Source organism: Strongylocentrotus purpuratus, unplaced genomic scaffold (genome assembly GCF_000002235.5).
Source record: "Strongylocentrotus purpuratus isolate Spur 01 unplaced genomic scaffold, Spur_5.0 spur5_scaffold_11, whole genome shotgun sequence".
NCBI lineage: Eukaryota > Metazoa > Echinodermata > Echinoidea > Camarodonta > Strongylocentrotidae > Strongylocentrotus > Strongylocentrotus purpuratus.
In genome coordinates this window covers 18,921,009-18,993,097 of record NW_022145596.1, presented here as the reverse complement: position 1 = coordinate 18,993,097, position 72,089 = coordinate 18,921,009, and the positions used below count along the sequence as shown (strand labels likewise).

The 72,089-nt window shown below is 37.9% G+C and overlaps 2 protein-coding genes and 1 long non-coding RNA gene across 4 annotated transcripts; 1 reads left to right on the top strand and 2 right to left on the bottom strand.

Annotated features, from left to right (window-relative positions):
- Positions 1 to 26,254: 26,254 nt before the first annotated feature.
- LOC115922385 lies at positions 26,255 to 31,844 on the bottom strand. Of its 2 annotated transcripts, none has more exons than XR_004063444.1 (3): positions 31,645 to 31,844; positions 30,211 to 30,320; positions 26,255 to 26,419 (listed from the first exon to the last, which is right to left on the bottom strand). It is a non-coding gene; the product is annotated as an uncharacterized LOC115922385 (long non-coding RNA). The 2 variants fall into 2 exon arrangements; XR_004063445.1 differs by lacking the exon at positions 26,255 to 26,419 and adding an exon at positions 26,978 to 27,084.
- A 9,556-nt stretch (positions 31,845 to 41,400) lies between these two features.
- Positions 41,401 to 42,791, bottom strand: LOC105436752. Its single transcript, XM_011662650.2, has 2 exons — positions 42,700 to 42,791; positions 41,401 to 42,094 (listed from the first exon to the last, which is right to left on the bottom strand). Exons 1-2 carry the CDS (start codon positions 42,789 to 42,791, stop codon positions 41,593 to 41,595), a joined length of 594 nt encoding a protein of 197 aa, XP_011660952.2. The 3' UTR covers positions 41,401 to 41,592.
- A 5,879-nt stretch (positions 42,792 to 48,670) lies between these two features.
- On the top strand, positions 48,671 to 57,414 carry LOC115922372 (uncharacterized protein K02A2.6-like). The gene is made up of 2 exons (XM_030981312.1): positions 48,671 to 52,652; positions 57,275 to 57,414. The coding sequence occupies exons 1-2, from the start codon at positions 48,671 to 48,673 to the stop codon at positions 57,412 to 57,414; spliced, it is 4,122 nt and encodes a 1,373-aa protein (XP_030837172.1).
- Positions 57,415 to 72,089: the final 14,675 nt, after the last annotated feature.

Below are 72,089 nucleotides of genomic sequence, written 5' to 3'. Positions count from 1 at the left end.
AATCTAAGAGAGGAAATTCATAGGAAACAAAATATTTTACAATTAAATAGAATAAAGAACACAAGAAATAAGCAAACATAAACAAGAGAACATTAAAAACAAAACAAAAATATTCTGTCATATCTAGACTCACACAAATGACTTAAAGCAGGGAAAAGTCCCCTCCCCTTCCATAGCTAATGCAAATGCAACAAACGAAGGAAATTAGTGAGAGAGAGAGAGAGAGAGAGAGAGAGAGAGAGAAAGAGAGAGAGAGAGAGGGAGAGAGAGAAAGAGTGGAAACAAGAATGTGAAGAGAAGGTAATATTGCTCCCCTCCCCCATCACAACTGTACCCATGCTACACCATTAACTCCACTAACTCCACGCAAAAGTGAGATATTGGCATGGAAAGATAAAGTTACAACCTCCTTAAGCCATGTAAAGGGCAAATTCACTTGGTGAAATATTGGAATATGTATTAATTCACCCACACACGAAACTGTATATTCTCAAAATTGTTCAGTTTGAAAGAAACTAATATCTTGCTTCGATTAACCTTTCAAATTAAGAGATTTCAAGCAGAGTAAAATTTTCTAGGAATCTCTAATTCTCCCATGAGCCCTAGATAAAATAAGTTACCATCTTCTTTAGATAATGGTATCAGAAAGTGGAGATTAGGAGCAAGGTAACCAAGGTTCCGTCTACAGCAGATTCCCCTTCAAATACTTTTCAGGAATTGAGTAAGATACAGTGAAACCTGTCTATAAAGACCACTCAAGGACAAGGGAGACAAGAAATATGCTCTTTATAGGTAGGTGGTCTCTGTGTACAGGTTAATTTTTAGTATATGTTTCAATGAGAAACCATTTTCAAGGGAAACAAACAAATGTGGTCACTATAGACAGGTGGTCACTAAAGCAGGTTTGAATGTATATGTATTTCTGTTAAAGCATCAGTTATATGTTTATTAGTGTAAAGTGATCATCCCCTAGAGATCCACGAGGCTTGTCATTGACACATGCAACGTGAACCAAACAGGACATCAATACTAGATTACAGTGCCAAGCACACACAAGTTGCAAAACAAAGGTCCTGTTCACTTTGTGTGATATAGAACAGAGGCCAAATAATAGACTCTGACATTTGTTGAGATGACAAAAGTAATAATACAGTGACACAAGGGTCATTTCAAACTAGAGGAATGTGAAGAAGGCCAAAGATGGATTAAGTCGATGTGTGAACACAAGACAGGACCTCTTCATACCACGTTTATGTTGAACAATATTTAGGACTAAGCTCACAGATAACATTGAAAGCCCTTGTGTGAAAACAATGCCTGTACAGATCGTGTTAATAAAGCATGTATCGTAGGGCTGAGCTCCGGATGCCATGTACACCTAAAGCCGTTGTGTGAATGCAAGAAGGCTAGACCTGTTCAGACCTTGCCTGCTATGAATCAAGAAGACTAGGGCTAAGCTCAACATGTACATCTAATGCCTTGTGTGAACACAAGACTGGACCTGTTCACACCATATTCACGCTCTGCGATATGAAACACGCAGCTTAGAGCTAAGCTCAAGACTTGATGTACACCTAATACCTTGTGTGAACACAGGACTGGACCTGTTCACACCGTATTGATGCTCTGCGATATGAAACACGCAGCTTAGGGCTAAGCTCAAGACGATATGTACATCTCAAGCCCTGCGGTTTAGGGAGATCTCCAAGCCAGATGACATTTAATCATAACCTTCTCTTCATCTCGGTTTGCTCCTCACCACTTCTTCTCAAGATTTAAAGGTGGCTATAGGATCCTCCTAAATGCCAGTGCTTGGAAAATTGCATTTATTTATATTCAAATCCTTGCCCAGAGGATAGTCCAGCTACTTAAGTTACTAGGAGCTACATGCAACTAAAAATAGATGTTCCTCTCCTCCCAGAGCAAAACAAAATTATTCTCTCAAAATGTACAACTTTAATCATAAATTGATTTTTGTAAGTAGGATATTAACAAAAATGTACACTGCAAACTCCAATATAATAATAATAATAATAAAAATAGGCATTTCTGAAGCGCCGTCTATCTAGAGATATCACCATTTTCCCCTTCTATCTCCCACTCACTAACTCCCCCCCCCCCCCATTTATCTCTTGCTCTCTGGAGAAATTTTTAAGTCATATCCAGGCAATCTCCATCAAAATAAATATATATCAGCTGATTATTAAATAAAAATGTATAGGGTTTGAGAATATGCTACTTATATAAAACAAGTTTCAAACAAAATGGTTAGCTTCTCCTCTCGTTGTGAAAGGAATATTGCACAGTAGGCCTCTCTTCACTATCTCGAGATTGCCAAATATCCAGCTATTTGAACTATCCCGATCGCAAACTATCCAGCTAATTTGCATCTTCATCAGACCGAAGTAGCAATTAGAAGGATATTTGGTCAGGATTGTCATCCCAAGATATCTTGGGATAGTTTGCAAAATATCCTACTATTTGGCAAAATATCCAGCTATTTGTCCCGTGTGTCTTCACTAGACCGAAGATTCGCAATACACGCTAACGCTGAGCAAAATATTTTGAGCTAATTTCTCAAGGTCGAGGTCGAATCTCAAGATAGAGAAGATGCGATTTGTTACTTCGGGATTATTTCCCAAGTAGCGAGCTATTTGGCAATCTCAAGATTTTTGGCAATCTCGAGATGATGAAGACGCGCCTAGTGATGCATGCACTCAGTATGACCTTCATTCATAGATTATGAGAAAATCACGCCTCAAAAGTTTAAAAACAAGAGATGACTTGGGTGTCTCATGGGATGCATGGAGATTGGAAACACATGACCTTTTTATCCATATCAAAATATAGCTGCATTTTTCACACCTGCAAGCATCATCAAAATCAGAGACGAAAATCCTCCTCATCACCATGACCACGGGGACACCAAGGGCATGTAACTCTTCAATAATTATGGTTGCATGCCTGGAGTGGCAGAAGAATCCAAAACGATGAACAAAATTTGATAACAAGATTATAAAAAATTAAAAAAAACACTTCCTAAGTAATCAATCTAAGGGCAATTTAAATACAATATTAAATTGCTTTAAAAATAGAAGTCAGGTTCGGATTATGTAATATGTTATCGTCATGTAATATGTTATCGTCATGTAAGCACATTTCAGTAGGTGGTGCGCAATGCTATTGAAATTGCCTAAGGTTCATTTCTCGAAAGTCTATGCAATCGTGTTTGATGTACATTTCAAGAAAAATCTACATTTGAACTGTTCCTGGATTATATACATGTATGTGCAATACATTTCAGTTCAGTCCAGACTCCATACATTGTCAAAATTGTTTTCAAGTGACAATATTTCAGCAAATAATAAGAGAGAATTGAAATATTTGACACAAATGCGTGTTTGTGTCCTTGTGCCTGACTCACAACGATATGGTTCGCCAAGCAGAACCAATCTATGAACCCTCAATGAGCCTGATAAGCAGATAGAATTTTTTCATTCAGAGCCGTAATCCGCAGTAGCGCCCACAAAATTAAACCATGCTACCCTGTCCTCATCGGACCATGGCAGCCGAAATGCCACGAGCTGTAATCCACAGTAGCGCCCACAAAATTAAATCCTGATACCCCATCATTACTGGACCGTGGCAGCCGAAACGTCATGAGCTGTAATCCACAGTAACGTCCTAAAAATTAAGCCCTGCTACGCTCACAGAAATTAAACCCTGCTACCCTATCTTCATCGGACCGTGACAGACAAAATGCCATGTCAGCATTCCTCAAGAAAAAGAGGTTGCTGGAAAGTAGTGGGAGAGCCATTATAGAAGTATTATTAAAATCAGTCTACTTAATTTAGATGTCAATTGCCACAAATATTCAGTGTTCCAGTATAGTGGTTCATTGATTTGATAATAATCAATTTTTCAAATTAAATGGGTTCCGTACTGGCTCTCTTTTTTATGTGAGTGCTTATACATGCATCCAGTAATCTACTCACAAATGACATTTACGTAAATTAAAAGTGCGTGTTTGCACTAACAAACTCTCTTTACAGAAGTAATATTAAAAGCTCATATTTTTTAATATAGTGTTACGACATGGAACTACTACTAAAAAATTGTTAAAAAAACAAATAAATATTTTTGGTAATTGCTACACTTTTACTCTCACACATGTACATTGCCTTCTACGGTTTCTTCTCCTGCTTTTTTCTGACAGTGTGTCCCTTGTGGAAATGCTAATGAGAAAGGCAGAGTATAGTATTTTTCCGTTTTCCAGGTAAACCTTGCCACGGGACTTCACATTTTGAATAGCTATAATCAAATTAGAATGCATGCATCAGCTCAATGCGCTCCAGGGGCTGTGACTTTTGTTTGTCTAAAACCAAGGGGTAAAGTGAGCAAGAAGACTTCTGATTCTTTAGTGTTGCAGCAATGAACTTGTTTGTATTTATAAGGTTTGATAGAATACAAATAAATAAATAAAAAAAGGTTAGGCCTACATATAAGATTGCGGGGGATTTGCAAAATAGAGATGTAACCCCTCCCCCCCCCCCAAAAAAAAAAAAAATAATAATAATAATAAATAAATAAATAAATAAATAAATGAATAAATAAATTTTAAAAAAAATAATAAATAAAAAAAAATAAAAATAAATAAATAACTGAAAAATAAGCATTTGTTCCAAACAATATATGTCATGCACAAAAAAAAAAACACTGATTACTTTTGGTAGAGAATTTTTTTTGTATGTTTTTGTATTTGACAGGGGTGAGGATCATGAGGGTGAGTACATGGAAAACAAAGAACGTCCATAATCCTTTCTCTTGGTCTACCAGGCCTTTAATGGATGAAACAACTAACCAATGCAGCAAAGTAGACTAGGCTAAATATCCATGCACTTTTACCGTTCTTCAGAACGTGAAATAGAGTTCAGACAGCAAATCTTAGATGGTCTACATCAACAAATCTCTCCTTTTTTTCCAGAGACTTATCAACCAGAATGAACATTTCACTGATTAAAAAACAAGATGAACAGGAATGTCAAAATGATATCCTCTCCCATCATCTTGTATCTCCTCATTTTCTGTTGCTATGGTAACCCATCTGATGATGCTATCATCCCTGTATCATGTGGTGCTTGGATTAATCATGAGCAATGCCAACATATTGTAAAATCCTGATGAAAATGGAGAAAAAACTAAACTAGGGGGACCCATTTTCTTAAAGGGAAACATCAAATATACATCATATTAAAATGAAACAGATAACAAATATAAATGCAAGAGGTATCATTTTCAAGTAAAATTGATAGTTGTTGAAATCTGTTTCTCAAAATGTGACCACAGAAATATGGAAACTTTCAAACAAACATATTTTTGTGTCTATTTTTGGTGATTGATAATTAGAATGACAATAATATATATATCTGTATGTTTAGCAACTTGAATATAATTTGTTTTGTAATAACATGCATATAAGCCATTGAACACAACCTATATCTATATCTCAGGAAAAACATTCAATTATATGTTCACACTTAAAACAAAGCAAAAAAGTAATACAATTTTCCCAACTTAAATAACAAAAATATATTTTTCATTCTTTTATTGATTTATTTGGTTGGTTGTTTTGATTAGTTTAGTCAACCCCAAAAACGAATTAAAAAAATAAAATGTATATTTTTTGTTAAGTATTTGATTTTTTGTTAAGTATTTGATTTTTTGTTTAAGGTTGCTTTGTTTTGTTTTGTTTAGTTTAGTTTTGTTTTGCTTGTTTTCACATAACACTAAACAAATTATTGTTTCCATAATTCAAGATGCATCGATCTTCAGTAAGAGCTACCAGCCTAGCTACCAGCGTGACAAGCACTGAGCATCAACAGATACGGTATATAGTCTGTTGCTCTCATCTGTTGCCATGGGTTACCCTGAGTGATGGATGACAGACAAACAGTTTACCTCTCCCCAAAGAAATGTCATGTCAACATCAATAGGTTAACATAGTCAAGTTGGTTGGCATCATGGGACTATTATGTTGAGACCGCGCCTAATCGACTTCAGCTTTAGTCCCGACTGCATAGGGACTATCATTTTGTGTGCTTGATAATCAGGGCTTTATATGCATGTCCTGATGTGCTTTTAATGGTAAAGGTTGCAGACAGTGATGTATGAGATTGAGAGAGAGAAAAGAAATGCACAAATGCTATAAGAACAGAAGTACAGAAAATTTCAGATGACAGGACAAGGGTATTAAAACATATTTATGTATTATAATATCATTTAAAAGAAAACCGATTGGGTTGTAATTACATCTCTTGAATATATCAGCCAATATAGATAAAAATTACTTGAAATACTTATGTAATGTGGACTTTGCAAAGCTTTTTAAGCTTTCAGAAAAACACCCAAACACACAAAATGAATATGTAGTTCAGATCAAGTCAATGTTGATTACTTTTGTTTTGTACAATTTCAAGCAGTTTAACTTGCAGGAATAAATTCTGTTGAGTGTTAACCAATCTACTTTTATAGACCCAAATGCAGCACCCTTCTGTTTGACAAGTCCAATTTGTTTCCATGAAATCGCAACACAGCACTCACTCACTCTTAGAATCAAAACAAAGCTCTTCACTCACTGCTAAAAATAAACCTGGTCTTCATACCAAGGCTTTTCCTCTTGAGAGATGGGGTACCCAGTGATAAACTTGGAATGATTAAAAAGAAACCTTTGTGCAAGACAATACACACAACTGTATTTTGGATGGCAGTGTGTATTGGGTGATTCAGGGGCTAAAAACTGTCCACTGACCCCTTTTGACATCAACATGAATGGCCTACTGTAAGTTCACAGCCCTCAAAATGTTCCACCTATTCAAAATCTTTGCACAAAAAGGCATATGAAAAATGTCCTCAAATGAATGAGATTGCTTTTTTTTTTCTTCAAAATGGCTGGTGTCCTAGATAATGACCCAGACCATTGATTTGTAGTGTTACAAAAAAATTGAAAGACACTCTGCATTGTAATTTTATGTGCAATAACATATTTTGTAGAATTGACAAAATGTGTAAAAAACATAAAATGTCCACTATTTCTCCATTAAACAAGAGTCCTTGAAGTCACCATAGTAGATAGTACCCTAAGTCACTTAGTTGGTTTAGGCATTAAAAATAAATATATCTAAAATATTATTACAGAGAATGTTTTTAAGTTCTAACATGTGATTGTACATAAAGTGCCTTGCCAGTCTTAAATGTAGGCTTCATAGTGCTCAGAGCACCCCCTACCCCCTCTCTTTGCCAGGTACCCATTCAACAATGCATTTCCATAGACAAATACATGTACAAGTAATGCACATCAAAAGAGTACACAATGAAACTGCCGCTAAAGTGCCCTGTCAACTTACTGTGTAAAAAAAATGCAGTGTGCCAGAAATCAAACCAACGAACAAAAACCTTTCCATATGGAAGGAACCCGTTAGCTCGTAACCTAGAAAACAAATGCTCTGTCCTTGTTTCGGTGAACTGTATTTCCATCTTTCGGCTGACTTATACGCCTCGATAATAAGGATTCTGTTACTTACATGCTTACAAAGTAAGGATGCTATGAATATCATTATCTAGTTACTTCTTGTTGATCACAAAGCTTTGTTCGCTGATCATGCAGTAAGAAAATGCTGCAGCAATTCAAAATTAACATTTGCTTTCAAACATATTCAATTAGATTATTATTCATATATTTATGTATCGGACTCTACAGTTTCTTTGACTTTGTGTAAACTATTTCTACCAATGTTATCTATCTGTTTGTATTTGTATTTGAAATACCACCTTAAGTTAAGGTTGCAATAAAGAAATGGTAGTTAAATAATAATAATAATATTGATAATGATAAATAATGAATAACAAATAAACAATGAATGAGTATTTCTTTAAAAAATGGAAATAGAATAAGAAACCTGAACAAAAATTGGTAAAATTGGAGAAGAAATTAATCAATAAATTAAAAACAGCTTCTATGAATGTGCAGGTAGAGTACACATATTGCATGTTTCTTTAATGCAGTTTTCTTAAGCAGTTTGTTAGCCTAATTGTACAACACAAGACTTCATTCATTCTAAATTGATACATGCCAACATGTACTGTCCGGTTCTTCAGAACGCATTGACACACTCTTTTACATCATCGTGAAAGTCCTTGTAAGTCAAAAATATGAATCAGTGACAAGATAAATAACTAGTAAAGAAAGAATGTTCTCCATATACAGGAAGCACAGTCTGCCTATAGGTATAAAGTAGTAGTCATATCCCACAATTTAGACATGCAAGATGCAAAACATTATGATCGATTCTCAGTGTGAGATCTAGAGATGTCAAAACAATCATCCATGATTAAAAGTTGATCATTTCATGGACAATCTTGTGAGCTTAATGCGCCTTGCTGTGAAAGCCATATTAAGTGCGAACCGATATAATTAGGTGTGCATTTGCATAAGTAGATGAAGATCTGCTTGCCTCGATTTCAAGAGGTTTATGCAATAAGGTGAAAAATAAGCAGGCCTCACCACAAGAGAGAGAAAAGAAGAGATCCAGGCCCTTGTAAAGTCACTTTCATTAGTCTGTTTGTACAGGCTCTGTTGTAAGCCTACTTCTACTACTTTTACTACTACCACTACTACTTTTACTACCAATCCTACTACCACTCCTACTACACCTACCCCTCCCCCTCCTCCTCCCCAATGCCTTATCTAAGCACATGCACAATTCAAATCTTCATTCTTTTGATTGAAGGTAAAGTCAATGAGTCCCCCCAAATGGTGTATTTGCCATCACTGGAGATATGTCACCATCTGGGGTAGCATGCTGGAGGGGTGCGATAGTGATGGTAAGTTGCTACTGTAGTATGGGCAAATAAACATGACATTGCTTACATGCTTTATCTCTAGCTGGTACTCTGTCTCCTGTCTGTCATGTCTTCTCTCCTTATCTCTATCCATCTGCATATTTCTGTGGTGCTTCATCTCCCTCTCTTTCTCTCTCTCTCTCTCTCTCTCTAATTCTCTCTCTCTCTCTTTCTCTCTCTCTCTCTCTCTCTCTCTCTCTCTCTCTCTTTCTCTCTCTTTCTCTCTCTCTGTTCCTCCTCTCTCTCTCTCTCCCCCTTTCTCTCTCTCTTTCTCTCTCTCTTTCTCTCTCTTTCTCTCTCTCTGTTCCTCCTCTCTCTCTCTCTCTCTCTCTCTCCCTTTCTCTCTCTCTTTCTCCCTCTCTTTCTCTCTCTCTGTTCCTCCTCTCTCTCTCTGTCTTTCTGTCGGTCAAGTCCTTCCTCCACATGGCTTGTGTCACATATATGACAAAGTTTTTTAAAGTTTTAAGTAGCAAGTAGTAATTGCATGGAAGTTCCCATATGTACTCGCTAATCTGTATATTATAAGATAAAAAATAGTATTTTAGTATTGGTTTAAGCACTTGACTTGAAATGCAAAGGTTCTGGGTTTGTTCCCCACACAGGACTAATGTCCTTTGGCAAGGCATTAATATACATTTGCTACTCTGTACCCAGGAGAGATAGGCAAACTGGTAAGAAAACGAAAGCCTTTGTGTTAGTAATTGCTATATTATGCCCACACGGTGGCAATATGGTAGGTATACACCCTAGGGAGTGGAGATGGTGCATATTGTGCACGAATGAATCCAATGATCGGGGTAATAGCATCGTCAACGAGCTGAGAGACGGTATTTAGTATTATTGTGGGCATCGTCGCAAAATGTGAACAACTTTTACATCATGTCTGCCACACAAAAAAGTGTGTTAAGTGAATGTATAAATGTTTTTACAGCATTCAATCAATTATATTCTGATGTAGAAAACAGTTTGATCTCCTATATCATATTTCATCTACTAATAGATTTTTACAAGCCAAATCACATAAAAAGGAATAAGAATTTTGTTTAAACGTTTTAGGGCCAATTGTAACTGATATACATTTCTTTCTTAAAAATGTGTAATTTAATCAAATATATAAAAATGGGACAATATTTATGTCAATAACAGCATTCATTTGTTAAGCTATTTTTTCTCTAGTAAAAACAATGTTAAAATCTACCGTTAATATAACCGCAAAAAAGGTCAATTTACTATCAATTCATGACCTGCAGCCTTTCCTCCACGTAATTACATAAATTGTATGATTGCAAGGGTGGCCTGGAGGAGTTGAGAGGGGGGGGGGGGGTGGCTGCACTATGAGGAAGGCTGTATCAACACATGACAAGGAAATGCAATCTATAATGAATTAATGTGGAAGGGCCTCAGGGTTTTGTTTTCATTTTGGAAATTAAAAGTCATTGCCTGGCTCATGATTTCCCACACGGTGAATTTTCAATATCATGGCATTGATGCCATATGTGGTGAAGACAATGGAGAAGGCATGTGCATGTACATGTACATGTATGTCAAGTTACAAGTTTAGCCATTGATATATTCATTGAGTTAAAGTTTTATCATCCCTCTTCTACATTATTTATCTATGCCCCCTCTTTCTTTCTTTCTCTCTCTCTCTCTCTTTCTCCCTATACCTTCTGTCTGTCCATCTGTCTTTCTTTTACTTTATCTATCCCCACTCTTTCTCCTCCTTTCTCTTGCTCCTTACCTGCAATGTATCTCTCTCTCTCTCTCTCTCTCTTTCCCTCTACATTTTTTCTGTTTGTCTGTCTGTCTCTTACCCTCTCTCTCCCCCTCTCTCTCCCCCACTCTCTTTCCCTCCCCTCTTGCTTCCTCCCTCTCATCTCTCTTAACTTCTGTCTGTCTGTCTGCCACTCTCTCTCTCTCTCTCTCTTTCTATCTCATGCTTTGCCTTTCCACTTTGAATTCTTAAATGCCAGTGACTTATGTCTGCACAATAACCTCCTTCCCTCTTATTCTCCCTCCCCTCTCTTTCTTTCTTTCTTTCTCTCTCTCTCTCTCTCTCTCTACCAACTCTCCCCTCTCCCTCTCTCTCTCTCTCTCTCTCTCTCTCTCTCTCTCTCTCTCTCTCTCTCTCACACATCTTCTTTATAAATCACACATCCTATACCCTCATTTGCCGTTTTTTCTTCCGTTTTCTGTCTCAATTTATATCTGATTTTGCCCGAAGCAAGATGATCTACTTCCACTTTTTTGTCTTCTCCGTCAGGTGATACTCCCACGATCTATATCTCTGTCAAAAGACAGAAAACTTATTTACTTCATCCCTGCAAAGCCTCAGTTTTCAGCACTGGAAAACAACTCACTGCTATGAAACAAAATATGTAGAAAATCCCCAATCAAAATTAACTCTGTAGTACAGTGTATCTGAATACATAATGCATTATATATAAATGTAAAATGATATAAATCATAATCCCTTTACTCTTTTTAACCAAATCAAAAACAAATTCCTGTTAATGGTGGAATATATCAAAGCAAGGATGAACTGATTAGTGAAGCTCGAGTAGCATTAAATTTGCTATTGCATAAATAAATGGTACAGCATATTTCAATTTCATGCAGGCTTTTTTCATTATGGAGATTACCCAGGAAAGGGCTGCTGCAGCTTCCCATGTAACAATTAAAATATATTTGGGCAAGGGTTTATTACAGTGAATTTTTTATTTACTATATCCATATGATGGCTAACCAATAATGCAATTGAGTGAAAAAAGCAGCAGGGAGGGGAAAAACTAGATTATTCTAGATTCAATACTAATGCATTATTGAAGTTAAAATTATAGATTATTTATAATGGCAATCCTTTTTGAAGGATGAAAATGCGGTTGTATGAAATATTAATCATAGTCGGTGGAGATAAATTATGGCATTTTGGTAATTAAGTCAGACGTCGCATAGAGAAAAATTAGATTTTCATTTTCTGATTAATTGCTCTTGTGACTGTAAATTTGTTATGATTTATAATTTTTCTCAAAGTGGCACAGTTAAAAGGAAGGGAATCATTATTAAATTTAATAAATCTTAGAAACAACAGCATTTAAGTACCCAAGATGAGTCCTATAACATTTTATATAAAATATGTGACTTAAAATCACCATCCAAGAAATATACACACATAGGAGAAGATGAAAAGTAGGGTACCAAATAAAAACGGTGATGAAACTCAAAATGTGTTCTTAAAAACAAAACCTTTTTTGTGGATGCAAAATGACAATTGTAGCCATGATAGCAAGATTACTCAAACAAAGGTGAATATTCAATTACAGTTAAAGGTAGAAACTGAAAGGAAGGAAGATTTTTAAAATGTAGAACAAAATACAAAGTAATACCTTGATAGATGTTTAGTATCAGCAAGTGTCACAAACTGATGCTTAGATTTTAAATATATGAAAATCATTCTTTGTTAAATGTATCCAAAGGCAGAATTCCAACCTGCATTTCCCTCAACCTAAGAAAACGAGTCAAACATCTTCAAAATTCACTCAGAAAGTTGCATACTTCATCCTCTTCCTGAGATGAAATCTTCAACCAAATCCAGAATCTTCCATAAGCAGGAATTTGTACAAATTCATCATATTACACCTTTATTGGGTTCAACAAGAGGGCACATGGAAGTTCCGAGGAAGCCCGGATGCGCAATTCATTATCGGGGCATGTTGGAATGAAGTCAGGCCATCTAGCCCCGAGGGGTTGTAAAATGGAACAATCACAGATGTGAGCATCGGCATGCATGCTTTTATTTAGGCCATGCATGTGCTACTATTACAGTATCCTCCTTTTCTGAAGTATGCTGATTTAATTCAATCCTCATTGTAATGGATAAAGATGGAGCACATTATTTTAAATAGGTCGAGAATACGCAAAACATGGACTGGATGTCCAATCATATGGAATATTTTAAACAAATTTTCTTCTTTTTGTTCTCCCTTGAGATAACATTGCATTGAAAGTTGGCTAAGGATAATTACGTTAGCAATTTTAGCGTACCGGGTTACTAATTATAGAAGTATGAGTGAGATTTGCACATTTTACTATTGGTCAAGTACTCACTTTCACACTGGTTATCTTATCTTGTAAATGAGGAAGGAAATGAACATTTGCTACTAGACCACAAGTATATTTGGACAATTTATAATTCCAAGGAGGCAAAAAGAAGGTGTTGAATGATAAAAATAGCAATTATAAAGGACTAACACTTTACTTTTGAGAATGGGAATGCACAAAAGTACAAGATATTCATATCTTCATGAGATTTCACAAACCTTCCTTTATTTAATTGCAATGCACCCGCACCTACCTCAACAAATTAACATCATGATTGGAATCAAATGATAATCCGCATTGTTAGGAAAATTTATTAGAATCTTTGGAGAGGAAATATTAAAATGGAATTGTAGGTGTGTCCACATCTTCATGAGATTACAGCAACTTCCTTGAATATCAGTTGTGAAACTACACCTACATTTTAAAGACTAATTCAATCACAAGGAGCCAGAGAGGTGGAATGGGATGATAATCTGCAATTAGGTGATGATTCATGGTATTTCTAACAAGTCACTGATCACAAAACGTATAAATGTATTCACATCTTCATGAGATTACACATATAGCCAATGATTGTTATGGTGTGAGAGCACCTACTAAGACCAATGTCTATGAGATGGAGCTTTTAGATGGAGCAAAATTTAAAAGATAATCTGCACTTTTTAGGGTAATCCATTATATTTCCCATGGGATGATAAGGTAGGCCTTAAGTATATCCACATCTTCATGAGATTAAATTAATTTTTGATTTTATTTCAGGGATACTGCATCTATTTATATTAAATTCAGTATGAGCAATATGGTTTCAATGGGATTTGAATATCCTTTTAGTATCATTAAATTCTTATCAGATAATTTAGGATTAAATAGACTTATTGATGGTACATTCATCTTCATAAGAAAACACAATTCATGCCCGGGTTCGGATTTGGATTGATGTGATTTTCAGGGGTAAAAATGTTAGAAATTTCCCTACTCTTGAAACACCTTTGCTAGATGAATGATCCATATTTTAGACAATTTTGTAAACGATTCATCATATCAGACTGTAAAATACATAGACATTTAAATATTTAAAGAAAATAAACAGAAGCGAAGTTAACAGAAATAAGAGAGAGAGAGGAAGGAGAGAATGCCAAGGAAAGGGAGAGAGGCCAAACGAGTGAGAAAGAAAACTTGAATGACTATGAGTGAGTGATATAGACAGTCAGACAGAGGGAGAGAGAGAGAGAGAGAGAGAGAAAGGAGGAAAGGTAGACAAAAGAGAGGAAAGAAGGAGAGAAAGAGAGGCCAAACGAGTGAGGAAGATAACTTTAATGACTATAAGTGAGTGGGATAGACAGACAGTGACAGATATAGAGAGAGAGAGAGAAAGAGAGAGGAGAGAGAGAGAGAGAGAGAGAGTTAAAGAAGGAAATATAGAGAGAATGACAAGGACAGGGATAGAGAGAGAAAACAAGTGAAGTGAAAAATTTCAATGACTAAGAGTGAGTGAGAAAAACAGACAGAGACAGAGACAGAGAGAGAGAGAATAAAAGTCAGAAAGAGGGAGAGAGAGGAGAGAGCACATACACAAAAACATGACAAGTGCACTTATGCCAAACATCCCTATCCTGTGCATGTCAAATATTTAACAGGAAACCAAACTCACAGTACACCTGGCAAGTCTGCATATAAAATGTGCAAAAAGTGACGGAAATCAGATGAAAAAGAAGTCAGCGGCTCTCATCGTGAGTCATACCTGGGGACTAATTCTATCTCGATGCAAAGGGCTGAAAAACAGAGTAAGAGACGAAGGAAGCAAAAGGTTTGGGTTCCCCCCAGGGGTATGCTTTCGTCCAAATTAAATCCCTCTGATTTTTCAACCGTACCGGTTCTGGATGCACCGGCAAATGTCACTGATGTGAATCCATTCGTCCCCCGGAAATATTTGGAAGAGTGATACACAGCTACAGACAAAAATGGGGGAAGCGAGGGGGAGATTGGAGCAATCTGATTTCATGAAAATTTCATTATGAATGTATATTTCATGGGGGAAAATATCACCATGGAAACATGTATGTTTCAGAATTCATCACTTGCCTTCATTGAGCAGAGTTAAACGCAGGTTAAAATAGAAGCAGGGGAGTCAGGTCAAAGTACTTTTTTTTTCACACATGATTACTACATGAAAACAGAGGCCCATTTTTCAGATTTCTGTTTCTTATGGAAAAATTTAAATTTAAAATTTACACATGTATACAAATCCTTACACTGACTTTATTTTCCATTAATCAATACAATGAATACCAACAGGAATTACATTTTGAAAAGTGAACAGTTATTAAATGATTTTTGTTGTTGTTTTGTTCATGTGATAAAGGATAATTTATTTCTCTTTTTATGTTTCTTTTTGTCCATTTGGCATGCTATGCAAATAAAATGATGGTGACATCTGCCATAGCTCACTCTCCCTCTCTCTCTCTCTCTCTCTCTCTGACTTTGGTTTCTTTGGTTACAGTGGCTAATTTTGAACTAAAATTTGCATCCCCACCTCAAAATGAGTTAACTATACATTTTAAACATGTCATCTATATTGAGTTAATACAATTTCCAACATCCCCCGAACAGGCATGCAAGGCTTGACAATCCGCAGGAAGCCCATGATGGGGGTCTAGAGAATAGGGATTAGCTAATCCTACCAGGAATCTCTACAATTTGTCGCAGATAAGCTGCCGTAATGCCAGAATTCAGATAGATGGAGAGCGGAGAACTTTCAGCTGAGTTTGACTCAGGATAACAGGGCTGTATACGGTCAGAGTTGTAGGTTAGATAATGAACACAATTTTTCTGTTTTTAAGTTGAGATGAAGAATAAAATAGGGATTAGCTAATCCTACCAGGAATCTGTACAATTTGTCGCAGATGGGCTGCCTTTAAGCCAGAATTTCAGATAGATGGAGAGGGAGCTTTCAGCCCAGTTTGACCCAAGATAACAGGGCTGTATATGGTCAGAGTTGTAGGTTAGATAATAAACACGGTTTCCTGGTTTAAATAGAGGTGAAGAATAAAATAGGGATTAGCTAATCCTACAAGGAATCTGTACAATTTGTCGCAGGTGAGCTGCTTCAATGCTAGAATTCAGATAGATGGAGAGAGAACTTTCAGCTGAGGTTTTACTCCAAATAACATAGGGCTGCGTGTGGTCCGAGTTTGGGTTTCGATAATGAACACCATTTCTCTGTTTTTTTAAGTTGAGGTGAAGAATACGGGTATTTGATATTGTAGAAAAACTGAAAATAATACGGCTAAATATTTGTATTGATATTATAGTTCTGGGTCCATAAAGGGAATAAAAAGCATGGATATCTGAATCGTGTAGGAGACTAGGCCTCAGCAGCTGTAGGCTATATTTCATTGAAGATATAGGTTTGGCTGAGATTAGAGTTTTAGGTTAGTTCTGGGATAGGGTTAGGTTTAGGTTTTGTGACTAGTTCAAGTTTAAAGATGGTAATATGGTTAATGTAGGAAATTGACCACCGATGATGTGTTGTAGGACCACAATCACTATAAAAAAAACTCATAAAATTATACATCAACGAACAACTATATAAAAACGTTCTCTTTTATATCCAGTAAAATACACATCAGAATGCAAGCAAGTTGGGGGGGGGGGGTGGGGGGGGCACTCACCACATATAACATTCTGAAGCCCATTTTTAGAATTCTCTCTCCTATGTTATTATCAACCCACCCTTGCCAAGCATTTCACAGGCAATCTATCATCAGGACAAGGCCATGATTAAAATGACCATTAGGTGACATGTAATGGTCACTTTAAGTAGCCAGATACCGTAACGAGGTCAAAGATTTACTACCCCACTCATGAACGTCAATTTAAAAGATGATAAATGTTACCCTTTTTTCACTGCCGTACATCTACATTTTGTTATTGAATAGTCTTCTTCTGAATATTGATTCCAGTATATTCCAGTGCTCTGAAAAAAAGTCTAGCAAAAGAGGAGGTATTGTAATCTAATTGAATTGATTTGAATTGAAATGAGATATATCATATATTCAATTAGTATTGACTGATGCTAATGGATGAATTTCAGTTTGAATCCTGGTTTGAATGCTCTCTAACAAACCTTGTAAGTGAAATATGGATATTGTCCTTCTGTTCTGTAATCAAAGCTTCCTTGAATAATAAAACAAAAGTTAGAATGAAATGATATAATATCATATATATATATATATATATATATATATATATATATATATCATATATATTCAATTAGTATTGACTGATGCTAATGGAGAAGTCTCAGTTTGAATCCTCTATGAATGCTCTCTTAAAAACCTTGAAAGAGAAATATGGATATTGTCCTTTTGCTCGTGTAATCAAAACTTCCTTGAATAATAGAACAAAAGTAAGAATGAAATGATTTATATCATATCATCCTTACTGTAGTACTAATATAATATATTATATTAGTATCGACTGATACTTATGGAGGAGTCTCAGTTTGAATCCTGGTGTGAATGCTCTCTTAAAAACCTTGGAAAGGAAATATGGATATTGTCCTTTTGCTCGTGTAATCAATGCTTCCTTGAATAATAAAAACAAAAGGAAGAATGAAATGGTATATATATCATATATTCAATTAGTATTGACTGATGCTAATGGGGAGGTCTCAGTTTGAGTCTTGGTTTGAATGCTCTCTTAAAAACCTTGGAAGGGAAATATTGATATTTTCCTTCCGCTCATGTAATCAAAGCTTCCTTGAGTAATAGAATAAAAGTAAGAATGAAATGATACATTCAATTAGTATTGACCAATGCTGATATAGGAGTCTCAGTATGAAGGCTCTCTTAAAAACCTTAGAAGAGAAACATGGAACTTGTTATTCCGCTCGTGTAATTGAAGCTTCCTTAAATGATAAAACAAAAAGTAAGAATGACAGTTTCATATTCAAGAGCTAATACATGTGCACGGTATGAAGTGCTGTGATCAGTCACATCCTTGTCGAGGTGTTATGGTATAGTGCATATGACGCCAGACTGTAGATCAATGTAACTACTGACCCTTGGAAAGACGTTGATCTACTTCTGCCACTCTCAATCCAGGGGGGTGTTTCACAAAGATCCAGTCAAACGTGACTCTAAGTTGGACTTAAACATTATGGAGAGGCATTTGTAGCCTTTAAAGATATATATTCAAAAGAAAAAATTAAAGTATTCTGTTCTTTTTATAAATTCCACATCAAGAATATGAAATCTCCTTGATAACAGAAAATAGGAATGATTTGAAACAGCATTTTATGCCTTTTAAAATAACCTATACAAAATATTTTCAAAGATGCTCATGGCTTTCCATAATTGTTAAGTCCAACTTTAATAGAGATAAGTTCAATTTAGGATCTTTGTGAAACACCCCCCAAGTGTAGTAGACCTGTATCTGGTAGGGCGTTGTATTTTTATACTTGATTCTTAAGTGTCCCTTGCATTGCAAATATAATATAACATACAGGTAGTATAATAATAATGGATCATAAACATAAAAGCATTTTTCCTTCAATGCTTTCAGCACCACTTTAAGGCAGCTTGGTTTTTAGAAAGCCAGGGTAAAACTTGCTCTTTGTAGGCACCCCAAGCACTATCTTTATCATTAACTATCAAAGGACATAGATTTAGATCACTTATCATTTATAAACTCAACAAAACAAAAACAAAAAAGTAGTTCTAACACTTTGCAATAAACTCTGCATGCCCAATTCACTCTTCAGGCTTATTCAATATGCACGCTCGAAACCCTTACAATGCTTTTTATTACACTATGATGGCAGCTGGCACGGCGATAAAATGATTTCTCAGAAGGGAGGTTTGGTGTGAGATATTTCAATCACCTGATCCCATCCTCAATTGGATCGAGGGAAAAGAGTCTTAAGGTCAGACATATTTGTCACATTTCCAAGGATTCCAATTTCTCTCCTAAAGTCTATCCTGCGATTTGCCCCGCAGGTTGAGGATTTGTTTTTCAATTTCTTCTCCATCTGTGGGGGAATAACGGAAGCAGGAATTGCCAGTGGTCAAATTGCCCTCCAAACTGACACTGAAGGGAGATACAGTATTCTAGCATCTGCTGTACAAATGTCAAATATGCTTTATGATTTAGGCAATGACATATAATGCCATGTAACTTGCTAATTTTTGTATCACCATCCTTCAGACTATTACTATATTCAAACATGGAAGTTATCATTGTACATCCAAAAGGGATTAAATATTCAGATTGTCATCTAATTAATGCAATTAGTTAGCAAAATATTTATAATAATTCTTTCCCAGTCATTTTTGCTCAATTTGTAATTGTTGTTTTTCACAAGGAAATCAGGATAATGCAAAAGAGGGTGATAAATGTTAACTAATAATTAGAGAATGAATGAAATTGAAGCATTTAATGGGGATTTGTGGTGAAAAATCGTATCATCATCCTTTCATCAGGCATCACATGTGCCTGCATGGGAAGAGACTTAAAGTGAATGTCACTATTTAACTACCGGGATTCACTTTCCAGTAGCAGACATCTGTTACAACTTTTTTTCTACTTCAGATAGCGAACTTAATACGACACCTCTTTGTCTTGCACCCAAGGTGTCACTGCATAAATTCATTCATGTTTTGTTAGCGCCACATATGGGTCCTAAATTCTTGATGAGGAATCTGTGTATAGGGACGAAAGTCAAACATTACTCATATTCTCACTGGGCACGAAATATCATCAATAAAACGTGTAGATCAGAGGTGTAGCAACCCCCCACTGGACTGGTGCCCCCCCCCCCCCCCCCCCCCCACCATTGCTCAAGTGCTCCGTCAATGGGTGGACTCCCGCTATGTCATAGATGTAGGCTATACATGTGTATATGTGAGACTCCACCTGTCATACAAGGAGTCCCTACACATAGAAAGCTTGAGCCCTTGCACTCTTCCTTCAATTCCCAGCTGCCACCTACGATGTCTAATTAGAGGACACTTCTCGAAGACGGAGGCGTGCTTGTCACCCTTTATCATGGATTCATTATCTTCTCCCACAGTTAAACCCTCCCTTCTTCCCTGCTCCTATGGATCCTACCACATGTATTAATTGATTTAGTTTCCCTTTCCTTGTTTATTAACCCTTTGCCTATGGGAACTAGCTCTCTCTCTCTCTCTCTCTCTCTCTCTCTGTCTGTCTGTCTGTCTGTCTGTCTCTCCCTCCCTCTCGCTCTCTCCCACCCTCCCTCTCTCTCTCTCATGCCCTTGGCATTCTTTCTCTCTCTCTCTCTCTCTCTCTCTTCCTCTCTCTCTTCTGTCCTTTGACTATGGGAACAACAAATCCAGTAGTAAAGGGGTTAAGAACATCTCTCTCTTTCTTTGTTTATCTCTCTCTCTCTCTCTCTCTCTCTCTTTCTCAGTCTCTTCATGACTCACTCTGTCTACCTCTGTCTCTTCCTCTTTTTGTTCACTCTCCATCTTAGTCTCCCTTTGTAAACCAGCCCACCTGCTAAATGTTTTTTTACAGTTTTTTAATTAAATGAATTTTAAAAAAGTTCTTGGTCTTGGGTTGCAGTTCAGAATTGGTTAGCGAACTTAGCATAGGACACTGGCCGCGACGGATTTGTAACCAGAGCTTGTGTTTTGCAACCGCTGTATGTTCATTCTAAGTATTTATGAAAAAAAGGTACGGTATTCTGAGGACAAGGACACAGACGTGAATGTACTGCAATGACACACTGTTTTCACTGCACACAAACTGACAATATCGATTATCAATTCATGTTTTCAATATAACATCATTTTCAGGGACGTTTGCATGTTGTTACAGTCTCTGGAAGTTTCTTTTGGATAGAGGCCAGTGGACATAGATGGCAGGTGCTGTGTTTTTGTGCTTCACTGATCAATTTAGCGACCTCCCATCACTATCATCTCTTTACCTTACACTTGGGTTTTCACAATCAAGCAGAAACCATAACAGGATTAAGGAAAGGCGTAGGGAAATTAGAAAGAGGCGGGGGAGGTTAGAAATCTGCTATATAGCAGATGTTGCAACACCATCCACACAATACGACACAGTGATTCTTGAAATCCATAGAAAGTTAAAATCATTGATTTAGTGAGAAGGTGCTTTTTTGTTTCTTCTAGTTGGTCAAAGATTTATAATCACTTTTTTAATTGGTTTTCAAAGCTTCATAAGGTCACAAAAGGTCTAATATTCTCCTTCATATACACACTTCTCCTTTCAAAATTTCATTTTGGTGTCAAGGAAAATAAGAGAAAAGAAGTGACTTTATTTTCTAACACATACATGGCTACTGTGCTCATTCAGACTATTTTGTTCAAACATTTTTGTATAGAATTATTCAGCATTTACTTTTTGAATCACACACAAAAAGCAAAGAATCTTTAAAAAGGTTCAAGAGAGGAAGCCATCAAGACAAATGCAAATGATGGATGACAAGGCAAAGCTTTCTAAATCTTTTCAAATGAATTCTGATTTCACAAAATTTAAAATAAATTGTGTAAATAAAGAAGGTTTGAGAAGTTCAAGTGGATTTATCCATGGAGACTTTTCCCTTCCCAATCTTCCCCCTCCCCCCCCCCCCCTCTCTCTCTCTCTCTCTCTCTCTCTCTCTCTCTCTCTAACACCATTTCTTGATCCCTCTTCTATCCTTCTTCCAACTTTCCATTATTTTCTAGTCTGCAGTGTATCAAGACTTATCTACAAGAATTTTATCTTTTGAAGGGTCATTCATTTTGCATGCCCATGGCCATATTTTCTACTTGAATTAATCCATACATCATTCCTTTTTTCCTCTTTGCCCCCATGGCAATTTAAATCTAATATTGTACTATCTATCTTAATATTTGGACAGTATCCACTCTAGCGTAAGCTGACAAACATATTTTTGCTTTACATGGATTCTTTTCTTTCTTAAAGAAAACAGTCTGACAACAAAATCATTCTTGTTCCTTTTCAATATACATTCATCATCCTTTTTTTTTCTTTCTCTACTGTTTCTAATTCCTCACTGTTCTTCATTCTAATTTTTCTCTTTTTTCTTCTCCTCCTTTACAAGTTCTTTTTCTTCTTCCTGTACTTGTCTTCTTTCTCTATTCCGTATTCCTCTCCTTCTTCATCTCCTTCTTCTTCTTACCCTCTACTCATCTTGTTTCTCACTGCTCCTCCCCACTTCCCCCACTTTTCTCATTCCCCTCTTCTTTCTCCTCCTTCTTTTCTTATTTCTTTCCATTCTCCTCTTCCCTTGTGTTACAAGATTTACTATTCTACGCTGTTTCCTCCTATTTATTTTTTGATTAATAACAAGGTTAAACTCCCTCATTTTCCTTGATTTTTGAAAAATTGTTTAAAAACAATACTTTTCACCCTCCTCATTATCAGGCCAAATCAAGATCACATTTCCTTTCTCATTAGAGTATTCAAAGAACTGGAGCTGACAAGTTCATGAATTAGAAAACAACCAGAAAACAACAAAATTCCTAATTAATTACCACTTGTTTTGACACTGCTAGACCTTTCCATCACTTTAAATCTAATCTTCTTCTTTAGGCAAATTTCCAATACTTTCAGGTCTGAAATCTATACTATTTTCTCCTTTCCTTGACCACTCTCTTATCTCTGCTTGACCTTGGGTCATTAGCTACTCTCTCTATTCATTGCAATAATTTGTTAGTGTTTTCATATCTTCTTTAGATTGATTAAAATGACAGCATAAATGATTGAAAACAAAAGACCATGTAAGAGCTAGAGCAAATTAATGATTTATGTTTTGAAGGAAGATTGTTTGTGTAGTGCATTTATTTTTCTCTCTTCTAAACCAAGGTTAGATTTGCCCTCTTTGTTATGAAAACCATACAATCATCCTTAGATATGAAAACATTGAAAAAAAAGTCATGATTACTTCATACCTTAATGAAGATGATTTCCCTCTAGATATGTCTTCCTTTCTTTCTCTCTCTCTCTCTCTCTCCCACTCTCTCTCTCTCCATGTCCCTCTCTCTCTCTCTTTTTCCATCTATCTCTCTCTTTCTCCCTCCATCTCTTTCCCTCTAGATATGTCTGCCTTTCTTTCTTTCTCTCTCCCACTCCCACTCTCTCTCTCTCTATGTCTCTCTCTCTCTCTCTCTTTCCATCTATCTCTCTCTCTCTCTTTCTCCCTCCATCTCTTTCCCTCTAGATATGTCTTCCTTTCTTTCCCTCTATTCTAGCCCCTCTCTGACCTTCTTCTCTAACCATGCTAATTCACATTCAGGGTATTGATTATAACTTACTTGGCTTTGAACATCTAAAACTCCTGCGAGGAAGATTCCCTGCTTTTTTTCAATTCCCTTCACAAGAAGTGCAATACAAAAATAAAGTAGTTCTTCTCTTACCTTGCTAATGTCCTGCTTCAGAACAAGAGCACATTTCATGAAATGATATCTCCAAAATATTTCCACTTGGCAAAAAGTCATTCAAGAAACAACAACAAAAGTCTTGTCTTCAACGCAAATACCTTGCAAACTGCGTGGTGGTCCTACATCTTGTCAAACAATAAATATCCTCAGTATAAACAGTTTAAGGTGAGACTCCAAAAGTTCACCACTTGACTCTGAGAGATGGGAAAATTAATAACCTGACAAGAAAGAGTATACACAGCTTGTCATCCGCATGCAGTAGGGGAGCGAAACCCTAAAATCCAAAACAGATCTCTAGCCCTCAATACACATGCATGACACAGTTCTTGGTATATGACTATGCTGATTCACAGATAGTAGATGCATCTGCACACTCGCAGCGCTACCGCATCAAATGATTAACCGTGCGTTGCCTGCCGACCCGAGGCTCTCACAGTTCAGTGACTACGATTCAGTAGCAGCGCGGGCAAGGCCTATCGCTGTCAACATCTCCGCTGTCTGCTCAAGGCTTAGTGTGAACTCTCCCCCTCTCTCTCTCTCTTTCTCCATCTCCCTCCTCTTGCTGTCCCAGGGGACCTCGGCTCACTTCACTTTTTGACACGTCGGCCCGCGCCAAGGTGCCGTTAATATCTCCCCCTGTAACCTCTGACATCTAAATTAGTTGAGAGATTTCAGCAGTAGATTAAAAGTGCAATCAGATAGAATCTGATTTCATTTCCCCCGATGGGACATCCAATATTGGATGATGTGTTTTACATGGCCTATGAATAACAACTCAGAAAGTTTGCACAGGGTCCTGATGTCATAATGCTTAACTCGCTGAAATTCAATAATGCCTGTTTTTTTCAAGTGAAAAGGAGAAAATGGCAATTATACAAAACAGGATGAAATTTCATTCACCCTGTCTATCTTTCTTTCTCTCTCTCTCTCTCTCTTTCCTCTCCCCTTTCACTTTCCATCTCTCTCTATCTCTACCCCCTCTATCTGTCTTTCAATCTGTCTTTCAATCTGAGCTATGTATTTGGAAGGAATAATAAGCATATCAAACAGCCTTCAAAGCTGTTTTTTTTTCTTTACATAATTTTGTACATCATTTTACCGCTCTGTTACATCCCTGACATCATCTCTGGTATAGATGAAAGTTCTCTTAGCTATACATTTAAGACACATGGGAATGGAGATACATCATTACATCCACTAGCATATGGAGTCCATATACAGTTTCAGATTTATGATCCTCTCATATTATAGGATTTTAGCAAGAAACAGTACATTTTAAGCTCTACAAAGTCCTTTTTCCAAGCTATAATCTGAATTGATTGTCATTTGGATTTTGTTTTTGTTTTCTTTGTCAAGCGATTTTTGTCTGGTACACTAATCGACTAAATCAGCACAGTCACATTTTACTTTCTCATCAATAGGTTCTGATCATACACATAGACTTTATAACAAGGTTTTAACACAATTTGAAAATATGTCCTCCTTCTTAATCTCTCCTTCTCTCTCTCTCTCTCTCTCTCTCTCTTCCTCTTTCTCTGTGTCTCCCTTTTCCTTTCCCCCTTTTCTTTCTTTTTTTCCTCATCTCATCTCACTAAATTCTTTTCTCTCTTTATTTTGGGAATGGTGCATTTGCCGCATGTGCGTACAGAGATTTTGTTGTAACCAAGGCATAATGCAATATAAAATGCACCGGCCAACAGGCAGAATAAATGTAGCATATTCGTAATCATCTCATCCTCTAGTAAGGCCTGTTGTTCAACAGAGCGCACTCTCCCAACATGAAACACTTCCTTTCTGCATATCAATGTCATGTCATATCCACGACGCCTTACTTTCTTATGAGGAAGGAACAATGACAAAAAGGCTTGGTGGATAAGAAGCTGACAAACTCTACGCTCAAGTGCATATATTTGCTCAAGAATCCAACACGCCATTCACCAAACAAATTTATTGGCGTTTTTGCCAAGTTAAACGTCGGTTACCTGTTCATCCCTCTCCTCCTTCTTACTTTCTCTCTCTCTTTCTCTCTCTTCCTCTTTCTCTTTCTCCGTTTCCCTTTTTCTCTCCCCTCTTCTTCCTCCTTTTCCTCAACTCACTTTCACAACCTCTTCTGGTTTTCTCTTCTTTTTCTTTTTAAAATATTTTGGGAATGGTGCATTTGCTGTGTGTACAGAAATTTTGTCATAATCAAGGCATAATCAAATCCAATATAGAATGAAACAGCCAAAAGGCAGAATAAATATAGCATATTCTTCATCATCTCATCTTCAAGTAAAGCCTTTGTTCAACGTGGCACACTCTCTCAACATGAAACACTTCCTTTCTGCATATCAATGTCCTGTCATATCCATAGGCCTGTTTTCATCAGCTCGAGATTGTCAAATAGCCTGCTATTTCTGATTTGGGAAATGATCTTCATCAGCTTGAGACTTTACCTTGAAACTTGAAACTTAAACTCAAGAAATTAGCTCAAGATATTTCGCTCAGCGTTCAGACATAGTGCGAGTCTTCGGGCTGGTGAAGACACACCAGATAAATAGCGGAACATTTTGCCGAATAGCGGAATATTTTGCAAACTAGCCCAAGCTATCTTGGGATGATTGTCTCGACCAAATATCCCGCTAATTGCAACTCCGGGCTGATGAAAACAGGCCTCATGAGGCCTTACTTTCTTACAGGGAAGGAACAATGACAACAGACCTCCGTAGATAGGAAGCTGACAAGATCTACGATGAAGTGCATATATTTGCTCAAGAATCCAACACGCCATTCACCAAACATTTTATTGGCGTTTTTGCAAAGTTAAACATCGGTTACCTGTTCATCCCTGTTCCTCCTTCTCCTCCTTTTCTTCCATGTCGCCACACAGAGACAAACATTCGCTTTGGAATCGTCAGATCGCGCGTGACAATTACCCGGGACCCTTGATGAGTGTAAACACTTGCAGGGAAGGGGTGAGCATCGTTTCTGGCGTCTTAGTGGAGGTGCTGAAACGATATTGCAATAAATGGAGCTGAATGAATCATCTTTCTCAGGTTCTCAAATTCCATCTCCTCAAACTTATTAGGGATCTGTTAACAGGCATGCAGCAATGCTGTTAAGATGATGAAAAAGGAGTGATGTTCACACTATATAAAACTTAGAATTGTCTAGCTTTGAAGCAGAAGAATTGTTTATAAAAACCCAAACAATACAAATGGATACTTCAGTTCTCAATGCCATAAATTTCTGTTACACTTCCCAATTATAGAAAAACAAATATGTAACTCGAAGTGTGACTCATTTAAAATCAATATGGTGATCAAATATTTATGAAAATGGCTTTTTACACAATTGTAAAATGTATACACATATTTTAGCACACCCCCATTAGATAAACAGATCCGTTAGACTAACAAATGAATGAGTCATGCATGACATGTATGTACATTGTCTGCAGAGAACTAAAATGTTCTATGCTCAAGGTTATGAGTCAATGCCCTTAATTCTGACTTTTGGCACATAACAAAATCATGAGGTGATGCAACTTACATGCTTAAAGTGTTGGACAAAGCAAAAATTGGTGAATGTCCAATGTAGTGACTATTGCTGGTAGTGGTACAAAACACTGCGAAGGGGTGGGGAAATGTAACTTGTCCTCCCCCTCCCCTATCTAGAGGGCAAAAGAAAAGAAACAGAAAAGCAAAACAAAACAGAGAAAAGAGAAATACCTGTTTATGTTGATTTCATAATTGCTCTCTTTGAATGCATTGCTGCATCTCTAATTGTACCATTGTCGAACCCTTGCTCAGTGAGCTATCTTTTTTCTTTCTTTTTTTTTCAGTTTCAGTTTCAGTTTCAGTTTATTTTCATATTCCACATGTTGTATAATTAATACATCATTACATTTGGCATTTTGTACTCATTTTTGGATGCGTTTATACAAACAAAAGAATAATACATAAGACTAAGTTGTATAAAGGAAGAAATATGATGGAGCCTAAAGAGAAAGCAATTCTTGTATCTATACCGGTGTGCCATGCCCCCACCCCCTACCCTCGACCACACTTATGCCAATGGTTGGTACTGAAGAAAAAAAGGACAAAAAGTGATCTCCGAGCTCCATTGTATTGGAAATGTATTGATCGATGATCTATGGATGAGTCACTATGCCGGATATACATACATTAATCCTTTCATTAACAGCTGAATGCATTTTCTACATTCAAGACAATCCACACTAATTACATTTTCTATTCGCCAAACTCTTTTAAAAAAAATGTCTTATCCATGATAGCCTTGTCATAGAATAAAACAGGACTGTACAAGTGGGTGCTGCATAAATGAATATCTGACTAACAAGAAAAACAACAATAAATACAAGCTACTTAAAGGTAAAGGCCAGTATTGGAAATGCCCCAATTTCAAAAAATGAAATGGAAGCTCTCATTACCAATCATATGAAAGAATATGTTTTGACTAATACATGATGATAAAAAATTTGCTGGGAAACCGCCTACTAATTCATATATTTGGTAAATTTGTTTCTCTCATGGTCTGTGAGAGATATAGGGTAGTCTGGTGCGACAGATGGTGTATACTTGCAAAATAAAGAAACAATTGCCCGACTTTGATAGTATTAGAGTTTCGATTATAAATTACTTCAAAAACGAAAAATATATTGCAAATTCGAATTGTAGAAATAATAAATTCACAAGAAAATGGTTTCAATTCAGGAATTTGTTTACTTAAAATGATATTTTTTCTGTACTTGTTTTTCTTTCCATGAGTGTTAGAAATGAATTATTGATTTGTTAGTTTTCTGTTAACTCAACAGCTCAACAATACTTGTATCTTGAAAAGCCAATTTTATTTTATTCATGTTATTATGTAAATTACCTTGAATATATATTTTTGTATGTGTTTCAAATGAAAATCAATAAAATCCCTGTGGAGGGAAAAATATGGGAAAAAAAAAAATATAGGGTAGTCCCATATACATGTTTCTGTGTATAGTGCTTGTAACTTTATGAAGAATGGGCCAAATTTCTTATCATTTTGATGATTCCAGAACCTTGCAGATGCTAGATGCTAGATGATCAACCTTTTCTGATCGATTCCACAACGTTTCTTTCACAATGCAATCGCATGATCATAACTGGTCTTTACCTTTAACCCCTCCCCAATGTACAACCACTATAGTTTACAAGTCCAATTCAAAAGCAGCAACATAAGCTTTCATTTGACACATACCTTATAAATACGAAGGAAAAAAAATTGAATATTATTATCTCCTGGCTCCATTGTATTGGAAATGTATTGATCCATGATCTATTGGTGAGTCACAATGCTGAATAAACATACTTTAATCCTTTCATCAACGGCTGAATGCATATTGTACATTAATGAAAATCCACATCAATTACATTTTCTATTCGCCCAACTTCTAACCACACAGAAGTGGCTGCATAATGCTCAGGTAAATAAACCACTTATGTTATCATCTAGGGAAGAAAAATTACACTAGTACTGTGTCTATACAGCTATTTTTATGTTTCATGAACCAATTGTTTTGATAACGTATACCATCTACAGCATGCCCTCTTTCTACATATCCACAGATTTTTGTTCAAATAGAAATTACCCTTGTTAATCTTAACTGCACCTAGTGGTTTTTATGCTTATATAAGTATGTTTATATAATGTGCTGTTAGAGTCTAGGAAACATTGGTTAAGCACAAGCCTACTACTAATCATAATTCTAAGCCTGATTCCTCTCCACAGCATTAATCCCATCCTCATAGGTCCATGTTCTACAGTTCTCAGAATCAATGCTTCACTTCCTCGTTGTGATACCTTGGCTTGTTTAAAATAAAAATTCCCTCAATCCATCTTTCCCTGATTGAGTAAGACTCGCTCAGATATGAGTCAACAAAGCGCCGTGAAAAAAATTGCCATGTTTTTATTTTACCTGTAAAAGAATGATAACTGTACACAACAAAGGACTTGCAAGTATTTACATACCTCTGTGTTATAAGATACCGAAATGTGAAGTGTATTACACGCTCTATGTCATTATTAAAAAAACGATGAGGTTTTGCTGCTATCTGAACGAGGCCTGAGGCATCAGTAGACTCTAGAATAACATTGCATATGGACGCGCCCTCTGAATGACAGCTAATATAAAGGGCAGTGCGTAATGAGAGCCTCCGCACATCCAGACGTTCAGAATTGTTGCAATGTTTTTGTCTGCAGTAATTGCTGTCAGCGGGGGGCTGCCGTTTTATCCAACAAGGTCAATTAAAATTGCTCACGGGTATGGAAGTTATTGCAATAATGTGTGATGGGTGATTTGATTGTATGATTCGTTTGATGGATGTGTGGCGGAGGTGGCGTGAGAGATGAGGAAATGGAGCAAATAAAGTGAAAGCAGCATCCAAAATGATGAAAAAGGATAATTTTAAAGAAGAAATAAACGGTTCAATGAAAGTAAATGCCTTAGGGAAGTAACATTAAAGTTTTTACAAAAAAATGTGTGGAATGCGGCTGGTCATATGAGTTGGTTGAAGGACATGTGGGGGAAGTTGCAGAGATGTAGTGGAGATAAGAGAGTGAGAGATGAAAAAATGGTACAATTTAAATAAAAAACAACATCCATAATGATGAAGAAAAAAAAGATTCTGGGGAGAAACTGAAACAGTATATTAAATAAATTATAAAGTAAGAAAGATCTGACAGGATAAACAATTCAAGAAAAATCATGACTTATTAGTTGATAGGTTTGAGAGAGAAAACTCACCAGTCAGTTCCTGGTATTTGGTTATGCTGGTCTCTGGAGGGTGTCAGTTGTTTCCCCACTCCAACCACTAAGCAGGTTATAGTGCATACAACTCGACTCCTTCTGCCAACCTAGATGATATTAATTATTGAAAAAAATCATATATAACCTTTCAAGTACTGATTGTAAGTTGCAAAAATTCATGAATTTTTCCTGCCAATTTCAAAATCTTGTGGAACCCTTCCACATTACCATTGTGCATCAAACATTGGGATATCAAGTTGTGCTTCCTTGACAAATTTGAAAATCTGAGGTAACTTTTTTTTTCACTTTGTGTGTGTGTGTGTGTGTGTCTTTCTCTCTATCTCTCTCTCTCTCTCTCTCTCTTTCTTTCTCTCTCCCTTCCCCCTCCATCACTCTCTCTCTCCCTCCATATTTCCTTCTCTTTCTCTTCTTTTTTTCTCTCCCTCTCTCTCTGCTCACTGGAATATTTTTGCCGAACTTGTCAGCGAATTGTCAGCAAAGTCTGACCAATGGCACACCCCATTCAAAACAATCTATACACGTATGAATGCCCCTGCTGGGTAATCAATGTAGCCACACATATTCAATACTGCATGATAATCACCTTTAAAAACAAACCAACAACTGCAATTCAATTCACGCTTGTGCATTCATAAGCAGGTTGGTACTGGCTCATGTAACTAATATCTGCAATTTCAACCTGGATGTACAAGTAAACTGTAAGAGAAAAAGGCTTTGAAGGAAACTTAAGGGTTTCAAATTAACTTGTTGAATACTGATTTTATTAATATTCCCATAGGCTTAATACGTGGGCCACCCGCTTCCAGTTGGCAATGTGTTAACATCTAGGCCCTTCTTGCCAAAACCCCAATTAAATATTAGCATGGTTAATCATAAGCAACTAGGTTACCACACATCTCATCTTTTCAACTCGTGACAAGGCTATACATATATGCTGTTGATGGATTGGATACTAATCAGCCTGATATTAAGTTTGCCATGTACCCCTAATGTTCTATGCATGCTTATCAATGCAGCACATCTATCATGACTTCTCATATGACTTCACATTGCTACATGGTACAGACTAGGGGCCCCGTGGAAGAGTAATAATATTTGTTGGTATATATAATGAAGACTGCAAAGTAATTCCTACTACAGGTACAGAGCTGCCAACCTTGTGCGACCAAAAAAAAGGAACAATGATGGCAAAAAAAGGGATTTCAAGCAATAAAAAGGATTTCATCAAAATGAAACTTACAACCACAATAGACACACTTCCAATGCAGAAATGTCCATTCCTCATGCTGTTTTTTTTTTTTTTTTTTTTTTACATATTAGGACCCATAGTTTATTTTGAAGTAGGTATTTTTTTATCAACTTTTTCAGATCCATTCGATCCACACCTGCAATCGGATGACCAGAACTCACCTTTATCTTTAACTGGCTCCTGGCTTGTCCGGGTTTTCACGGCATCGCTGGCTGGTGCTGGTTGACTGGTAGGGGCCTAACTCTTTTGTATCATTGGCTGGTAAATGGTAATATAATTGGTTATCTGGTGTAAAAGCTCTCCTGTGGGCGGCTTTTAGCTTGTTTATATCCCTCGTCCCCGCTCGGAGCTTGCCTTTCATTCTTCTAGGCTGGCGTAGCCAAGTTGGCCTACGGGCCCTGGGGGTGGGGGCGGTCCCATTCTCACCATTAAAGGGTCAGCTTGACCTGTTTCCATTCCTTTGCCTTCCCCAGCCTCAGGGGCATCAATGAATAAATAAATTGTATCTCTCACCCAAATATGAGATGGTTAACCTCACCTATTTTATCATAATACATGTACAATAGCTATATTTTTTTAATTAATTATATTTAATGGTTTTTTTTAATTACTGAATGAAATATCAATAAACATTATCTAAAACAATGTACATACAAAAGGCTATATGAACAAACAGGGGGTGGGGGGGGGGGGGTCCAGTTCATGGCTGAGAGATTTGGAGATTAAATTAAATAGTCTAGTTTAATAATCATGAATGGCAAAGAATTTATAACTGTGTTTTCTTGTTTGAATTAAAAATGGTTGCAGGTCCCTGAACTGTTTTATTAGATTTGTTGTTAATACCTGTCCAAATGTAAACATTACTTCCATTAGATGATTCAAATAGCAGAATGGCATATTATCATTAATATTGAATAGGTACTTCTATTAGATTTGAAGTTGTGTGTTCCTCTAAAAGAATACCTTGATTTTAACACCCTTTTATATATTTATAAGCACCACTGTACAGCAGGAAAGTGTTTCTATACATCTCCAGACATTTATTATTATGAAATAGAAATGAATGTGCCAAGAAATTTAGGTTTTGTTTCACATTGTGAAAATGGCTTGTCAAATCCTTGAAAAAATGTCACCAATGCTAAATTGAATTGGAACAAAAAAAAACAAATAGGCGGCTCAGAATGGCCATCGATTATAATAGTCATTAAAGGTATTACAAAGTTTTGGGAAATTTTGAAAAAAAGGTTGGATAGTGATTCTTTACAATTTTGAAATATTTGGATGCCCCTGTGGATGTATTAAAAACACCAGAAATTTTAGCCCCTAAAACACTTCTGCTTTCGAGAAAAAATGAATATAAAGATTTACCGGTGCTCCCGGTAAATTTTGATAAATTTCAAATAGCTCCTACGGCCGTACAATGGTAGCTGCGACCATGAAAATCTCAGAGTATGTAGTTGTGGTATATAATTTCCGAACAACAATAGCTAATTGGTCGATTTTAGTCAATAAGCATTGTTTTATAGCTTAATTAATATCTTGACCTTGAGAGGGAGCTATTCAACATAAAATGATTATTATTTACAATTTCATAACCTTAGAGTCAATTTCAACCGCGACAACGATCACTGAATATTGTAGGATCGTATATGCTTCCAATATATTCATTTGAACCAAATTCATGACCCCTTACCAAAACTTTGTATTACCTTTAATAGACACCATCAAATATACCTTAGTAAGTGGTCACAACTAAAAAAAAAATTTAAAAGCCATTTTGGGTTGTTTTTTTCACTGTGGTATGATATAAAATAAAAGAAGTATACTTTAAATACATCAGGTCCCCTATCCCCTGTGCAAAAGCTCAGTAAAGATTGTATATTTGTATAACTTAAGCTTGGACAAAATGAACCTCAAAGCTTGACTTCAGATGACACCATAATCAACTGCAGGTCGGTTTTGGCTGTAAAGTAAAGTAATATAATTTTACCTTTAAAAGGATATGGCTTGATATGTACTGTAGGCTTCTCGATCTGTACATCACAGAACTCTAAAGACTGATAGCTCTTAATGGCACATGAGGGCAGCATACTACTAATCACAATCATGGACATGGACTCGGCCATGGAACAATAGGAAGATGCATTTATTCTCACTCGATTCCACGCTGTGAATTGGATAGTAAATTGAATAGGAATTAGTGGCATGGATTGCAATACTGGAAACACAATCTGACAAATTAAAAAGAGGGTGATCTTATACTAATTTTACTGCCCTGGGTAAAAGTTGTCAGAAGAATGGTCAGAGTTGGGCAGACCTAGCTCTTGTGTCAAAGGATTGTCAGCTGTATGGACATTCAGAAAAGATAAGGTTAACAAAGCAAAGTGAGAAGATAAAGAAGGTGTCCATAGCATTATTCACATGAAAATCTTACACAATGTACCTAACCACTGTCGGCAGGGTAGATTTAACTAAGATTGGTCTTAATTTATTAATTGGAAAATTTGTTTTCCTCCTCATAGTGAGAGGGGACTTGTTGAAACCAGATTATGTTGACGCGCTTGATCCCAATGAACAAAACATTTTTTTCTCTCTCTCTATTTTGTCCTGATGCAAGAGCCTTGATCTTGCCGTGTCATTCAACAACGAGATCGATCGCGAGTTGGCACGAAAAATACATCACGGCAAAAATGGAGCAGACGACCCCTGAGACGAGCGCATACCGTGTGGCAGGTGGTAGAAATTGTGTTGCGAGCGCGCTGGAGCGACTTTTGAGGTCAGGGGTTTTCATGCAATGCTAGGTCTCAATTAATTATCATAAACTCACCTGGTCTTGGGAACATCATCCAAAGCCTAAATTTGGTACCAAGGATATCCAGGTCGTTCAATCACAATTATAACCTTCATGCTTGTTAGTGAAACATGCATAATAACATGGCTTTCGCTCTCATCTCCTACTCCGTCGCGACTACTTCTGCTTGTGGTCCTGTGTCCTGTATCGACTCAAGAGAACAACCGGTACCGGGCCGACTCGGTGGCCCGGCCCGGTGTGGGCGGACAGTTACATACCACTGAGGCGCTATCGAACAGGTGTCTGTGCCTATAAGGTCGCAACCCTCGGAGGCGTACGAATGGTACGATAGTTCATTCCACGACCTTCTTGTCATTATCTTCAGTTACTGAATTAATTGTGTGTGTACCATCTACCAACAGTGGTAGATGATATCGATATAGTAACAAAAAAATAAAGATCGACGCAAGAGGGCCTTATAATAGGTATACTTTTCGACAAAGCTTGCATCCAACTATAGTATTTGTATTTAGTGAATAGACACATTATCCGTGAAGTATAGTTGGAGGCGCATGATCGTAAAGTATATCTTCGTTAGATGTGAATTCCTCTTTCTATATGAATATTTGGACAAAATATCATGAACGGTGGTGGAAGGGGGAGGGGGAGGGGTAGGGAATCACCAAGCACTTTTGTAGGGAGTGGGGGTGACCGGTGGGGGCTTTTAAAGACTCTCTCTCGCACGCTCACATTCCCAACACACATACACGCGCACACACACACACACACACCCCCACACACGCATTCACGCACCCACACTTAAAAATAAACACACACACATACTAGAGTGCTTTTTGCCCATTCTCTCTCTCTCTCTCTCTTTCTCCACTCTATTCCCCTCTTCCCTTTCTCTCTCTGTCTCTCTCTTTCTCTTTCCACTCGCTCTCCCTTTTCTCTCTGTCTCTCTCTCTCTGTGTCTGTGTCTGTGTCTGTGTCTGTGTCTCCCCCTCTCTCCCCCTCTTCCTTTTCTTGTTTTACCATTACATTTGATTAGGGAATGAACTTACGCCCTCCTCTGCACACGCCCTTTTCAATAGCCGGCATTTACACATTTCTCCAATCTCTGATGAATTTAATTGCTTTACAAACTAAGGTATCAGGCACCATATCGATCATGTAAACATGAATTTATAACAAATTAATTTTTAAAAAAATCACGTAGGAACTATCCATCTGTCTTCAGTTTAAATACTTGAATAAGCCTTTATACTCAAGTTCTAAACACACAACGTTAAACATTATATAGGCCTACATAATAATTACATGTGGTGTGCCTCAGGGCTCATTGTTATGAATGATGTCTCATTAGCTGGGTAATGCAAATCTTCCTGATAATTTAAGTACAAGTATACTAGCAATATGGATTCGAATTCTTCACACCATTGTTAATTAACACTTGACAGCAGTATGGCGAGTAATTAAGGAAATGTGTCTACTCAAGTGCAATATTACGCCAAATTGTTGTTCGTCTTGACACTTCTTGAGCTTCTAAAGTACTAGTTCAAGCACCTCTTTGTGGGATGAATGACGTAATAAAGCGGAGTGTTCTCATCAATAGCAGACTGGCATTGTAATATAACAACGATTATAAACACGTCTCATTTGTTATTCTTTTACCCCAAACACGATGGCAAGACTTTTCAGATATTATATGCCTTTGTATGCCTACTGCCCATACAAATCATGTTTGCTTTATGCAATATGTCTGGAATAGTCCTACCAGGTACCCACTACCTCACCTGGGTCGAGTGTGGCATATGTAGATTAATGTCTTGCTAAAGGATATTAGTGCTGCGGCTGGACTCGAACTGCGGACCTTGTGTTCGACAGTCCGGTGACATAACCACTCGACCACGACACCTCTACACCAACAATATCAATAGCCGTGTGCATCACCTATTAAATTTGCATGGGGTTGGCTTTTGAAAGTCGCTACCATCATGTTCTAAATTCATTGCTATTTTGTTTCAGTCCTGTGAGTGACATCGAACTTCCCTTTTAATATGAATTATACACAACTAGCATCTACAATAGAGAGGTGTAATATTGAACATATAACGTTTTGATACAATTTTTTCCTAAATAATATTGTATACATCGTCAGTTGGGAAAACATCAATTTGTTAAATAACAAGGTCATCCTATAATTATACACCTTTTATCCATAATCACTACAGACATAATATATTAATCTTTTATTACACATCATTAATTTTTTGATAGTTTGATCTGTGAATTCGTAGAGCAACGTCCTCTTACCAAGTGCCTTATGGATTAATCTAAAATATTAAAGATAAATTTAAAGGCAATAGGGATCGGCATGAAATCCTTTAAAATCATCTATTCTGCCTGTAACTCATGACTTTATGTTCTGATTTGCCTAGTCATTATATCTATTTTGTAATCGAAGAAATATTTTGTTTCCAAATCATAGTCTAGAGACTTATGCTTGTTTAAGTCTTTAAAATTATTACATACTTATTCATCACAGTGCAGAGTAAGTTAAGTCCTTAAGAAATGTCCTGTGTTGTTTATTATCTGGCATGCGTTGGTCAAATGTTCATTTTGCATATCCCATATAAATCAGTTTTGGACTATGTTCGGACCTCGTAGTACGCGATGAACCGTCAAGGCCATTAAAATTACCCTGGGGTGATTTTTCGAAAGTCTCTGGACCGTGTATGTTAGTGTTTCTTTCTGTTCCTATCCAATATCAAATCAGTGATCTACACAAGCGGGAAATTCACGTACACGCCACCACCGTCATCATCATCATTATCATCATCATCATCATCGATATTGCGTTTCGTAGAATCGCCTCGACGTAGAGATCTCATATCAACGTACGGGGGGTCGCTATCATCGTCGACATCAACCACGGTATCGGAAGGCCCGGCATGCTCATCTTTCCGATAAGGGCTTTGATCGCGGGATGGAGGCGATGGCAGGGCGTCCAAACTTGCTGATGATGTTGTCTGCCCACCGTCGTCAGGATGATGAGATGGAGTATTCAGGGTCTGATAATGATCCCAGGATTGTTTAATAGTCTGCAGAACTATCTCGTTTTGCAAACTCAAATTTCTGATTCGTCTGTTATACAACACGCACGTCAGAATCAAAATCACGAGTAAAATAATGACCATCGCACCCAGAGAAGGACTGACCGTAACACTGATGAAAAACACCTTTGACCCGGAATCAATCATCTTTTCTTCGGTTTGCACTGCGTACTCCGGTGATGTTGATGCGGACGTAACGAACTGTTTAACTGTAGAGATAACTGCGGTTGGCGTGTCAGGCTTAACCGCGGTAGAAATGACCGTGGTTGGCACACCAACCAAACCAATCTCGTCTGTGCTGGATGTAGTTGCATCTTGTTCTAGGGTTCTTGATGAAGTTAAATCTAGGAATTTAAACATAGCAAAGGCAAGTGTCATTATAAAAAAGAAAACAAAGAATCTATGTGAAATTGTTAGATTGGCGGGTGCGATGCTGGGGGCTATGAATCCCGAAGTATTCTGGAGATAAGTGTGATGTATTGCAGCGTGAAATACGAAATAAATCTTCAACTTTGATCTATTTCCAAATCATCTGGTGGTTCATGTAAAAGGGGACATTAATCATGAATTGTATTAAATGCTATGCTATGTTAGCATTGTATGCTAATGTTAATTACATCTATAAAAACTCATTCTTAGTCAAGGTTACTGATTACTAATAATTGCCTTACTGAAGTATCACAAGAATCATGACAGCAATCGTTATAAAGATTTTTACTTGCGATCTAAGAGTCTCAAGTGTTATAGGCGCCCGTGTATAAATCGATAACATAATGGGGTATTCTAAAGATTCATAACGTTATGCAATTATGCAAAGCCAGCTAGCAAGCTTGGGATAATCTTTTTAAACAACTTTCATGAAACGATGATGACGTAATCTGGAATATCATGTATATTAAATTAACTTATCATGGGAAGGGGGTCACCCCTGTAGACCGACAGACCTTGAGACCGACAGCCCATAAGACCGACGACGGCCCACGAGACCAAAAAAAAACAAAAATACATTAGGCGAGAGGTCTGTCTTTTTGCCTTACGACCTCTTAGGCTCTCCAAATAGGCAGTATATGTGGTGTCTCGCAAGACAATTTTTGTCTCGAATTTAAAGTCATTGTTTCGAGACTTACTTAATCCCCTCCGATTGTCTCAGTCTTGGCACCCATACAAGTCTCGACATGATATACAATCTAAAAATCTAGTTTTAAAGTCATATATTACACGGTTATATGGATGCGTGCTCTTGTTAGCTTAACATATTATTCGCTTTAAGTTTCATTTTCAAGGGATCTTGAATTCAATATAGGCCATATATATCTTGTATAATTACATAAGAATTTAACGGCAATCGCAACTACTTTTTGAAAATAAATCAACACAATGGCGGTTTCAAAACCCTATTGTTTATCCTAATAAAATCATATTCGGATTTCAAAGTACGCCATAATGTATTTTCGCACTTAAGTTGAAGGCTGCCTTATGTAATTTGAATTTATCTTAATTAGTTTCGATAGTGTTGTTTGTACCAATATATCAATGTCAAAAATTCATGCGATTCTCAATGAAACTTAATGAGGTATTAGCCTCACTGGAAAATGTGACTTCATTAACTGTATTCGTTCATTTTTACGTGAACACATGAATTGGAACACACAGGGTATAATCACAGTTTGTTTCTTTCAATATCAAGAAATGGATCAAAATCCTCATTCGCAAATGCTGAATTCACAGATGAAATTCAAGAAATCACGCATCACAACACCATTTATTTACATACATAATGCATTTATTGAGTTTATAGTTTTATTTAAATAAAACAACATTGCAATGGATGTAAATATTTTCCCTCTGTTCACGTCAAACATTGATAATTATACACATAATGCGCAAAAGAACGGAAGCTTAAACATGGAGTGAGAAGGCAAAGACGCCATGTTTAAGACGGAGAGGCGAGAAGACGAGTCGTTAAAACTTACCAAGGCGCCTTGTTGAAGTCGAAAACAAGAGAAGGTGACTTATTAAAACTCACGAGAAGTCGCCTTCTCGCTGCACGTTTAAGTTTCCGGACAAAATACACCGTCATGTCTCTATTATGACTTTGAAACCGCATGAAAAAGGACATTCTATTTCTGAAGAAAGAAAATCACTCACACTCACAAACAAAATACATTTGTATAGTAAGCACAATGACTGCGTAGTAACATTGTAAGTTAAAAACATGCAAAAGTAGAAAAGAGAATTACATATCTTTTTCTTCCATTGTCTCATCAAAAGATAACTAACATATTGGTCTCACACAAACTGACAAATGCAAGCAGTCTTTAAATGAAGGCCTACACTCCAATGCAAAAGTAGGTGATGAAAAGTCAACCAAAAAACTGTACACGAGGCAAGATTCTTTTTCACATGGTTCGGGAAAATACGTGGAGTTTTGTTATTTTGAATTTCTACCCAAGTAAACATTTATTCAAGGCTACTATACTCTGGAGTTCCACGAGTAGAGTTATCATGAAAGTTGCCTTCCCGTGTTTTCAGTTATGTTTTTTTTTTCTGTAATATTTCCTGGATGCTAATTCTTTCCCCCCTCAGTCTTTAAAGGTAATACAAAGTTTTGGGAAATTTTGAAAATTGGGTGGATAGTGAATCTTTACAATGTTGATATATTTGGATGCCCCTGGGGATGAATTATAAGCACTAAAAAAATTAGCCCCTAAAACACTTCTGTTTTCGAGAAAAATTAAATATAAAAATTTACCGGTGCTCCCGGTAAATTTTGATGAATTTCAAATAGCGCCTATGGCCGTACAATGGTAGCTGCGACCATGAAAATCTCAGAATATGTAGTTGTGATATATAATTTCCAAACGGAAATAGCTAATCGGTTGATTTTAGTCAAGAAACATTGTTTCATAGCTAAATTAATATCTTGACCTTGAGAGGGAGCTATACAACATAAAGAGTTTATTATTTATTATTTCATAACTTTAGACTCAATTTCAACCGCGACAACGATCAATGAATATTGTAGGAACGCATATGCTTCCAATATGTTAATTTGAACCAAATTCATGACCCCATACCAAAACTTTGTAATACCTTTAACAGATATGAATATACAATTAAACTATTTTTATGAATATAAGTAAACTACACAAGTACTTCCTCGAATGTGTGGTTTCATCTTTTGCACTAGTGTTATGTGCCTTGAGCATTTGATCTATATATCTATATTATATACATGTATACCCATAGCTTGGAGGCCATTGGATCAACAATGAAATGGACGTTAAAACACAGGTTTCTATCTTCTGCTATTCTACTTAGCTGCTCTTATTAGCAGTGACGTTTTTTAGATTTTATTTACCCCTTCTAAAATAGATTTATAAACATACTGCTTTCATCAATGTAATATATTCATATTATGAAGATGATGATTATTACCCGTAACACTGATTATTACCGTGAACACCGTAGCACGTCCGTTATAATGACTGATCAAATAAATTACGTGAGCAGTTGCATTGCGTGGAAATGTTTTTTGTACCACTTGATACATATTTCATCATTTATCAAGTGTCATATTCTAGAAAGAAAGTGAAAAATTTGAGGGCGTGATGTTTTTCATGTCGAGAGTGTAACTTTATAAGACATGAGAGCTTTTGAAGTATGAACAATCGTCTCTTGAACCTACAAATCGCTAGTCGTAATGATCCAATTAATGTTTTGGTTTCTGTTTCATGAACTGTATACATCAAACAGGGAATGTGCAGAGAAAAGATTGTAACAATGGCGAGGCAATGCATCTAGTGGGGGTATCCAGACATTGATATAAAGAAGGGGTGGAGGTGATCTGGGTTTTCACAGGTAGCCATAAACACGCAAGTACCTTTTTGTAACGATAAGCAGTTTTCCTGCAAGCTAAGACATACATTGGCATGTACCTTGACCATGTTAGTTAAGATTTGTAAAAGCACATTCTAAGTCTGCAAAAGAGGGGAGGGGGGGGGGGGGGTTGCTGGCCTGTCTTCATTAAATGGAAGATATGAATCTAGCCCAACTGAAATAATAATAAGTGATTTTAGCCTCTCTCTCTCTCTCTCTCTCTCTCTCTCTTGTATCTTAAATTGTACGCAGATAAAGTTAACATCCAATTCTTCATATTCTGAATCTCCATGTACTGTATCACGAAATCAATGCAAATCTTATTTATAGTCTTCGTTCGGTATGGATTTGACCACCCCTCTTTGGTAATCGTTGTTTCCGACGTGACAGTCTGCATAAGCATACGCTCCGTCAGTAGAAGATGGTGGTGCTCGAGTTGAGCAGCATCCTCCGCCAACCTGCCCCTTCATGGCCTTGCCCTTCTCCTCCACCTCCTCCTCCTTCTCATCCTCCTCGGCTATGATCGAGAAGTAGAGGTTGGAGCCAGATGGTGCACTATCGTTACAACGGCCACCGTGGTCATGCCAGTGATCGTCATCCGCATCGCAGCTCCTCCGACGTCGACTATTGGTGTGCGATCCCAAACCGCAGGCAGTCATTGGAAGAGCATCTCGGCGTTGAGCTGGGGGAAGGAGGAAGGGGCCCCTGATGAGGGAATCGTAGGGGTAATCAATCATGTCCTGCGTGGTGTAGTGGATGGTCCCCTCCGTGCGATTGCTTTGTATGTGATGTTGAAAGGCCCTGTCGAAGTCATGTTGGCCCCTGATAAAAATCAATAAAAGTACTTGCATTAAAAAGATAATCATATCATTCGGTCTTTAAACAGCTCTGTTATAAAAATAAATTTATTTCGATCGTGCAGGAAATATAAGTCCATAATTAAACCCGATACGAGGGGGGGGGGGGGGGTGGATGAGGGGGGAGGGGGCGGGGTTGCATCACCCGATACATTTGACATTTCCAATACTTGAGCAGTCGTTACCTCCAGGCAGGTAGCCACGGGGGGCACGGGGGGACACGTTTATATAATATATTTCCAAGATCGGTTGAACTTTTATAGACTCCTTTTTTTTACCACGATCGATTACATGTATGTGCATATGTGTATATTAAGGTAGCGGGCAGACAAAGCTTGTTGATACCACTTATGATTTTAAATTGGACAACAGCAGTCGAGGTTACCGTGGTTACTTGAGATTCAGTTATCCTTTAGAAATATGGATTAATTTTTTTTTTTTACACAATATCAACATTGGGTTTTCTCAGCTTCTAGTAAAATACAGTGAGTACCCACACCAAAAAGGTCTATGGCTGATCCTGGAAGTACGAATTGATAAATGATCGATTAAAGAAAAAAAATCAAATACCTTCGCCTTGTCCGAACGATGACGACAATGATGACGACAACGAATGCGGCACCAGTGAAAGAGAAATAGATAATATTCAGAGGCTCTAGCATGAAGCCGTGAGAACCTGGCGATGAAATATTACAAAGGGACAGTAAGGATCGTGTGTAAAATTCCCGTTTGACAAAATTAACAGAAATCGTTTCGGAGAGGGGAGGGGCAATTAAAGTAAAAAATGAAGGCATAAAGAAAATAATTAATATTTGTCCTCTTCACGCATAACCATTATAAACATTAAGATCGACATTAGATCGACAGCCGGCCTATTATACTTGATGGAATTTTGAGAATAAACAAGGTAATCGATTGCAGGGGAAGGGGGTTGAGGGAAGCGGTCATATTATTGTCCTTTAATGTTTCTTGTCCCTCTTCTTGATTTTTCCCGGATGTCAATGGGGGTGGCTCGCTTATTCCACATGTAACTACGCAAGTGCCGGAAGCTACGTAATGATCTAAAGTTTGTGAGCTCACCGTCTTTCGGCTGTGTCGTCGACGTACTCACTGCCGAGCAATTGCTGTTAACTGAAAAGAAACAGGAAAACAAACGAAAATAGAAATGTTGTCCATGATCTTCAATACAATAATATTTCAAATACTTTAAATTAGTATATATCGAGATTATTATCAACATAACATAACAAAACTGTAAACGAATACTTTTCTAAAATTCAAACAACTTTTAATAAGAAGAATGGTTTTCATTTCGAATATGATTATACAGTATACAGATCTTTCTTCGCCATCTCTTTTACTTGCAAACAATGGCGTAGATCAGGATAACAAAACAATGTCGTTGCTTATGTTTTCACTTCAATATTCAACTATTGATTGCTATTTTGTCTCTTTTTTTTCAATATGCAAATATCTCATTAAACCGTTAAACCTGTACATTGAACAAAATTAGCTCTCTGCTGCATGTTCGATGACTAAACAAACAAACTCGATAAACCAATACAATGCAATATCCAACTTTAGAAAGATAGATGGAATGCGACAAAACACAGCCACCCTTTCCTTTCTTTTTCTTTCCCTCTTTTACATTCTCATTTATATTATTTTCTATTTGGCCATTTGATTAGGGAGTGCTGTGTCCAGGTGCCCCGCGACCACGTCACTCTTTATAGCCTAACCAGTTTGCCAGGTGATGTTATGAGGATTCTTTTTCTTCAAAGATTGAAGCGAAATCCTAATTTGAGCAATTATTGTCTTTTTATTTATCTTTCTGCATTCGGCCTGATAGAAATAACGTTTATAGCAACTAAATAATTAATATGCGCGTAAGCACGTTGTGATCAGATTTATTAGTGGAAATGTTTCATGCCCTAGCTATATACACGATAGATCTATTTCCCATGCGATTGGAAGGCCCAAATGGATTTAGACACCGGTCTCACTTAAGCAAAATACCCAAGCGGAAAACCAAGTTTGCTTGCAAATTATTTCATGACTACCATCGATGATAATAATTTAAATCTTTCAAAACATTGTGCTAAGGTAAAATCAGAAAGATAGTGATAGAGGTATTAACAAAACTGTGTAATTTCTCACCATTATACAAACTAACTGCAATGTAACTGCCACAAAATTTAGTCTGGTCTGCCCGGCAAGGCAATCCGCATTTGGACTCGTCCGGTTGTTTGTTACACGTTTCCTCACACGTACAAGAGCATTTCGAACGGTTGTACAGGCCTGCGAAGATATAGCCATTATCTTTACACGATGTCGTGCAAAAGTCGGGCGTTGTCCGATTGCCCTGGACATCGACATGGTAATTGAATTGGATGCAGGTATTAGGAAAGCAACCGATATAAACACCACCTGGAACAAAAACGGGGAAAATACGAAGACATTTGGAAGGGTGTCGAGGACAGAGGATGTCCACCCAAGCACGAGAAAAAGTAACCAATAAAAAACAAAGTATGAGTGAAAACAACCATGAAGTTTAAACACAATCTCTAACAAAAGATAACAAAAACATAACACAAGATGAAATGAATATGAATAAATACAAAGAGGGGGGGGGGGGGGGGGGTGAACATTGAGCGAAATCAGCAACGGACGTTTTTTTTTTTGCAGACGATTCTTACTTTTAAGTCCAAAGTCGCCAGATGTTCGCGTTTTATTTCGATAGGAACTACGACAAAGAAACGTTCGAGAGAATTTAAAAAAAAGTCTAAATAGGCCTGATTATGTTAGTATGTATTAATTTAAAGTTACCATGTAAATGCTTCAAAGTCGTAAAGGTAAACGTACAAATCTATTTCAAAATTAGATCTATGAGTCTCTTGTTGATCCTATCATCACCTTATGATTTTTCCTCTTGAATCAACGAGCTCAAATTGCTAGTTACCGATGGTTTACAAGTAATTCATATATATATGATATTCGAAAGCAAAATTTCTCACCTGTTAGCTGTTTCTCAGTATTCCCCGATGCCGTTGATATAGTAGTTCCATTTGCACCAGAACGGCGCAAAAGCAATGCATGGCAGAACAAGAGGCATACCAACGAAATTTTCATATTGAAAAAGGAAATATTCAACAACAAAAAACGTTGAACAGTCTCATGTAAAAGGAAAATGATCAGAACTATAACATTCTTCAAAAAGGAAAGTGCTACTCATGATAATACCACAGGATGAAGTGAAACTCGACTTCGTAATAATGTTTATATATAATTAACCAGGTTTGTTCAATGATGTTATTAACTTGCATTTGATATGAAACTAGTACAATATAAACGACTATAGACAATGCGTGCGAAATCTGAAGAAAAAGATTGATGGATACCGGTATTCATAAATACATGTCACGTGAGAACAGAAAATAATTGGAAATATTGCATTGCTTAAGATGTGAGGCACTGGGCCAGGATGGTACCATCTATTTGATAGACGTCAATGAGATAATTAAGTAATAACGCATACTCGACACGAAACCATTTGTAATCTGAAACTAATTTAGACTGAGTAAGACCACTCTAAAAATAATAAATGCTCTATACAGACATAGAGATGAACTTTTCATAACACTAAGGTTGGATTTTAAAACAACCATAATAATAATAAATTATCATTGCTAGATCGTTCTATTTCAAATCCTACTTTCATTTTTGTACAAGCAAAGAAAACAGAAAGAAAAACACATTGTCTTGTATTTACAGTGATGGATTCGGGGAGGCATGCAGGGGCAAGGGGCACACATGCCCCCCGGAACCTCCACCACCACCACCACCACCATCACCACCACCACCACCACCACCACCACCATCACCACCACCACCACTACCACCACCACAACCACCACAATCATCATTCTCATCATTATCATCATCATCATCATCATTATAATAGATATATATATATTGCCGATCGCATAACATGTCGCGTGAACACACATTTCGATGGAGAAAAACCACTCTGAAGTGTATAGAAACTATTTCCCGCCTAATATTTCAACTTTCTATTCTCAATAACTTCTACTCAGATTACAGAATCAGTGTATGACAGTGGCGTATGCAGGATTTTTTCAAGAAGGGTGTTTGAAAATTGGGAAATCGCGCCGACCAATATTTCGCTCAGTATGGGCGGGGGGGGGGGGGGTAGTGAGAGAACTAATTTTTTTTTTTCTTCTGTTTTGCTCCCCCGAAGGAATAATCATTTCCCCCCTAAGCCCCCCCCCCCCCCCTGCGTACGCGCCTGGTGTATGAAATATATCTTTTAATGCCGTTGTTTCGGACGTTTGGTTCCGAATGTTGACGCCTTCTGCATGCGTCTGGCTGTTAAAATTGTTTTCATTTTTTTTGTTAATTTTCATATATATATATACATTTATCGAAGAGATATTCCGATATTATAGTTACTAAATTTTGACAATGGAAATAATGACACGTTCGTAAAGGACTTGCAACAAATCAACCTTTAATAGGTACATTTCAATGGGCCTCTCCATCACCTTTTAAAATCTGCAAATAATGCAATGAGGTATTACGTAATCCGAACATGATATTTACTGGTATTACAATAACACATGGTTATTAATGTTGCTGTTAAATTCTCTAAAAAACTATTAGCTATCGCGTTCAAAGCAATTCTATCATAATAAAAATTAAGATAGGATATCAAAGTTGTCAAAAGTCACTTCGCTGCCTGGATAATGTCAACGTTTTCAGGGGGTGAACCCTTCCCTACTAGCCCCCATTGCCCCGAACGCCTTTGATACTCAGGTTGGTTTGCAGAAGTAAATTATCCAGACTCACCATTGTTCGATGCCTTCACCAGAGTGACTGTAGTGTTATGATTAATGACGTCTTTCGCAACTGAGAAATGTAATGCAAAAGGTCAAGACAACACTCAGTTATTACCTTTTATCATTTTTATGATTTCAAAATTTCAAATGCACAATTATGTACTATATGATCTACCTTTCTGAACAGATTTTTTAATAAATAAATAAATAAATACAAAATAACAATCATGTCTTATTTAATACCCAGGGTAGCCACATCAGTATTAATACGGCTTTAATGCGGGCCCTGCAATTCTCAACTCAACTTAATCTTTAAACAGGACCTTTTCTGATAAGCGATTAAAGTAGAGACGATAGAAACCGCATTAGCTCAGCAATATAATGCGTTGAAATTCAATATGCAAATAATAATGATGATGATAATAATAACCTCATATTCATATTTATTCAGTGTTTATGTCGATGATTTATTTTGTATGGTCATTATTTTCAATTATCGGACCATTACGGGATCGTAGGATCAACATTTTCCGAATAAAAACCGTTCCTGATAAATTGAGATTTTTAAAACATTAAATTTTGTGTTGATATATTACCTTTATACACACTGTCATCAACGTAGCCCCCACATAATTTATTCAAAGCTGAAAAACAAGGCAGTCCACAATTCCAATCGTTGGATGGTTCGTTTAGACAACTTATTTCCTGGGCGCAGGAACATTTCGTGCGGTTATAGAGGGCTGCCAACACATATCCATTGTTTCCACACGATATCGTGCACGAGTCGGGAGTTGGAGGATTGTCGTCGTCATCGACATCGTAATCATAGTCCACGCATCCCCGGGGAATGCAACCGATATACTCGCCATCTGTAAAGTTGAATATGTTTTAAAATGATGCAAAGCTGCAGAGAAAAATATCTTGTACGAGTTTCATTTCAAAATGCATTTAAAGAGAAAGTTAAGTACTGGTCATGCGATTGCATTGTGAAAGAGACAGTGTGGATCTCGATCAGAAAAAGTTGATCATGTAGCATATAAGTATTGGTGTGTACTGCAAGGTTCTGGAATCATCAAAATGGTAAGAATTTTGGCCCAGTCTTGGTAAAAGTAACAAGCACAGTACACAGAAAGATATATATGGGACTACACAAACATTTGGCATAAACATGAGGTCCTCATTTTTAAGCTGTTACATGTCATATTAAGAATATGAATGCGTTTAAAGGGCCATGCTTTTCAGGGAACATTTTTCCTCTGATGTTCTTTCACACTTGCATAATAACTGTGTCAATATTGTTTCTGAGATTTTAGAAGAACACATGTAAAGCTTCAATCAAAAGAGGGCGCCAGATGGCCCCATCGGTATTAAAAGCCACTCTCTCGTTACTATACCAATCTGACTGTACTATCCTTTGTCGTCTGACATTAAATGCCATCGAACTAAGCTTGAAACATGATGACAGCGGTGAAAGTTTGTAAATCCATGTAGGAAAGTGTTTGTAATACACCTATAACTCTATTATGCGTCTGCATACCGTGTTATGAACTGGAATTCACCTGTTTACTTTGAGAGTCAACTCAACGTATAGTCAGCCCCGCTCATGTAAGTTTGTGTAGTGTTACTTGCATGCAAAGCATTGAAATTCGAGATCTCTGTCTGAATTGTTTGCTGTGGTGTACAACATGCCTGACACTGTGTCTCCTGAGGGTACTGAGGGTGATTTGCAAGGGGCCCATTTCGTAAAGCCTTCTGTCCAACCCCCTGGTCATTTCCATGCGGCTGCGGGAAATGTAGGTCTAGTTGAAGGGTGGAAAATCTGGAGACAGCAATGGGACAACTACACTATTCTCACAAACCTCTCCAAACAACCAGATCGGTACCAAACTGCACTACTACTGCACAGTGTGGGACAAGATTGTCTGCGTGTCTACAACGGCATGAAGTTTGCTAATGCCGCTGAAAGTGTGAAATGCTCTGTGATACTGGATAAGTTTGATAAACATTTTCTTGGTGAGAGCAGAGAATTCTTTGAAAGATTCAAGTTCAATCAACGCAGTCAGGAAGATGGTGAATCTATTGAACAGTATGTGACAGCTCTGCGTACAATGAGTAAGACGTGTGGATTCTGTGACTGCATGAATGACAAATTGCTCGTTGATCGTGTTCTACTGGGAGTACGTGATGATCGTATGCGAGAACTACTCATCTCCAAATCTGATCTTGACCTCTCTACTGCCATTGATGTTTGTAAAGCAGTTGAAGCGACGTCTACTCACATGAAGGCGTTGAAAAGTGAGGAAATCAACAGGGTGAATCGAAAACCTTTCCCTAAACATGCTAAAACTGGAAGTGGAAAGCAGAAGTTTGTAAAGCAGAAGCCGAAAGAGCTCAAAAAGTGCAAGTTCTGTAATAAATCACACGAAATGAAGAAGGAATGCTGCCCTGCATGGGGTCAAAAGTGCAATGTGTGCCATAAGCCCAATCACTTCAAGGGATCTGCAGTGTGTACTTCCAAGAGTGTTCACCAACTCGAAGATGATGAGTACTCCTCCACTGAAAGTATCAGTGTTGTACAGATAAATACAGTAAGTCCTGAAGATGGACCAATTTTTTGCAACATGCTACTAAATGGTCGAAGAGTACAGTTCCAGTTGGACTCTGGAGCAACAGTGAGTGTTCTCCCACAGAAGTTTCTGTCTGAAGAAGATGTAGTGAGAAATGAATGCATCCATCTCCGGATGTGGAACCACTCTCCGCTACTACGTGCTGTGGGAAAGTGCAAAGTCGTGACAAGGAATCCAGCTACTGGAAAAAAGTACAGGATTGACTATGTCATAGTTAAGGAGGATCTGACTCCACTGCTAAGCAAAACAGCTTCTGAGAAGATGCAGCTTATCACTGTTCACTACGAATCTATGGAAATAGTCCACAACATATTTCCTGAGAATGTCTGCAACCTAGCTCCTGAGAATCTTCACAAAGAGTATCCTGTGGTCTTCTCATCCTCTGTGACTGGTACTCTGCCGGGGAACGATGTTCATCTGACTGTTATGGATGATGCTACCCCTAGTGTTCGTCCTGCTAGAGTGATACCAGAATCCTTGAGAAGTATTGTGAAGGATGAACTTGATGCACTGCAGACAAGAGACCTGATTGAGGAAGTAAGTTCTCCAACTGACTGGGTAAGCCAGATGGCTGTTGTACAGAAGAAATCTGGTAAAGTGCGTGTGTGCTTAGACCCTAGACCACTCAATCTCGTGCTGAAAAGAGAACATTATCCTCTGCCTGTTCTCGATGATATCCTGCCTCAACTGTCCAATGCAACGGTCTTCTCCATCTGTGATCTAAAAGATGGATATTTGCATTGTGTTCTTGACGACGACTCAAGTCTGCTAACTACCTTTGCAACACCATGGGGAAGGTATAAATGGAAACGTCTACCATTTGGCTTGAAGGTTAGCAGCGAAATCTTCCAAAAGAGACTTCATCTAGCACTGGATGGTCTTCAAGGGGTACGATGTGTGGCAGATGACATCATAATCTGGGGTAACAGTGATGCTGAGCATGATACCCGACTACAGAGTCTTCTACAGAGATGTCAAACTGTTGGCATAGTCTTGAATAAGGAGAAATGCCAATTTCGACTGAAGGAAATCTCGTTCCTAGGCCACATAGTATCCAACTCTGGACTGAAAGCTGATCCATCCAAGATCGATGCAATCCTGAACATGAGTTCTCCAACCTGCAAGGATGACATCCATCGCTTACGTGGCATGGTCAATTATTTGGCCAGGTATCTGCCCAAACTATCTGATGTCATGAAGCCTCTCAATGACTTAACCCACAACAACTCTGCGTGGACTTGGGACTCCAACCATGACAAAGCCTTTAGGTTGCTGAAAGAGATGCTGATACAAGCTCCTGTGTTGGCGTTCTACAACCAAAGCAAGCCACTTCAAATCCAAACTGATGCCAGTGCTACAGGGTTAGGTGCTGTGATGCTACAGGATGGTCAACCAATAGCATATGCCAGTAGGATGCTGAGTGATCCTGAGACCAGATACTCTGTCATTGAGAAGGAGATGCTAGCAATAGTCTTTGCACTGGAAAAGTGGAATCAGTTCACTTTTGGTCGTAAGACAACAGTATATAGTGACCACAAACCACTGGAGTGCATTGTGAAGAAGGCCCTGGACAAAGCTCCCAAACGCCTACAAGGAATGTTACTACGCGCCATGGCGTATGATGTTGAAGTGAAATACCTTAAAGGGAAGGACAACATCTTGGCTGATGCACTAAGCCGTGCTTCTCTTCCGTATGAGAGCGGACAGCATGATCTAGAGGTGGTGAATGCTGTCAAACTCTTGTCTCTCCCTGATGACAAGATAGCTGAGATAAAGAGACAGACTACCCAAGATCCAACTCTCTCCCAGCTCAAAGACACCATACTTGATGGGTGGCCAGACAACAAGACAAAGCTTCCTTTGTCACTGACTCCATACTTCAGTTTCAGAGATGAACTTTCGGTGACTGATGATCTGATTTTCAAGGGAGAACGGCTGGTAATCCCTAAGCAGATGAGGCGACAGATCAAGGAGGAGTTACACATTGGCCACAATGGAGTCGAAGGAACTTTGAGAAGAGCCCGTGAATATGTCTATTGGCCAGGTATGAACAAGGAGATAAAGGAGTGGATCCAGACATGCGGGACCTGTCAAGAAAACTCAGTCTCTCAACCTGCCCAACCTTTGATGTCTCATCCTATCTCTGACAGGCCATGGTCAAGAATTGGAATCGATCTCTTCCATCATGATAACGAGAACTATCTCATTATGGTCTGTTACTACTCCAAGTTCTTTGAGATAGAAAAGCTACAGAGGACGACTGCCCCCGCAGTTATCAAGCGACTGAAACGTCACATCGGACGCTATGGAGTGCCAGAGATCATTGTCTCAGACAATGGACCTCCTTTCTCTTCAAGGGACTTTGCTGAGTTTGCCAAAGAGATGGGAATCAAGCATAACACCATCTCACCTCACAACAGCAAGGCAAATGGCAAGGCAGAGTCTGCTGTTAAGACTGCCAAAAGACTGCTTACCAAATGCAAGGACACTGGAGATAACGTTGATCTAGCCTTACTCAACGTTCGTAATACACCAACTCAAGGTACCCAGACCAGTCCTGCGCAAAGGTTCATGGGTAGACGAACACGTACACTCCTACCCACCACAACTCAGCTGTTGATGCCTGATCGTGACTCAGGACCTGATGTCGAGAAACTCAATTCAAACCAGAGACGACAGGAGAAGTATTTCAACAGAAATACAAGGAAGCTCAAGGATCTTCCACTTGGAGCAACTGTACGTGTGAAACCATTCAACCATAGAAAGAAATGGAAGAAAGCGGTGATCCTGAAGAAAATAGACGATCGATCATATGAAGTTCGCTGTGATGGTCAAACACTTCGTAGAAACAGAGAACATCTCAGAGCGATCTCATCCACGTCAGATACACTTGATCCTATTCCCAACATGTTTAACTGGGAATGCCAGGACAACAACCAACCCAAGGTGAGGACTACAGAGCAGCGTCAATCTACCACTACAAGTCCTGTGAAGTTTCGCGGTGATGGTACATCTGAGACGTTTGACGAGAACAACACAAGCTCGCTGAGACGTTCAAACAGACAACGTCGAGAACCGCATAAGATGAAAGATTTCGTAACATTTTGAACACTTAAAAAGAGAACATTCGCGAGATACGTGAATGACATCACTTCATCTAACTCTGTTTGGACATTTGAACTTTTTTTTAAAATTTGAAGAAACTGGACTCTAAACACAATCCCAAATCTTCTGACACTATGAAGACTCACAAGAACTCAAAAGGACTCTGATATTTTTGCTTTGAAATATTATTTTGTGCAGTTATATGATTGTAAAAGATCTCATAAACCAATTTTTTGATATTCTTTAATCTTTTATCTGTTTTGGTACCAGGTTGATATTGACCTCCAAAATTGAGACATTCTCCGGCACAAAGCTCAAAGAGGGGAGGATGTGTCAATATTGTTTCTGAGATTTTAGAAGAACACATGTAAAGCTTCAATCAAAAGAGGGCGCCAGATGGCCCCATCGGTATTAAAAGCCACTCTCTCGTTACTATACCAATCTGACTGTACTATCCTTTGTCGTCTGACATTAAATGCCATCGAACTAAGCTTGAAACAATAACAATGAAAACGCTCACAATTTTTGCTCACCTCTCCCCAGAACTCAACCTTTTCTTTAAGGCCTTCAGGTTGCTCAACCAACTTTATGGTGTCTCTAAATTATCGGGTAAAAGTTACCCAAATTATACACTTACATGTATGTATACATTTACGTGTCATACCAACTTTTGGACAGTTTCACATACCCGAATTTCGTCGTGTTTTACCAAATCACGGATCACCGGTTCATAAAAATATCGGCCCGAAATATATTCAATTAATAATTAATTACCATTACCATGAATGCCATCGTGTTGGGCAATTTTTAACAAACATTTTCTCTTCAGTGCATTATATATATCATTCGATACGCAATCTAAATATTACAAACTTAAAATGAATACAAGACTTAAAAACATCATAGTTCCCCGCACCTTCAACGAAACGTAGATTATTACTCTACCATTTTTGTACGACATGGTCTCTGAAATAATCGAATCAAGCGATGGCAATGACTTCAGCACATAAACAAACAAAAAATCAATATTATAATTATTCATGGTGCTACCTAAGATAAACAGTACGTGTTCAAGCGATTTGAAATATTGAAAACATAGGCTTTGAAAATAAAGAAAATCATCTTACATTTTGAATATCTCTCAGGGATTACTTCTGTAGTATTCTCTCCTTCGGAGGCAATCCCCATTAGAAGCGACTGGATAGTCAGAAGACGCATACACAATGTCCACATTTTAGTAAGCAAACGCGGATTTTTAACAGCGTTAAATTTGTCCCGAAAAAAAATACGGATTGAGTGAGATGTGACAAACACAGCGTTGTGACATATTAACAATTGTCTTGATATATGAGATATCACGATGATACTTATTATGGAATTACTGTCAATTAAAATTAGATAAATTATTGTTTGGAGTCTAGTTGGGTGTATCCGGGATTCTGACAAAAGAGGGGGTAGCACGGCTCTGCACTGTATTAAAAAGAGTTGGTTGAAAAAGGAAATATGAATGTTTACTTGGTAAAATTTAATCCAATGTATAATAGTGGGGGAATATAATAATGGGATAGAATTTTACTGAATATTGGTTGCATTTTTTTTTACACAGTAAACGTGAATGTTTCCCTTTTCGCCCAATATTGGTAAAAGTCTATCCGACTCTTTTAGGGTTCAAATTATTTCTAACAAGCGAAACAGAAATTGATTTGTATGTGCTTGATAAATGCTAGATCGGGTTTTGATGGAGGCACTGGGAATAACTCCTCCCTCTAACATAAATAATTAAATGTGAAGTTAAAAACAATTTCAGTGGCATTGTGTCTTCAATCCTCCTAGCCCCGCTTTTTATCAGTCTCGTATACGCCATTAAAAATGTCCAGTTTAGATACAAACAGTTTGGTTTGGATCAATTTCTTTAAGTGCATTGTGACCTCTCGATCACTTATAACACTAATGAATGCTTGAGAAACACAACACCAATACTTTCGATTGAATAACCTTAAAGACATCGTTTAACAATTTTAAATCTGAGATGCATGGACCTACGTGTTATCAGTGTCTGTGATATGGTGTAATATTGAAGCCGTAAAAAACCCTTCAAAAATTTAAAATGATCATGAAGTGCCTCAAAATAGTAAAAATCTTTGAGTGACCGGTTTTACCATAGTCGTTTTCCCCAAAAGACTGTAGTGTTATAAAAATCATTAGGAAAACGTTTTTTGTTAGAAATTTAGATTTCCAATCATAAATATCTTGATAACCAGACAGACGATCGGCTGGTAAAAGTCATGGGATTCCTGACTGACCTAAAGGTTTATAATTGTGCTTGCAGCATGAGCTAAATCCAGGATTTTGTTTAGAATCTGAGGCAAAGATACACAATCCCTTTAATTGCACGCACACACACTTTAGGGCATGCCATGTTTTGCTTTTTCAATTGCGTTAATAAAACTAATCGATTTGAAAACAGAGTGCACTAGAAAAATCTAAAGTGGATAAAAATGAAATTATGATAATGATAATTTGGATTTATATAGGGCTTAATAAGAAAAACCGCCTCTAAGCACTGTAAAGATATTGTTACCCCAGTCATCTGATTCATTCACGCACAATGTGCACCATTTCCACTGGGGTATATTCTTACCATATGGTCATCGTGAGGGCTTATGGCAATTACTAACACAATTCGTCCCCTTACCAGCTCCCCATTTCTCTCCTGAGTATGGAGGGGAAATGTAGATTAATGCCTTGCCAAAGAACATAAGTGCCGTGTCGGAGATCGGACCCACGACCTTTGCATATCGAGTCAAGTGCTTAAAACACTCGTACAAAAGCTAGAAAAGTGAACATGTTTTTATATAATTCTGTGAAAATTATAAGGAGAAACAATAAAAAGACATTACAATTTGGAGAAGTATAGCTAGGGATTATCTCTCACACTTAATTTGAACAACAACAAAAACAAAACAGGCTATCAAATTTTATTTTTTTTGCGCACAATTTTTTTTGTTGCTTACTTAAGTTATATGTGTGTGTGACATTACATAATGTACACCCACACCCCCTGGATCTGCCGATGTAAATCTTAAAGTAGGCATTCATTGAAAATCTCGAATATGGCCCATAATGTATCACGAGAAACCAGGAAGCTTACACATGATATTGATAATCGTATGAGTTTAAGGGCAACTGCTTAACAGATAATAATACAACAAATGAATTTAAAAATGACGCGAATAAAAATACCTCTCGGGATCTCAAAGATCGCTTCGCCAGAAAGTTTAGCAATGTTTTCATGACATCACACCAAGGACCAATACTGCGTAAGCAGATGACGTCCTATAGTCGATAAACATATTTTCAGTGCAGTTACTTCTTAATGATAAGAGTTAGACACACACTCAATAAACACAAATTGAAATCAAATTTAAAAATTGAATTATATACTGAAATGGAGTCCATAATGTTTGATTATTTTCAATACACATACAATAATGAATACCCCCCCCCCACACACACACACGTGTGTAATTATCCGATTGACTGGGCATGTATCCACCCACAAACACACGAATATCCTCAAAAGCTAATCATGCTAATAAAGGCCATCAGCCTTATAGAGAAGGTTGAGTTCTGGGGGAGATGACAAATTATTTGTGAGCGTTATCATTGTTGTTATGCAAGTGTGGAATACCATCAGATTATACATGTTCCCTGAAAAGCATGACTCTTCAAATGCCTTAATATTCTAAATATAGCATGTAACAGCATAATAAATCGGGACCCATTTTTACGCCACATGTTCGTGTAGTCCTTTATACCTCTTTTTTGTGTACAGTGCTTGTAACTTTGCCAATATTGGGCCAAATTTCTTATCATATTGATGATTCCTTTTCGGATCGATTCCACACTGTTTCCTTCACAATGCAATCGCATGACCAGAATTCAACTTTATCTTTAAGAACCAATCTTATAATCGAGAAAACATATATTGATCCGAAAATATATGAATTGAATTGAATTGAATTGAAAATTAACTCTCTATTCTCTTACATGGACTGACAGTATCTCACGTGTGTGTTTGCGTTGAACCCCGTGAAGAGCACTCGGCGCGTGTCGCAGAACACTTGAAGTGGGATGGAAGCTGATTTGATTGGTTCTTCGGTTTATTTCTCCCCAATAATCAGTAATCTTAGCTCTTACGTACGCGAGATGAAATAGCCTAAGTCATCTTCATCCGTTTGTGCTGTTTGCTTCTACAATGTAAGGTCTCTTCGTACCATTGAGCACTCATTAGCATTCGAGTGAGTAAGAAGTTTGAAACGAACATCGAACAACATCATGAGGTTTTGTGTTTAAAAGTAAGTAACTCCGCTTTCATTCTGTAATAAGACGTTCCCATACTTGTAACATTGTTTATTTCTTAACAAATTAGTTGACTCATATCATTACAAGTAGAGCTTCTAACACGAGCTGTTGATGAGTCGCGTAAGGATTGATTTTATTTATTGATTTATTTTGGTAGAGATCACATATTTCACATTTATATTCTCTTAACAGTCTTCGCAGATGATCCCAAAGTAAAGTTTACTTTGATCACCATCATCCTCTACCTCACCATCATCGCTACCTCCATCATCACCATTGTCATCGCCATAGACATCAACCATTTTCATCCACAGAAACAATTCAAGCAATAATTCAAATGATAAGTCGAATAATAATTTGAATTCGAACACGAAAAAACTGTTTCAACAATTGCATTTTTCTGTAAGAATTTCTGTAAGATTCTTTCATATGAATGTTGTATAAATTCTCAAACAGGTGTCTCTTTGAGAGACATCGTTGCTGACAGTACTTTCATCATCACTGTCACTGCTATTCAATTCAATTCAAAGTTTATTCAACACTCTTCATAAAAAAAATTTAAACATACAAATACAGAATTGAATGATAACAAAAACATCAAGCTCATCATCATAATCGTTTTCGTCATTTCTTTTTTTTAAATCATTTTCAGCATCAACATCGCTATCGTGATCATCATCATCATTTACCACTACTGACGGGATTTCTAGCGCGTGGTTAATTTAAATCATGGACAACTCGTCAACAGCGACATCGCTTTCGCCAATATCATTTCAGTCGTCATCATAATCATCACCCACCGTTGCCACCATCTTCATGATATTTCGTACCATATGGACATTATCTTTATCTACTTGCTTTTTGAACGCTGAACCGATTTATTCTTTGCGATCATTCTGTATGAAGTACCCTGCCATCATGGAGATATATTTTTTACTTGCAACTATCATGCATTCAGCCGTCGTCATCATCGGTATCCCAGGAAATCTGCTCATGATCACCGTATATCTTCGAAGAAAGCGGACATCATATTCAGTTTTTGTAATCTGGTTCGCGATCATCGACTTGTTTCTTTGTCTTTCAATCAGCCCCCTTCGCGTCTACTATTACATCACATTTGGGAAGGAGGAGAGTGATGCCTTCTGCGTTTATTACGGTTTTGCTTTTCTACTTGAACCGAATTCGTCCATTTTTCTGTCAGCTCTGCTCTCTTTTAACCGCTACGTCGCCGTGTGTAAGCCACACAACCGTTGGCTCTCAAAACGGGCTTCTGCTCTATCAGCCGCTGCTGCCTTCGGACTTTCAATTGCGACAAGTGCCCCTGTTATTCCGATGTTCGAACTGGTTGACTATACGCCAGGTCGCTACTTTTGTAACGTACCCAGTAGGTTACAATGGTCAGCCACAATATATGTCTATTCTCTAGCCGTCATCACTGTCCTGACTGCCATCTTCACGCTGGTGATGAGCGCTTTGGTCCTGCGAAGGATAAGACGGCTTGGACAAGTTGGAGCGAGGATGCCGGCGCCAAGAATCAACGTGGGCAGGGAGCTGCCAAAGGCACCATCGACGCGTCCAGGACGCGGCGTGCACAGGGAAACCACGAAACCCTTTAGGACGAAGGTATCCGTTGAACGCCACTCACTGGATATTCCAAGTACGTCAAGGATAACATCAGCAAAGGTGTCACCACTGAGCCAGGTCAGTGGGCCTTCACCTCTAAACTCGCAGGATGTTAGCATTTGTACCCAGGTTGAAGTCATCTCCCAAATGTCCTCCTCGCAACAGTCAGCCACCGGAGCTCATCGCCAAGTAAACCCTTGTGCCCCTATTGGGCACCGGGCCAAACACAAGGCCACAAAAGTGCACCTCACCATGATCGCAATCTTCTTGGTGATGTGGCTTGCCAATATTTGTATCTTGATCATGGGCACCAAGCCAGGTTTCAACCGATCTGCTACCACGTTTGTCAAGATCATGGGCCGTGCATGCTCCCTCAACAGAATCTGCCACTTTGCGATTTCGTTTGCGTTCCACAAGAGTTTTAGGGCGGAATGTCGACAAGTCATCACTGATAACATGGTGACCCGTTTAATCAGCCGTGTAAATAACAATCAAAGTTAGTTCATGAAGTGGTGACGATCTGGGGGCTGGGGTTGTCCGATCTGGAAAATCATCTGCATTACCATCCTCAATGTGAATATGACTAATGAAGACAAAAGGAAAGAGAAAAAATAAAGATAATAATAAACTGAAGTAGCACTCACTTCTAAGTAATGACACTGCTTCACCGCCAGTCATCGCTCTTTCACCAATGTTAAGTTGTAATCATATTTTAAACTGTAGGTATGACGATTAATTCGATAACAGGCAACACGCTTGTCTATTTCTTGTTATGTGGATAGAATAGGTAGGCCTACTTTTTCCATGGTAATCAAATTAAATGTATTAGTCTCTATTGCGATTATTGTTAATTCATCTGGTTACGAATTATCGTATTTCAATAGTCACAAAGAAAATTGCATATAATTTCGTGTTGTTAGGTCATACAAGCCAAATATTTCTTTTCGATCGAGCAACAATTAATGTATGCAAAGTGCATCCGACTTGAGGGCTTACTTCGATTAAATATGGAATTCCGCAATGCTCTGTACTTGGGCCCCTCCTGTTCCTTGTTTATATAACTGATATAACACAATATTCCAAATTATTTCGCTATTCATTATTTGCTGATCACACGTGCATCTTAACTTCTCACAAGAATATCTATAATTTAATGTCCATTACTAATAAAGAAGTTAATAATTTATATAATTGGTCCTGTTGCAACAAGCTCTCATTGAATTTTGACAAAACAAAGTTTATGATTTTCAGAACGAGGAACAGGAGGGTCCCGAATGATCTTAATAATTTTACTATTGGTGGTCATGATATATCACGTGTGGATAATGTTCAATTTTTAGGTATTACAGTCAACGAATTTCTCTCTTGGAAACCGCATATTAGTAGTATCTGTACTAAAATATCAAGAATCATATCAAGGCTCAAATTTATATTACCACAAAACATACTCGTCACTTTGTATTATAGTTTAATCTTGCCTCACCTAACATACTGTAACTCAGTATGGGGGCATACTTTCAAAAGCCATCTTTCTAGATTAATAATACTTCAGAAAAAAAGCAATTAGACGTATTACATCATCCCTATATTACTGTCCGAGTATGCCATTATTTAAGAAAATGAATATTTTACCAATCTCTGAATTAATTTCTATGAGCTCTCTTATTTTTATGTATAAATATCAGTCTGGATTTTTACCAGAAATATTTGAAAATATGTTCACCCTTAATTCGTCTGTACATAATTACAACACTCGTCAATGTAAAATATTTCATCAACCCAAGGTTTCCACTTCCATGGCCTCAAACTCATTCCGTGTAAAATATATTAAATTATGGACAGCCTTGATAACAGTATTCAGCAAAGCTCAACTATTTCAAAATTCAAATTCTCTATATAAAAAGACTATATCTCACCAATATTAATACGTGCTAAGTAGATATATAAAATGTATTCATTAATTCGAATTTTCTTCTCCTATTTCATGAGCTCTCTCCGCTCCTACAATTTTCTCTTTCTATTTTCTTTTCACCATGCCTACTCATTCTAATTATTTTCTTTCTGTAATACTGACTCCCACCCCCCCTCTCTCTCTCTTTCTCTTTCTCTTTCTCCTTCTCTCTATGTATTCCTTCCCTATGATATTTTACTCTATCTCATCTATCTTATTGTGTGTGTATGCTAGGGTGTTTGTATGTCTGTGTGTGGACGTGTACCTGTATCTGTTTATTTATAGTAGCTGTTAAGATGATCACAGTTTCCTAATTCATATTTAATTTGCTGTTTTATAATTTTCTCAAATGTTTAGATATTTCCTTAACAAAAATGTGAATTTTATATTGTATACCGGGGCCCTGCCTACAAGCAACCTGTTTATTAAGGGTATCCCTCCATGTTTATGTTTCTATTGTTATTTTAATACAATGTGTCAATACTATGTTATATTTGTTCTTTTTTTTTAAATGGAAAATAAATTGAAATTGAATTGGAATTGAATAATCGGGTCTGAAGGGACATCGCGAATAGACTAAATCGTGAAAAATATGCGATAAAATTCACGATATCGTCAATTTTATCGCATATTTTTCACGAAGAAATTCACGAAATTGACGATATCGTGAACTTTATCGTGAACTTTTCACGATGAAATTGACGATATCGTGAATTTTATCGTGAAAAGTTCACGATATAAAGTTCACGATATCGTCAATTTTATCGTGTACTCTATCGTGTACTCTCCTGACGGGCGCTTCGTAAACAAAACCAGCCCTAGCTGGGGGAGACAGAGAGAAGGAAAAAAGGGAAAGGGAAAGAGAAGATAAAAGGAAAGAAAGAATAATAAGAAGAAAAGAGGGAAACGGAGGGGGGGGGGGGGGCGGGCGAAGGACTCTTGCCTCCTCCTCACTCCCCCCCCCCTCCCCGCCAAAAAAGAAATCAGAGAGAGAGAGAGAAGGGAAAGGGAAAGGGAAAGAGAAGATAAAAGGAAAGAAAGAAGAGGAAGAAGAAGAAAAGAGGAAAACGGGGGAAGGGCGAAGGACTCTTGCCCCCCCTCCCCCCCGCCAAAAAATAAATCAGAGAGAGAGAGAGAAGGGAAAGGGAAAGGGAAAGAGAAGATAAAAGGAAAGAAAGAAGAGGAAGAAGAAGAAAAGAGGGAAACGGGGGCAAAGGGCTTTTGCCTCGTCCCCCCGCCCCCCGCCAAAAATAAATAAGAGAGAGAGAGAGAAGGAAAGGGAAAGAGAAGAAAGAAAGAGAAAAACGAAAAAGAGGGAGAATAGGAAAGAAAGGAAAAGAAAGAAAAGAAAGGAGGCAAGAGCCCTTCGCCCCTGTTTCCCTCTTTTCTTATTCTTTTTCCTCTTCTTTCTTTCCTTTTATATTTTCTTTCCCTCTCCCTTCTCTTTCCCTTTATGGCGGGAGGGGGGAGGGGGAGGTAAGAGCCTTTCGCCCTTCCCCCGTTTCCCTCTTTCCGTCTTCTTCTTCTTTCTTTCCTTTTATATTTTCTTTCCCTTTCCCTTTCCCTTCTCTCTCTCTCTCTCTCTCTCTCCTATTTATTTGTTGGCGCGGGAGGGGGGAGGAGGCAAGAGCCCCTCTTTTCTTCCTTTTCTTCTTCCTTTCCTTTTTTATTCTCTTTCCCTTTCCCTTCTCTCTCTCTCTCTCTTATTTATTTTTTGGGCGGGGGGATGCAAGAGCCCTTCGCCCCCGTTTCCCTCTTTTCTTCTTCTTCTTCCTCTTCTTTCTTTCCTTTTATCTTCTCTTTCCCTTTCCCTTTCCCTTCTCTCTCTATCTCTTATTTATTTTTTGGGCGGGGGGATGCAAGAGCCCTTCGCCCCCGTTTCCCTCTTTTCTTCTTCTTCTTCCTCTTCTTTCTTTCCTTTTATATTTTCTTTCCCTTTCCCTTCTCTCTCTTATTTATTTTTGGCGGGGGGGGGGGGGGGGGGGAGGAGGCAAGAGCCCTTCGCCCTTTCCCTGTTTCCCTCTTATTCCTCTTCTTTCTTTCCCTTTCCCTTCTCTCTCTCTCTCTTATTTTTTTTTGGCGGGGGGGGGGGGGGGGGAGGTAAGAGCCTTTCGCCCTTCCCCCGTTTCCCTCTTTCCTTCTTCCTCTTCTTTCTTTCCTTTTATATTTTCTTTCCCTTTCCCTTTCCCTTCTCTCTCTCCTTATTTATTTTTTGGCGGGGGGGGGGGGGGAGTGAGGAGGAGGCAAGAGCCCTTCGCCCCCCCCCGTTTCCCTCTTTTCTTCTTCTTATTCTTTCTTTCCTTTTATCTTCTCTTTCCCTTTCCCTTTTTTCCTTCTCTCTGTCTCCCCCAGCTAGGGCTGGTTTTGTTTACGAAGCGCCCGTCAGGAGAGTACACGATAGAGTACACGATAGAGTACACGATAAAATTGACGATATCGTGAACTTTATATCGTGAACTTTTCACGATAAAATTCACGATATCGTCAATTTCATCGTGAAAAGTTCACGATATCGTCAATTTCGTGAATTTCTTCGTGAAAAATATGCGATAAAATTGACGATATCGTGAATTTTATCGCATATTTTTCACGATTTAGTCTATTCGCGATGTCCCTTCAGGGCCACCATAGTTTCTATACTGGCTCTCGGGGACGTTACATCCTGCTATGACCCCGAGGAGCGCCGCGGTGGTTGAACCTATAGAAACAGTTATGCCTCTCATAGGAGTTAATGTATCTTTATTATGTTCTAAACAAATAATAAATATTCAATGTAAAATGAAAAAAAAAATAGCAGATTTATATTCATCGTTATACGTTTATTTATTTATTATTCTATATTTTGACCCGAAACCTCTTTCCCTGCCTCTGTCCGTCAACCTCTGTCAGATTCCTGTGTAAACCCATTTATGTTACGAAAAGACGAATATCCTTCAGGAAAACTAACCAAATGAACTATCGATGAAAACCACCTTTCGGACGACTAACTCCTCCCTTTTAAATGTTACCTCTAAATTGTCCTCAGACAACTATTTAGAGGTTAAATGACCATTTAAGGGACGATCTTTTGTCCGTGGTTTAAATATCCTAGGGGTTAGCTGTGTGGTGTTTGGGTGGATGGGGGCGGGGGGGGGGGGGGCGTTTCTCTGAGGAAAAAAAAAATTATTCGAAAGTGTTTGCACGTGCAAAATATCCGAGCACAAAGTTTAAGAACGAACTAAATAAATGTGTGCTATTAGTTTAAAATGAGGTTGGTTTAAAACCAAGTGTATTTTGTAAAGCACACTTTGTGAGAAAATAAAGAGAGTCCAATTTATTTTCTTATCCCATAATCGAATCATACTTTTTAATGTAATAGTATTTTTGTAGTACAGAAATATAACAAAAGAAATCCCCAATCATGCCACGGCAGACTTGTGCACATGTATAATCAAAATCACTCACATTTCAACAAAACGTAGTTCCTTTTGAAAGCTTCCCGATTACAGATACATTTTAATTGATTTAAATTATTGTCTTAATTATGTTCCTCTTTTATGTTTCTATATTGTAACTTAGTAATACAAAGATATGGGCTTTCAATGCGATAATAACCTAAACACTAAAATCTCTCCTAACAATTTCCGTCATTTTACTCACTATAATTCTATAAAAGATTATGATTGAATTTCAATTTTATAATAATTTTTCAGACTGTACATGAACTAATTTCTGGAGAGTAGTCGTTTCAGAGGACAGTGGCACTTGCATCTAATGAAAATGCTCTTACAGGAACTTTGTAATTTACTTTTCAAACCTTTCTCACAAAAATATATTAATAAATCCCCTTATCTTCTAGTCTATATAACAATGACACAGCTGATATTTTTGTCGAGTTTTTTCCATAATGTATCACGTGAAATCGACTAAAAACTTGTGTCGCTAGATGGCGCTGTGAATTGTGAATCCATAGTCCGGCATCCTTTATTATCGAGCGTCCATGCTGGATGCCTTTTGCCACGGTTTGTGATAATGGTACAAACTGTTACATTACTCGCAAAATGGAACATAAGGAGAGGAAAAAAGATGTCACACGCTAAGCAAGGAGTGAGATTTTAACTATTCTTTGGTTTTTACTCGAGATCCAAGTCTTATTTTTGTTAATGCGCGTGAATCCAAACACCCTTAATAAAGAGTGAGATTCTGTTGTGATCAAATGTGATTGTCTATATTGTGTAATATTAAACAAAACGAAAGTGATTTCCTTTTGAAAAAGTGAATGTCAGGCCGATCCACACGATTGAGGAAAAAATGTCGCATACCCCCTTCCCTTAAAGCTAAAAATTGCTACCCTGGATAGCAGGATTATCCTCTTTTTAAAAAAAAATTGACGACGTGATGGCACCTGCCTTCTCACAATATGAATAAGTCTATAGTTCTGGACTCTTTTTATTGATGTTTTTATTCGCCGACTATACGCGTTAAGCCAAGTGATGGCGCGATCCCGAGAACTGTTGGAAAAGAGTTCTCGGGATCGCGCCATCACTCGACTTAACGCGTATAGTCGGCGAATATAAACAAATCAATAACAGTCCAGAACTAGACTAAATATGGAATTGCTTACAAGTCCGTCGAGTACATAGTGCGCAGTGTACACAGTATCCTCTTGTTGATGGCCCTGGCGCTGTCGGATCGAGTCCGTTGTCGACATCGAGGCGAAAATTCTGGCGAGCGAAAAGGGCATCTTAGTCTAGTTCTGCATGGACCCTATTTGTTATTGATTGTTTTATTCGCCTACTTTACGCGTAAAAACGAGTGATGGCGCGATCCCGAGAACCGGTTCAGAGCATCTTTCGCGCCAACAGTCGGCTTAACGCGTAACGTAGGCGAATAAAGCTATCAATAAAAAGGGTCAAGAACTAGACTAAGGGCTTCTTAACAAGTGATCTGAATTTCGTTTGTATTTCTTTGTTTGGCGAATGTTCCGACCCAGCTGTAGTACTACGAAAATCGCCCAATCAGAGAGCTACTATGACGATAAATTAAATAGTCATGACTGACTCATGCATATGCATAAGCTGTCATTACATTTAAAATGGCTGTTCACTTTTGTTCCGCGACGGATGATGACGATATCTCGAAGATCGTCGAATATGCAGCCCGGATATGCAGCCAGAAGGTTGAACATTAATTGACCGATTTAAAGATTTGCAAATTGATGTAATAAAATCTGCACTAAAAGGACAAGATGTGTTTGTAAATCTTCCTACTGGCTATAGGACTGTATGGGCAAGTGTGATCTTTCATGCGCTACCGCTCTGTATGTGCTGATTTCCTCCGTGAAAGTGAGACTGCTGATTCGCGAGAACCAAGCCGCCAATCTCCCGGGGCTTTGCCTGGTAGTGAACATAGCTGTGACAACGATGCAGTTACATCCTCCTACAGCATTTACGTGTTATCTCCCCTTTGGTGTCTCTTATCAGAGACCAGGTGAAGTCGCTCAAGAGTCGTGGACTTCAAGCCATCTATCTTGGGGATGCTTTGTCGCAAGAGGTGTCAGAATTAAGGTAGGGTTTTTTTAATTTTGAAATTGAATTAATTGACTCAGCCAGAGTCAGAATCGGACGTCAGTCAGCCTAGCTGACTTCTCAGTCCCGTAATAAATAATACGGTTAACTCATTTTACATCCACTGTATATAGGTCTAGGTCTAGCCTATGCCAAATAAAACCCCAATTGATTTGACCTACATGTAGACAGAGTTGATTTTAGTACACGAATCAATTAATAAAATCCTTTCCTTTTGTTCCTTTGAATTTGCAAGATGTTTTAACCCCCCCCCCCGATTCAACACGGCCATGACATAACATAAAAACGGTTTTAATCAAATTTGTAAAGAACGATGGACACCGCTGGAATGGAAGCGTTCAGTCAAATCGTGGAAGAAGTTTACACTTGTGTGTGCAGAATAAATCTCGGCTTTTTCGTGCAGGACAGTGGCGGATCCAGGGGGGGGGGGGCCCGGGGGCCCGGGCCCCCCCCCCTTGAGAAAAAAATCATGTAAAATCACGTGATTTTTACCTTTTTGGGGGTTGGGCCCCCCCCCCTGGCGCTCAAGGGGGGGGGGTGCAAATTGAAATTTTTTTGAGGACAAAAAAAAAAGTGCTCACTACCCCCCCCCCCCCCCCCCCCCCCCCCCCCCCCCCCCACTGAGCGAATTTTTGGCCGGCGCGTTTTTCAAATTTTCGGGAGCAAAAAAAAAAAAAAAAAAAAAAAAAAAAAAATGGTGCTCTGTACCACCCCCCCCCACTGAGCGACTTTTCGGCAGGCGCGATTTTCAAATTTTCGGGAGCAAAAAAAAAAAAAAGTTGGGCCCCCTCCCCTAAGAAATCCTGGATCCGCCCCTGGTGCAGGATACATAAGTTTCGTATGTAAGTTAGTCTCTATCTTTGCTCGTATCACCATTTAATATCTCACACTCGCGTGTATATAGAGTACTTTCTGCAAGCTTCGTTTGTGAAAATGACTTAATCGTAGACTATTAAAGCAAGCTTTTGTTTAGCACTGATGAAAAGACGCATCTATTGTTACACGGAAGATTTTACTTCTCATTTGTGATCATTTGTAAATATATAATGGTCTATGTTAAAATTGTGTACATCTGTCTCAGTTTTTAAATCTCTTTCATGAGTAAAATATATAATTTTTCATAATATACTTGCATGTTAATATATTATGAGCGTGAGATTTACATGACTCCCCCCTAATAAATAATCGACTATTCCAAGATTGAAAGAAGAAGTGCGGTGATTATATTGTTCACATAAAATTGCATTATTCAGTAGGAAATCGGGTTTATGAATATATAATTCAGATCACTTGTTAAGAGGCCCCGGCGCAAGCGCCTCGGCCTTCTGGCGAGCTTCGCCTGCCATAATTTTCGCCTCGATGTCGATTACGGACTTCAACAGCGCCAGGGCCAGCGTCTCGGCCTTCTTGCTCGCTTCGCTCGTTCGCCGCGATGTCGACTACGGACTCTAACAGCGCCAGGGCCATCGACAAGAGGCTTTGTACGCATTTTTTTTGTGAACACCTGCAACCTTTGTCATTCGGAAACCCGCAAAACGGTTCCGCTTTCGATTTCGGGGAGGGGTGGGGCGTAAAACAGGGTTAATTTTAACACTTTAAAAAAAATTATACGAGCTAGGTTTTGGATGAATACATTTTGTCATGAACGAAGTGAGAGGGGCAATGATTAAGACGGACAAGGCAACAGAGAGTAGGCCTGGGTGACCGGGCATTGGAAAGACACAAAGGAAAGGAGAGAAAGAGAGAGGGGGGGGGGGGGGGGGGGGGGGGGAGGAGATAGAGAGTGAGAGAGAGAGGGGAAAAGACAGGCAGGGCAAGCGAGAGAGATAAACAAAGAGAGAGATAGAGAGAGAGGGGGGGGGGGGGGAGGGTGAAGGGAGAGAGAAATAAATAAAGAGAAAAAACGTGAATAAAGGGGGTAGAGATCAAGACGGACAGGCGGAGAGGAAATTTGCTGACATAGTAGAGAAGCATTGGAAGTGAAAAAGAGAGCACGATAATTCGTTTGTTCGAGCATCTTATCTTATCTGCGACGCAATTAATTATACTTTATACTGAAACATGTTTTTGTTGCCAGGGTGTAGTTATCTTTTTAACAATCTGTATATACAAAGATGAATAGCATGGTCATAGTAGATAAGTGGTTGGCATGTAGGCCTATATTAAGTCATTCCACATCTTTATCATACATGAAGTTACGTTTATCAAGACATTAATTGCCGATGCATGAACGCAATTTTAACGAAATATGAATAAGGGATGAATCAATCAAATCTATTTGCAAAAGACGAAGAGCGCCAGCTTCGTCGTAACTTATTCACACACACACACACACACACACACACACGCACACACACTCCATCATTCATCATCGCTTCAACTAATTGTTATCCCCTCTGTCTGTTTGTCTGTGTGTGCATGTAACTCTGTTTCTGTCGTTACCCTCTCTCATTTAAAAAGTGTCTAGCTTTGTCGCTATCCATTTCAGCAGACTGAGGGTAAAGTCACATCTAACAACAACAACAACAGCAACCAAAAACAGCAACAACAACAACAAACAAACCCAGCTCCCATGAAATTCTCATCGGCAGCCAGTGCTAACAAGAACCTCATTTAGCACGAGAGCAAAGGAGGAACATTCACCATCGCACCACCGTTAACTTAAGGGATGGTTGAGCTCTGTTGCAGAGGGCGCCCCCCCCCCAAATTAGTTTTTTTTGTGAGATAATGAAAAACTGAGTGTCGAATTTGAAAGAACATACAATTTAACTTTTTCTTGTCCGATAACTGATCCATACGATTTTTGAAAAGTTTCTTTGCACAACACGTGTTGATCAGTGTGTCCAATGCTTGAAAAGAAACTGCCCCATCTACGACGGAACGTCACCTGTACCGCGAATCAACAATGGTATACTTACGTTGTGCCTTATCCTTTCTCCTGCAAAGGGAAGAGAAGATAAAGAAGAATGATACGGAGAAGAAGAAGAAGAAGTAGAAGAATAATATTGAGAAGAAGACGAAGGAGGAATGGAAGAAGAAGAAGAAGAATGGACCGCGATTCGAGAATAGTAACCATATGTTGTGTCTCTCCCCCCCCCCCCCCCATTCCGGTGTCGGAATGACCGCATGCGTGTTACCATAATGTCCGGTAAAGGGGTACTTTTCACGACACCAAATTCCGGCTCGTTCATACACAAAAAAAGACTTTACACACCGGACTTAGGGGGTGTTTTCAAAAGGAGGGAACACGCATATGCGTACCCTAAATGAAACTGAGTTGGGGGGGGGGGGGATCTCTTCCCCTTCCTGCAAAGGGAGCATACGAAGGAGGAGGAGAAGGAGAAGAAGGAGAATAAGTAGAGGAGGAAGAAGAAGGAAAAATGGAAGAAAAAGAAGAAGACAAAAATGAAGATGAAGGAGAAGAAGTAGAAGTAGAAGAAGAAGAAGAAGAAGAAGGAAGAGAAGGAGGAGGAGGAGAATTCTTTACATATCAGGCAATGAAAAAAGAAAAAAAAATCCTCTCACAAATACATATGTCTTGTTTTGATGAATCCAATCCTCAAGTCTGTCTTGCAAAAAAAGCTAAATATAATCTTAATTAAAGATGTCTATAAGTAATCTTTTTCACTAAGATCTATCATCCCCGCGGGAAATTAATGATGCCTTCAGGCATGGTAATATTTCAGATTGATAATCCTGAGAGTTTATTAGCTCTGTCTAAATATATTTTTGCTTCCAAAACGTATGATTAATGATCATGTTATGTTCAGTACAAGCTTGTATGTCCCTTCCTATCTAATAATAGGCCCAATTGATCATATTAGTAGGGTTTCGTATAGCGTTCATTGTCTGTCAGACCTGATACTCCTGGCGCTGCACAATTATTACCCCGGCTTAATCGATTAATGTATTAGGATGAAAGCCTCACTCGAGTATTAATCAGACAAAATTTGAAATTAAAGGTAAAGACCAGTATTGGAAACGCCCCAATTTCAAAAAATGAAATGGAAGCTCTCAGTACCAATCATGTGAAAGAATATGTTTTGACTAATACATGATGATAAAAAATTTGCCGGGAAAACCGCCTACTAATTGATATATTTGGTAAATTAATTTATCCATTTGACTATGAGGGAAATAGAGTAGTCCCATACACATCTTTCTGTGTATAGTGCTTGTAACTTTACGAAGAATGGGCCAAATTTCTTATCATTTTGATGATTCCAGAACCTTGCAGTACACACCAATACTTATATGCTAGATGATCAACCTTTTCTGATCGATTCCACAACGTTTCTTTCACAATGCAATGGCATGACCATAACTGGTCTTTACCTTTAAATGTTATTTTCAAATGCTAATTTATGTCCATATTTGATATTCAGTAATACGTGTTAACATAAGGTATTTTAAGTCAATTTGCGTTCGCAATTCCATAATACAATCACGAACTTTCCGTAGTATAAAAAAACGGTTAGTGGAATTTTGTAATGCCTGTTCTCTTTATGAAATATATATATATATATATATATATATATATATATATATAACGCATAACCAGATGTATCTAAACCATACATTCGCGATATGTTAAAGTCTTCTCTTTGATTTCTATCCGTCTCAACGTTGTCCATCAAACCAAATCAATGTGCTCCGCCTGAATACAAGGTGCCAAGCATAATGTCCTAGCCACATACAAAGTGATAAGAAAAAAAGACCCCTTGGCAGGCTTTTTTTTTGGGGGGGGGGGTGGGGAATATATTCATTAATATTATTTCTAAGAGATTCATAATGATCTATTATCGTTTCCTATCCCGTTCGATATCCTGTCACGTATCGGTTATATACTAGGCCAGGCCTACAATTATGTACCACTTTTTTGTATCCGATATATCTCCCTCATTCGACATAAGTTGTCTGTATTCAATTTGCAAAAGCATGTCAGTGGTGGAAATCAGTGATTGAATTCTTCAATATATCACAGAGAAGATTTCTTACCGTTTAAGGATGGAGATAAATAATTATGGATGTTTTTCACCCCTTTCAATACCTGTAACCGTTGTATTTATCAATGAGAAAGTTGAGTTCTGGTAAACGTGAACAAATACGGTCCACCCTACCATTTTCCATGAAAAATATTGCATGCAAAACATTGCTCTTGAAGTTTTCTTATACTTCATAAATAACTAGAAATATTTCCCAACTTTCAGGCAGTTTGGACAAATGCACATGCTTGTGTAATCCCACGTACGTACCCGTTCTCTGTGTTAAGTGATTTTCATTGCATTTTCCTTGTAGCGTTATAACTTTGATGACTCCAAAATCTACAAGACAAAAGAAGGAAACAAATATAAACTAACAAACATCGAACAACTATTTACATCAATTAGATGCTAAATCAACAATTAGGTCGATTGTCCAGACAATTTATTTCACAGTAAAATCGCCTGACCAGAACTCTTCATTTTCTTTAAGTATCCTCCTCAACATGAAAAACATGTCCCACTCTCTTCGATAACGTCTTTGTATATTTATAACCCAGCTGTTTCAAGAGGATAATTAATAACCTGACCTTTCAGTTTGGTCTAAAGGGCCCTTGTCTTTTCACTTAGGTTAGCGTTCGAATGGACTAAACACATTTTAACGTTAAAGGTTACAGGCGTAATTAAGTGACTTGATGATGTGTTGTTGCCATCAAGGAAAGCGTAATGCGTGCATAATCTTGTATTGGGCCGTATACTATATTTTATAAGGTCGTGAACAATGACGGAGCACTGCATATTAAAATTAATTGTTTTAGCCTGTAACACGTAGAGGAATCATCCATCTATTAATTGTTGTAATTGTCCATCTGTGGAGACTTAAA

Bases quoted from the DNA above. Each gene is read 5' to 3' on its own strand.
- LOC105436752 (XM_011662650.2), bottom strand. From the start codon at position 42,791: ATGCTAGAGCCTCTGAATATTATCTATTTCTCTTTCACTGGTGCCGCA. The intron at 42,095-42,699 runs GTATTTGATTTT...GATTTTTATCAG, and splicing joins ATCGTTCGGACAAGGCGAAG to GGGCCAACATGACTTCGACA.
- LOC115922372 (XM_030981312.1), top strand. From the start codon at position 48,671: ATGCCTGACACTGTGTCTCCTGAGGGTACTGAGGGTGATTTGCAAGGG. The intron at 52,653-57,274 runs GCTCGCTGAGAC...TTCTCTTAACAG, and splicing joins GTTTGACGAGAACAACACAA to TCTTCGCAGATGATCCCAAA.